This window comes from Pinus tabuliformis, chromosome Q (assembly GCF_031772625.1).
Source record: "Pinus tabuliformis cultivar Carrire ecotype Pingquan chromosome Q, CPIR1, whole genome shotgun sequence".
In the NCBI taxonomy this organism is placed as follows: domain Eukaryota; kingdom Viridiplantae; phylum Streptophyta; class Pinopsida; order Pinales; family Pinaceae; genus Pinus; species Pinus tabuliformis.
The window spans coordinates 46,395,369-46,467,457 of record NC_142296.1 but is presented as its reverse complement, the minus strand read 5'-3'; positions in this window follow the sequence as shown (position 1 = coordinate 46,467,457).

Sequence of the window (72,089 nt, the reverse complement as noted above, 5' to 3'; positions counted from 1 at the left end):
GCCATATCCATAGCTCTCTGAAATGTCGCTCCGGCATTTATAAGACCAAAAGGCATTTTCTGATATGCATAGGTTCCCCATTTTGTCCTGAATGTAGTTTTGAGCTGGTCATCGGGATGTACCAGAACTTGATTGTACCCTGAAAAACCATCTAGAAAAGACATCAATTCAGAACCTGCCACCGATTGGAGAATTTGCTCCATAGTGGGCAATGGGAAGTTGTCTTTTAAGCTCGCTTTGTTTAAATTCCTGAAATCAATACAAATTCGAATGTCGCCATTTTTCTTCCTGACTGGCACCATGTTAGAGACCCAGTTTGAATGTCGGACCGGAAAAATAATTTTGGCTTTCAAAAGCTTATTAAGCTCCGACTTAATCTGGCTCTCCAAATTTGGGTGTATTTTTCTTAATTTTTGCTGAATTGGTTTTTTATCAGGAAGCATAGGAATGGTATGCTGGATAATAGATGTATCGTATGTCTTTAAGTCATCATATTTCCAAGCAAAAACCTGTTTGTTCTTTCTCAACAATTTAATAAATGCTTCCTTTTCGTTCTGAGATAGTCCTGTTCCTAAATTGATGTTTTGAGGAGACTCGTTGGTTCCTAGATTTATTAATTCAAACCTAAGGGTAGAACTTTGAAGCTTTGTGTTAATTACAGGTTTGAACCTGTCTTTAATATCATAAAGGTCTTCTAATTTTACCACTGGTTTGGGGATCGAATTTTCTTTGGGCACTCCTTTCATCTGGGAATCATGATCATCTTCCTCGATAACTTGCTTATCATAAGAATTCTCAGAAGTTAAAAACTGCAAAATATCATCGTCATGATTAAATACTCTCCAATTAGTGACATTGTCGGGAATTGAAGGTCTGAAAAGTAATTCTACGGAAAATCTATCAAGGCTGTAGTCTTCAGAAGGTAGAAGCTTTGAAGCTACATTGGCTAGTAAATCTGCGGCTGCATTTTGAGATCGAGGTATAGAAGAAATGTTGAATGCAAGAAAGTGTGAGGTAAGTTCTTGAACGAGCGATTGGTAATGTTTAAGGTGAGTCGAAAGGCAATGAATTGCATTTCTAACCTGTTTGACAATGATTTCCGAATCGCCGAAAACCTTTAGATATTGTACCTCCAGACCGATTGCTTTATATAATCCTTGGATTAAAGCCTCATATTCGGCTGTATTATTAGTGCACTCAAACTCTAACCTACAAGACAACATTGTCTTTTCTCCTTGCGGACTAACCAATATACATCCAGCTCCTGAACCTTCAGGGGACTTAGAGCCATCAAAATACAGAGACCAAAATAAAGGAATATTAACAAAAGTATCTACATTTTCCTCAGCATCATTAAAACATCTGGACCTATCAGTTTGTGAAAAATTTTCTATTTGAGATGTAAAATGATTGACTGAAAAAGGAGATGGTTGGGCAACAAAGTTGCCAAAGAATGATTCTGCCGAATAATTCCCCAAAATGTTGTTGTTGAATGCCACAGGTTGGTTTTCTTGCTCGAATTCAGTAACTGTGTGGGTCATATGTTTCTCACGATCGATCCTTATCTGATTTGGCTTTCCCTTGTAGGGAAGCCACATATGTGACCAATCTGTGGAAATATACCCATGTAGTTTTTCGGACCAATCTCTGCTTAAAATCAAACCATAAAATTCAGGTATGTCTGCGATTAAAATGTCAATTCTCTGGACAATTCTGGGGTCGGCTGACAACCTGATGGTTACAGAATTAATTTCTCCCACAACCTGCACTTTAGTTCTATCCAACTGTACAATATGAATTGCAGACTTCTGGGGTTCAATGTTCAGCTTAGAGCAAACTGAAGCTGGCATTATATTAGATGAGGCCCCTGAATCTATTAAACAGTTGTGTAGGTTTCTATTATAAATCTCATAAGTGAGCAGGAAGGGTGGAGTGTGAGAATTTGATTTATCTCCGATTAAGACTGAATCAGTAATTTCAACCATACCTGCGGGAGGCTGGCCTTGATCGTTGGCGGCTCTTGTACTGGGAAGGGGAGTAGAGGGAACAGCGTTTAATTCTTTGAGAAGTAGCTTTTGCTGATGTTTCAGTTTACTAAGTTCAAACATGGTTATATTTGCCTTGGTTTTCTTCATATCATCAACAATGTTATATTCCATTGAATCGGATACCACTAGAGTCTTGGATGTTGAAGGAGCACTAGAAGTTGAAGGCTGGTTTTGAGGAACTACCACAGGTGACTTTTTTGGGGGAACTTTTTCCTTTGTTGTAGTAGCGCCTGCGCTCCTCTTCTTTGAAGTTGCCTGGGCGGGTTCAGGAGTGCTTTTACTTCTTGTAGTAACCGGAAAGGCTTCTTCTTCATTCTCCATATCAGAGTTTGGGAGTATAAAATCCCACATTCCGTGGCATTCAGCTACTTCTTCTTCATCATCGGTCTGTGAAGGTGTTTCCTCTTCCTCTTCTTCTTGGTCCGAATCAGCGTTAGATATAACATTAGGTGGCTTTGATTCGGTTCTCTTAAAAGTCCTAAATGGTCTTTTGCTTGAAGTTTCGACCACCTGCTTTTTAATCTCAACCATTTCATTAGACAATGTTTTAAGGACCTTTTGTAAACCTTCCATGTCATATGGGTCCTTCGGGGTTTTCTTCTTGGAATCTTCTTTAAACGAGACTTTTTTAACTTTTCTATCTTCTAGAACAGCTTTCTTTTCAAGAGCATTGATGCGCTTTTCAACGGCAAGTGCTTCTTTCATATTTTCAGCTAAGGTAGGTTTGCCAGCCCTGTCTACAAAGATAGCTATGTTGGCAGGTAGGGCAGTGATGTACCATTCGCTTCGGATTTGCTCACTTGGTTTAGAAGCGGTAGGGATTTTATTCAGTAGTTTATTAAATCTGGCATTAAACTCCTTTATTGGTTCCCTGTGCTCTATTCTCAAATTGGAGAGGTCATTTATTAAAGTTGCTAGGGACCTATCATCTCCATATTTGGTGAGAAACTACTCTTGGCATGTATTCCAACTGGTAATCGAACCAGAGGGTAAGGAAAAATACCAGGATCCTGCTGATCCTTGTAAAGTGTAAGGGAAAAGTCTTACTACGACATCTTGCTCTGTCACTCCTTTTAGGTTAACTGCTAACATGAAATTGTTGATGTGTTCTTCAGCCTGGATCCCATCATCTGGATTGAATTTAGGCAGCCATTTTTCGGGGTCATTGGGTAGATCATGCAATGGTCCATGCATGTTGACTGCTCCTGGCCTAGTCCATGGATCTGCCATTATAATGGCGACAGTGGTTGGGACTACTGCTGGGATTCCGGATGTGTTGGAAAGGGTTGAAGATGAGGAGTGAATAGATTGGGATATTGAGCTTTCTGTTCCCTGGTGAACAACAATATGTAATGGAGGAGTGGGTGGTTGACTTTGCAGATGAGGAGATGAAATGGAGGATGTGGAAGAAAAATCCCCAGTATCAGATCCTTCAGTATTTTTCTTTGGCTTTTTCCTTTTGGGTAAAGGAAACTCAGTGGGTTCAATACCAAGTTTTTCGCTCTGAAGTCTGGTAAGAGGATGTGTGAGGTTGAACTGCGAAGTCGCACTGCTTTCTGATATCTCAGATTTCTGTGGTGAGATCGAGAAGCTCTGAAGTTTATGGATTAGAGACTGGACTTCAGGAGATTCAAGACTTAGCTGTTCTGGGATATGATGGGATTGAGCAGTGGTGGTAGATTCCTCTTCTTCTTGGTTATGGGCTGGAGAACCAGCATGCAATTGAGAAGAACGAGGAGATTTGGAGGGAGAATTACTCTTAGAATGACTTGCCGATTTGGGTCGGCTTGCCATTCACAGTTAGGCCCTCCTTCTAGCGCCAATTTTGTTGAGGCCTCGAAAATCGCTGCCACAACAAAGGGGAAACCACCCGGTCCGGACCTTAGTGCAGCTCCTTTTCCGTTTGGAATAGTGGTTCCGACTGGGGATAATGGGACCAGTTTCCCAAAAAAGTATAAGTGAATGGGATGGATGAATGACTTATGAGATAAGATGATAATGAGCGGACATCTAAACCATAAACAAAATGTAATAACTATAATCGGATCCCGGGACTTATCACTTGGCAAAGCGTAGCGTTTGATGATCTGTGCTTTAAGGCAGGCATATAAATGACTCTAACACTTTAAGCATAGACGTTTAAACCATTTAAACATTGCTCTGCATAATTAGTTATGCAGAGCGATTAGAGCGAATTACTACGCTTAATCATTCATATCATTGATACATGCATGAGTGAAAGGGATAACAAATCAACACAAGCATTCAATAGTGAAGTGAAATGATGATTCGCTGTTATATCGCATACATGCATTCAACAATAAAAAAGATAATAACACAGTAATTCATATAATAAGAAAGAACACAGATACAGATAATAGTACCATGTAAGCTGATCGATCAATCCAGTACATCAATCACTATGTCGCAGTCCTTCCTTCAAATCAGAAAGCATTCCAAACAACAGACAGTCGTGCGCAATTGTATAAAACAGCCTTCAAATCAAAGTTAAGGACCGTTGGTCGAGTTTCACAAAAAGAATATAGACTGAAGCACAATAGTGCAAACTTCAGCCTTTAAGTCTTATTACAAAATTTTACGACCCTTTCCAAAACAATGAAAGGGTCTATAAATACTATACTAATCTAAATATCTAAACAACTGAAAAGCTATTAAATTGGCATCAATAAATGTTTGTTCCATCTTTCTTGGCAATCTGGCAGTTGGCGGCAATGCTTCATTCGGTGGGTTCTTTGCCTTTACTCCTTAGCTGACATATCTCCAGCATTGGCTCTACTTCTGGTGGAGTGTTGAGACGCGAAGTTAGCTGGGCATCATATGTAGCATCTTGAATGTCGAGGATCAGGTATCCGAGGGCATCTGTTAAACACTTGAGAGCAGACCTTTGAGTATGTGGCTTGATTAGAAAGAGCCAATATGCATCAGAAGTTAAAGTATTTACTCCGGTAATTAGCTTCCTCTGTTCCTCCAAGTCAGGATAACTTGATTCTTCAAGCATACCTGCTGTTGTTATGCTTCCAGGTGTGCACTTGGAGATCATGTTCGCCAAATAAAGTGTATCATTGACTAGGTCGATCATATTGCTGGAAATTATTTTACACCTGGAAGCCGCCCTTTCTGCTTTCATTACCTGAGTGTTCCATTCCGTGAAGAGGATGTCTTTGTACGCTTCATGGATTCGGGACAAATTCGCCGCTTTCCCTTCGTCAGTATCTTGCCACTCAATATAATCGGATATGGCTTCTTCGGCCTGATCTAGCTCATTCCTGGCCTTCTCTATTTGCTCACACATTGTTGTAGATATTTCGCATAATTGCTCAGCCTTAGCAAGTTTTTGACATAAAAGTCTGATCTGAGACAGTAATGCGCCATTTATTTGAGTTGCCTCTGCTCTGAAGACTTTCACATTCTGTGTGCTCTTGATACCTTCGAGCTGTGTTGATAGTTGAGCTATTCGCTCATCTTTTGATTTCATCATCAGCTCATTTGATGCTTTCAACTGTGACAATGCCTCCGACAATTCTTTTGCCTTTTGAGTTTCACTTTGGTCTATCCTTTGTCTTTCAATTTGCAGTTGCTGGGTTAACAAATTGTTTTCTTGCTGTTGAGCCAGCAACTGCTCTTCCACCTGTGCTACTTTGTTTTTCGCTTCAATTACCTCTGCCTGTAATGCATATATTTCATGGTCCTTAGTCTTCAACAGAAGACTTACCTCCGATGCTTTGTCGATAGTTGCTGCAGAATAAGCTCCCGCGAATTGCGACAGCTTTGTTAGATCATCGGAGGGATCCAAATCCTCCTTCCAGACCATATTGCTTGTGACTGTTTGCTCAGGAAAGATAGAAGGTTGATCAAGCCTTCGTCTTTTCTTAGAGCGCTTGATAACGGCTCTATGCTTTGGGCTGTAGAAAATATCCAGGGGAGGAATTTCTTCCACCTGGAGAACAATTTGATCGGAAGGGTCCTTATTGATTACCTCGACATCCTGTGAAATGGGTGGGCCGCTGGTTCCTCCTAGAACCTGAGAAGAAGTGGTATCGGGCGCATCGCTTGTTTTAGAGGAGCCTTTGTCTTTGGAGCCTTCTTTACCACTGATAATGGAATCGAATTGGTTCCATTGTTTAATCAATTCAGGATCGGTGGAGGTTTGCTTATGTTGCTTTGTATGGGCTTTGCTCCGTTCTTTTTCTTGTTCTAGCTTCTGCTGTTCTTCAAGTGCTTTTCGCTGTTGCTCCTCCAATTCCTTTTTCTGCCTATCTGCTAGTACTTTCTTCAGTTTTTCTTCTTCCTTCTTCTTCCTCTGCTCTTCTTCCTTCTTTGCCTTTTGCTGCCTTTCTATCTGCTCCTTTTTCTGCCTCTCTGCTTGCTCTTTTCTTTGCTTCTCAGCCTGCAGCTTCTTCTGCCGTTCCTCCTGTTGTTTATCCTGTTCTTTAGTTGTGACAGGAGGTGGATGTATCTGTTGCCGACCAGGCTCGCTTGAGGAAGACGCTGGAGTTGTGGATAATAAATCTAGAGGCAGAGTTTGCAACCTCTCCTCCCTAAGTTTATTAAACTCAGTCAACGCCTCATCATTGTATTTCATTATTGCAAGCTGTTTGGCTTGGCTGATTGTCTCGGTACCTACGAACAGGTCATCAAACATATCCTCTTGATGATCAACTTTCGTCAATTTTGCTTGTTCTAGGGCAGTGTAGGCAGTTTGCTTTGGATCATAGAGTCTGCTTGGGAGAGTGGCCAGGGATAAAGCTTGGAGTTTTGTCGCTTCCTTTTCTGCATGTAATTAAGCAAAGTAAAAACCCCAATTCTTAAAGGAAAAGGGGGCCAACCTTTCTTCTTCTCCTCTTTGAGAGTTTGTGTGACACTCTCAGCCATAATCTGGTAGCAGATTTCTCGGGCTAACAGCTTGTCTGGGATATATAAAGGGAGGACATGTGGCCTAGCCTTACTCCCAAAAACTCTGATATATGTGAAATACTCTTCCCCGAACCAACTCGCTATGGCTGGTAAGTCAAAAGAAGCTTCATAGGAAATTCTGGGAATGGGTTTGTCATAGATAGAATAGTAAATGGGCACCATGAAACCATTACAAATTTGGTACAAATGATCCTTGTAATAGGACTTCCACAATTTCTGATGGTATAAATGAATGGGTGTTGGCTCTTGGGTGGTCCATCTCCAACCGAGGACAGGAAACTCAGAATTAAAACACAGGGTATCCATAATGTAAGCGGTATAATAAAATGGCGGGATTTTCCTTTCGGTGACTTTAGTTTTGTGTCTAAATTCACGAACAGCTACGACCAACTTATCAGAAAGAATAGTGGCCCAATCCATAATTGTACTATTGATAGCCGCTTCCATTAAGGGAACCATGTCAATATTGATATTAACAGAGTCATGTAATCCCCACAATCTACACATCATAATCCCCACATAGCAATAGGGAGAAGCCAAAGAAACGTTGGAGTACTTACCCGAACTTTCATGCTTGTGCTTGGCTGGGTTCTGCCTCCAATCTCGGAGGGGTTCGGATGGTGATTCATTTTCTTTTGCGAATTTCTCCACGAAGGCTCTGTTGTAGACTAGCTCCGGTTCAGGCAGATGATACATTCGCCTTAGGTCATCAGGCTTGAATGACCCGAAAATCCTTCCGTCCCTTGTATGGAAAGTTCTATCAGTGATAGGGATTTCTTCAATTGCCCAGCGCACCACATCTGTGTAAGGGAGCACCTGCTCTCTGGCCGCTATTCTGTGTAAAAAGGAGTCGGCCAAGTCTTTGAGCGTTGCATCAGACTTCCTTAGTACATCAACACTAGCCGTTCTCACTGTCACTTGTGGTTGCTCGGCCTCCAACAGATTATATGTGCCCTGCCATGTGGTCCTAGCAAGACCAGTGCACGTAGTGTCAGAGATTAAGCCTTTCTTCGAAATTGGAGCAGCTTGACCTGCAACAGATATTGTAGTAGAACCAGAACTCCTCTTATTCTTCTTCCCCATCATGTTCAGGCTTTCTTCAACAAACGAACTCTACACAAGTGCAAGAGAAATCGTAACACGAGGAATAATGAAGACAAAGCATAATTGGAAAGGTATATATCACTTGAAGCGTGGCGCTATTAATTTTCGAAAAGTGGCTGCGGATCCAATCACTGGTAAGAGATCGCATATGCATTAATGGTGATTTTAAGGCCTGCTACCCATTAAATGACCTTTACGCTGTTATTCAGTTGAATGACCTCCCAACGCGTGCAACAGATATGCTATGCCTTAGACGCAAGTATTCGTTAATCGAAGGGGCAAAGTTATTAAATACGCATGGATTACCTTATCCCTGCATTTAACGGTTTTTTGAAATCTGCGCCTTATCAACCGGATTTAAATATAACTTTTAAGCTTAAAGCAATCGTTTTTTGAAAATGCCGACTACCGATGAACAATGTCGCATCACATGGGGGGAGAGTGTTACATTATCGTTTGAAAGTAGCCCTGGCGAACGCCGATTGCGATATTGCATTGGACTAGCATATGAACACATTACCAGATACAATTTAAGTGATTTGCCGAACTCCGATAGCGAATTCGCATCGCATCGGGGAAAGAGTTGGGCGCCTTATAAAAATGCATGGGATACCGCCGACGGCCGATAGCGATATCGCATCGGGTCGGGGTTTATAACTTAAAGCGTTTTCTCATAAGAGGCAGTGCCGATAGCCGATCGCCGATATAGCGTCGCATCGGGGTATGAGATATGTGCTCTTTTTGTGTATGCAATGAAAACGCCGACTGCCGATAGCGATATCGCATCGGCAAAGGCCAAAGTGCCGTTTAAGTGCGTCTCTCTTGTCATTGCGATATGCGATCTTGCGATCGCTTTATCGCAATAACAAAAGATTGTTTTATTTTGGAAACATTGTTATTCGAAAAAGGCTTCAATTTACATACTCATTTGATTATCATACCTTTTTCGAACTAATTCATTAATACCAATTAATTTTTTTAAAAGGGACCCATTTCATATGTTGATTATTTGTAAATACAGATGATATGAAATGGGGGGTTGTTGTAGGGCACAACAGGTTTCATAGCCGGTTATGTAGTGTCTAAACTTATTGATCGCATGTACCACAGCTAAGAACTCTTTTTCTGTAACAGTATAATTTAACTCAGTGGGAGTCAAATTTTTACTGGTGTAATAAATGGCATAAGGGATCAAATCCTTTTGTCCCAAAACAGCTCCTAGAGCTGTATCTGAAGCATCAGTAGAAATGTGGAAAGGGAGTTTCCAATTTGGCCCCCTTAAGATGGGTGCTTCAGATATTCTAGTCTTTAAAGCTTCAAAGGAAGATTGACACTCAGGATCCCATTTGAACTCACAGTCTTTGGTAAGCAATTTGAAAAGAGGAGATGCTATCTTAGTGAAGTTTTCAATAAATCTTCTGTAATATCCAGTAAACCCAAGAAAACTTCTAACGTCTTTCTGGCAATTTGGAACAGGTAACTTAGAGATGACTTCAACTTTGGATCTATCAACCTTAATCCCATCTCCTGAAATATGATGTCCTAAAACAATCCCTTCAGTAAACATCATAAAACACTTTTCATGACTTAAAGAAAGATTTGTTTCCTTACATCTTATCAGTACTTTTTCCAAATTTTCCAAAGCTTCTTCAAATGTATTACCATAAACTGTGAAATCGTCCATGTAGACCTCTACACAATCATGAATTAGATCTGAAAAGATTCCTAGTACAGCCCTTTGAAATGTAGCGGGTGCATTGCACAATCCAAAAGGGAGTACTCGGTAGGCAAAAGTTCCCCAAGGACAAGTAAATGTGGTTTTGTCTTGATCTTCAGGTGCTACCTGAATTTGATTATACCCACTAAAACCATCCAAGAATGAGAAATACTTTTTACCTGCTAAAGTGTCTAGTACCTGATCAATAAAAGGTAGAGGGAAATGATCCTTTAAGGTTGCCTTGTTCAATTCTCGATAATCAATGCAAACTCTCCATTTACCATTCTTTTTGGGCACTATAACCAAGGGAGAAACCCATTGGCTATCTGAAATGGGGTAAATGAAGTTTACCTTGAGCAATTTCTGGAGTTCTTCTTTCACGATTTCCCTAAGGTTTGGATTCATCCTTCTTTGTGATTGCCTAATAGGTTTGCTGTTTTCTTCAATATAGATGTGATGAATACAAGTCTTAGGATCGATTCCTTTCATGTCAGTGTATTCCCATGCAAATGCAGTGGAATGTTTTTGCAAAAGTTTGGTTAATTCTTCTTGTTGTGGTCTTTCCAAGTTTCTGTTAATGTTCAATGTTTTTCCTGGAAGGATTTCAACTGTAGAACTACCAAACTCTTCCATTGAGAAGAGAGACATCTGTCTAGAGGAGAGATATTCAATGTCCGCATCTAACTGAAACTGTGTAGAGTCATATTCTAAAGGTATTTCAAAATTTTCTAATGTATTTAGAATTTGACTATCTTCACTGATCTCAGAGATGGTTAGAACAGGTTGAATAGTATCCTCATCATCAACCCACTCGTCTTCTCCTATTTCTGTTATTGCCTTTGCTGGAGGATACAAGTTGAATTTCTTGGTGGAATTACCATCTGATATATACATGTCCCCAGACCTACAACTGATAAAAGCATCAGCTGTTGCTAGCCAAGGTCTTCCTAAGATAAGAGGATGTCCTCCTAGATTGTTCTTGGGGGTTAAAATCATAAAATCAACTGGATATTCCCAAGAGTCTAGGGAGACTGGAATGTCTTCCAATACACCATCAGGTTTAATGATTGATCTATCTGCAAGTTGCAGTAAAGTAGGTGTAAAGAGAAGGTTAGGAAGCTTTAACTGATCCATGGTCTGTCTACTCATGATGTTGATAGCGGCTCCTAAGTCAATCAAAGTATTTGGGATTTCAACCCCATTAATATGAGTTTTGATAATAGGGCTACCGGGATCCACATACTTTTGCATTGTAATTTTACCCATCATAATGTCTGCAATTTTTCCAACTAGATGTATCCTTTTGGTATCTCTGGTTCTTTTTACTGTTTTCTTCAAACTCAACTCCTTTATTGTCTTTGCTAGAATGGGAATTTCCTTAATGGCTTGTAACAAGGGGATCTTGATACAGACATTCTTCAATTCATCTAGAAAACTATAGTCAGGCAACCAAATTTGCTTTTCCACTCCTTTGTCAATTTGTAATATTTCAGGAAAAGGAGGTGTAGCTAAAGATGTAGGTTGCTCAACTATGGGAGTTGTCGAGGTTGATTCTTTTTCTTTTTCTTTTTGGATATTTTGGTTTTGAAGTGATACTTCAGAACCCTTATTGACTTTGAGAGATTCTTCCTCAGAAATGCTTGGTTGTTGAACACTTGTAGAAGGTTGATCTAGGATTCTACCTGATCTGAGTTGTACCTCATTGAGAGGAACAACCATATAGGGGGAATGGTTGACCTTTCATCATGTAAGCATTTTGAGGGTTTCTATTATTTGGATTTGGTAATGGCTGAGAGGGAAGTTGATTTGACTTCTGTTGGGACTGAAGCGAGAGTTGAGAATTTTGATTTTGTGGAGGAGGTTGTTGTTGTTGAGGGTATGGCAATGATAGTTGTTGACCTTGATTTGGAAGTTGTGGAGCTTGCTGATTCTGAAATGATGGAGGATATTGATAGAATTGAGCAAGTCTCCCATAAGGATTTTGCATGCTTTGCATCCATGCTTGAAAAGCATTTTGAGGTTGAGGCCAAGGTTGTTGCCAAGGATTCCAATTTGGTTGGGATTGAAAATTCATAGAGTTGTTAAACTCTTGATTCTGTTGCCCTTGCCAAGGTCTCCTTGCAACAAAACAAAGAGATTCAAGTGTGTTTGGATCCTCTTGAAAGACTGCTTTGAGGCCAGGAATTGAAGGACAATCCTTGGTCTCATGAGTTTCTGAGCAAATTAGACATGTTTCTACAACGTGTGCATCCAAGGGACATTCCCTTAAAGCATGTTTCTTTCTACATTTTGGGAAAAAAATGGCCAAAGCCTCAGCTTCTGCTTTTTGTTTATTGTGAATCTTAAGGGTATCTAGTTGTTCGCTAAGACTCCCTAAGATGTCAGTTTTGAATTCATCAAGCATATTGCCGATTTCAGCCCTACTTACTGATCCTGTTGCAGATTTATTTGCTCTAAGGAGAGAAGGATCTCTAGGCCCTTTTTGAGTTTTTGATTTGCCCCTTGAGAGATGGATACATAGTTCTGCTATATCATTGAGTGAAAGTTGAGAAATATCCCGTTTCCCCATCATGTTTAAGATATCTATCCATTCATCCCTAATGGATTTTAATAAGAGGGCTTTTAAGGTCTCTTCATCCAAGCTACTCATTTTTGCTCTTTTCAAGTTATATTGAAATCTTTCAAGTAAATCTTCTAAGCTCTCATCTTCTCTTTGTATCATTTTAAATACCTCGTCCTTGTGATTAGTAGGCATACAATAGTCCAAATACCTATCCAAAAATGTCTGTTTCATTTCATCCCAAGACCTAATGGATTGAGTGAGTAACCCCATGAACCATTTCAAAGCTTGATCTTTCAGTGTTGAAGGGAACAATTTGAGTTTCTGGGAATCATCCAGATAGTCATAAGTTCAACACACAACTTCAAACTCAAATAAAAATGTTTCAGGGTCCTCAGTTCTTAACCCATGGAAATTTGGGAGGACAGATGGCGATATGTTTTTCATAGTGGCTCGGGAATCCTCATTAACAATGGGGAACCCAAATGAATTATCCCCATCTCTATTTCCTGCTCCAAGGGGACCTCTACCTCCTCCATTATTATTGTTGTTTCCTCCTCCTCCTCTACCTCTACCTCTACCACCTCCTTCTTCCTCTGCCATGATGGTTCTCCTAGGCATTTCAAAATCTTCTGGTTCCTCTACAAAGGGTGAATGAGAAGAGATTTCTCCTTCTTCTTCAGATGATTCTACTTCCTCAATTACAATTGGTCTTTCTGTAGGAGAAAGAGAAGAGTCTCTTCCTGGTTCAAATTCAATAGAAGGTGTGGGAGAGTCAACTCTTGGCTCTTGAATTCCAGGAATTCTAGGACTAGGAGTGTCGGTTGGAGATAAGGGAGGTGTCTCTTGTCTATCCCTTGAAGCAGATGGACTTGTAAAAATTGAACTTCGAGCTCTAGCTAAAAACCTTCCCCTAGAATCTCTAGCTCTATGCATGTCATTTTTTTATTATTTTTCTTCAAGTCAAGTTAATAGTTCTTTTTCTGATCTTCCAGGTCACTCTAGGTGCAAGAAGAGAGCATACTCAAGAAACTACTAAATCAATAAATTTCTCTTTTCTGATCCCCCAGATCACTTTGAAGTGCAAGAGGAGAGCATACTTTGATAGGTTATCAACTTCTTTCCTTGAAATTTTATGTTTTTTTTTTTTCCTCTAAGAATATGGCTACTTAATTTCACTTCCCCGGCAACGGCGCCAAAATGTTTAGTCAATTTAGTGTTGTCTAAATTGCTATCATAAATTGTCAACCAGGAGCTCGTAAGCTGATGAAGTGAAGGTGTACTATATGTACTTAAGCAACCTCTTAGATCTTTTTGTCGTTTGGGGTGTTGTTTGTGGTCAATTTAACTTCCTAAGATGGAGTGATGATTTTATAAACAGATGAGTGATAGTGTGTGTAAGGTGATTTCTAAATGAGTGAGTGTGTGTAACTGGTGTTTCCTAACTACCTTCTAAACTTTGCAAAGAAAGAGATTGAAAGAAATAAATAACTTGAAATGAACTGAAAGCAAAGAACCACTTTCTAATGGCACTAGTCACTACTCATGCTGCTGCAAATAAAAAGATAAGAAAAACCACTTCAAAGACCAATGATAATGTTCATCTCTTCCTAACACTCTGCTTCCAACATATAGTACTATGTAAAACACGATTAGGAAGTAGTTAGAGATAAGTCTAAAAAGTGATAAAGCTCTAAATGACAAATTATAACACCACTGTGCTTTTCTCCAGCATTCTGCTTCCAACATACATTGTTATGTGTAACAAGTGAAGAAAGAGTTAGTGATATAAGCCAAAACTACTCAAAGCAAGCTGTAATTTATTAGTATTCTGATCTCTTAAAGATGAACAACTTATGATAAGGAGACCATCAATGTGTTAGCATACAGCTTGAGAAACTAAACTAGAAATTAAGCTAGAAAAACAGAGTAAAGGCAGCAACTATGAATATGACAACTGAAAATACCATCAGAGATAAAGCAAATACACAAAGACACACAATCCCGGGCTAAAACCTGCAGAAAACAATCCTGATCAGTTTAAAATAAATGCTGGAAATGAAATGACATGAAATCAAACTGTACACTATTATACATGATGAAAGAAATAAAAATTGCTGAAGGCAGGAAAATGAAATCAAACACTATGTACACAGGCTGTCATAGATGGGGGCCCTCCATCCACGCAACCAGCTAAATATCAGCTACGAAAAGGTGAACAGAAACAGTCTTCTTTTATAAAACCAGCATGTCAAAATACAGTGAAAAAGTGCTGTAGAAACAGCCTTCTAAAACAGAGTTTTGATAACAAAATAAGCGCAGCACTTACAATATTCAAAAGCTAATCCATAAGCGTTGGCACACGCTTTATTTATAGGCGCAGGGACAAACTACCCTCTGCGTGAACTAAGCAACTACAGCCTAACTAATTAACTACGCAGCAACACGCAGTCTTAACTAATTAACTTATGCAGCAACACGCAGGCAACTCCGTGCACATTTGGAGGAAACGGTCATCATGGGAAGTAAATCTATGTTTGGATCCTGTCTTTTGCTGTCTTCGTGGCGTGGAGGAAGTGCCAGCTATGGTTCCGTGTCTCAGCTGCTCACGGCTCCCATGCCACCGTTTGGAACTTGACCATTTGACCGAGGGGACACCTGCGTTGACCAAGGGCATACGTGACTGGTTTGGCTCAACCAATAGCATACGATCCATGTGTACATCCATCCCAACGTGCCCATGTGGCCCGTTCCTTGAGAAGACACGTGGAGTATATCAAACAACAAAAAGGCTGCGGAATCTCTGAATAGCTGCGGAATTGCTGAACAACTGTGGAATTGCTGTATATGTTCCAAAATTCTAATCAAACAGTCAAACATTAGCATAGTTAACAAATCATGATAAAAAGACATGTAATGCAATAATTTGAACAAGTTAATGGAGGAAAAGATGGAAAAAGGAAGAATTGAATGGGAGAAAGCTGTTGGGAAGATAGCTAAGTGAGTGCAAGGTTGAGGCTCAACACTTAGCACACCTGGAATTCACTGAAACTTCTTGTCACAAACTCTTAATCGTTCATTTGCATGCATTATTTTGACCTAGTTCTCCCTTGTGTTTCCCTAACACTCCATAGCATGTGTTGGCACACCCTAGCACCTGGCACATCTTTCCCACATACCACTCTGGTACACTAGCATGACTTAGATTTGCCTAGCATACCATGGCATTCCCTCCTTAGCACACATGGAACTCATTGACACTCCTTGTCACACACTCTTATTCATTCATTTCTACGCATTTTGACCTAGTTATCCCTTGTGTTTCCCTGACACTCCCTAACACTCAGCACACATTGGCACTTAGCACATATTGGTATGCTTCCCTAACACTCTAGCATGCCTTGGAACTGTCTAACATATCTTTTCACTCCCTCCTTAGCACATCTGGAACTCATTGACACTTCATTTCCATCAAATTGAAACTAGTGCTCCCTTATGTTTCCCTAACACCTGGTCCTAACACTCCCTATCATGTGTTCACGCCACACCCTGGCACTTGACCCATCTCGAAAGCCTTAGCACTTGGCACATCTTGGCATGCCTAACATGCCTTGGAACTATCTAGAATGTGTTAGTACTTCCTAGCAGTCCTTGACACACCTTAGCACTTTTTTTCCATGCCCTCATAGACAACCTTACTTTTTTTGCGGTTTGGGAAGCCAGCCAAGGCATTGGAAAAATAGTGTTGTGCCCAACCCAAAGTCTCCCTTTGTTCGAAACTACTTTGTCTAGCCCCTTATTGCAACCATAGGATTACCTCAAGAACAATTAGGTTATTGAAGTTTGATTTCCCAGTTTATTAGTACCAGGACAAGGCCAGTCTACTAAGAGAGATGTACCTGCTCAATCCCCCGTTGTCTTAAATTATAGCTGATAGCCCTTCATTTTCATTATCTCCACTAATACATCTTCCAAGAAAAGCCCAGCCCCAGTCCGCATTCCCATTAAGTAAGTCTGCACCAGCCAACACTGTACATGGGTCTCCTGTAACTCCCTATCAATCCTAGATAGCGACCCTATACCCTATACCCTTTACCTTAACCTTACCTTCCTTCCTTATAGCTCAGGTCCTACAAGTCCTATTATGAACATCTCCTAGTACACTTCATACTTGGGACACCTAGAATTCATTGACACTCCTTGGCACACACCCGTATTCATTCATTTCCATGCATTTTGACCTAGTTTTCCCTTGTGATGCCCTAACATTCCCTGACACTCCTTAGTATGGATTGACGCTTTCTGGCATGTGTTAGCATGCCATTTCATTCCTTGGGATGCCTTTTCATTCATTATCATGCCCTGGCACTTCTTAGCTATCATGCCCTCACAACTACCCTTACTTTTTTTGGGACTTGGGAACCCATCCAAGTCCTTCCTCGACTACAACAACTTGACCAAGTTACAATTACTACAACTAGACTATGTCTTGTTCAACTAAGAACTAACTATAGCCCATGTTAGGCTACTCATGTCCAATTTCAACTTACCCCACTTAACAAGTTACAAGTTACCAAGTCAAGGTTCACGTCATTATCGAACCTTTGCAACTATTAGTTTTCACTTCCATCTCATCGGGGAAGTAGCTTTCATCGATGAATGGTTACACAACAAGGACCCTATGAGCCAATTGTTCATGTCATCAATGTGGTGCCACGCGAAAACTAATGTTCAATGGTTTATCATAGCCAGACACTCTATAATGGGTTTCATAGATACCCAATTTATAACAATGAGTTTCATTCTATTGTCGAAGCCTATAAGTAGTGGAAGAATTATATTCTGCCAAAAGAAATGGCCATCTACACCATTTGTAGGCTTTTTCCTACTCTAGGTAATCCTTGGGAGTTAGTGCCCATGGATTTTATGTCATTTTTTTCATCAGTCGAGCATGGTAATGAATGTGTTTTTGTTGTTGTTGATCGCTTCCTTAGGATGGGAATTTTGACACCTTGTAAGAAGAGTGTCACAACAAAATCCACTCATAAGCTCTTCTTCGAGCATGTTTTGGTTCATTTTAGGTTTCCAACGGCCATATTTCTTGATAGGGATAGTTGGTTCCTCAGTGTTTTCTGGTTTAACCCTTGGTCCATGATTGACATCAAGCTTGACCAAATCCATTGCCTTCCATCCCTTTATCGATAAATAAAAATTAGTCAATATGATTATCGTAGATGTCCTTAGAATATACAATTGTGAGCATCCACATACACATGCTCAAAGCCTTCCATATTTTCAATAGAAATTCAACATAGCTCTTCATATTTCTATTAGCCACAAGCCTTTTTAGGTGTGCTTAGGGTCCTAACAATTGGCACAAATTAATGTAGCTATATTTATCAAATAACTATATTAATGTAGCTATATTCATGGAATAGCCATTGATATTTGTCCGTTAGATTATATGTGTAATGCTTTGTAATGATTGAAATAACAATTCCATGAGAGAAATGGGTTGGGTTGAGTGAGTGGGAGCCTATATCTAACATTGATTTTCCCTAGTGACCTCATAACCCAACTTGGGGATGACATCTTAAGTGGATGCCTATGACTAGGAGGAAAATTGTTCATATGAAACTAATTTCCTTGGACCATTATTAGTTAAAAAAAAGTGTCTATGAAATTTGATTGAATATTATTTATTGTAATAAATTAACATGGATTATGCATGTTATGTGTGGTCTGGTGTAATTTAAATGTAGATTCCTGGTTGCTATGAAATTTTAACGAATGCTTGTTTAATCCCATTGCATTTAAATGAATTACACATCTCCTTAAGAAAACCATATTTGCATTATAATGGCGAAATTGTCCCTCAAGGGCCGAAATTTTTATGGCCTATAAGTGGTTATCCATCTATGGTTGAAAATGCATGGGATAGAGATGCCACATTACCTTTTCTACCCCTTAAAATTTTTGACTTCTTATTAATATTTAACTTCCACTTTAACTATTGCAACCAATTTCTTAAGTAGGCTCACCGTTTTGTTTTTGAATTTATCTTGCATGTTTGCATTCCATTCATCCCATCATAGAGTCATCTCCCAAAAACACAAACAACATAAATATGACATATCCACAATCTTGAGTTTTCTTAATCATTCAAGATGCAATATTAGATAAATTGGCATAATTTCGTTGTAGCTCCATGGATAATTGAAATGATTCCTTTGACTCAAACATGTTATTAGGTTTAACTTCAAATACTACAATTACTTTTGTTCAAGCCCTGATTGTTCGACCAAATTTAATTGTGGTTACACTGGATTAAGAGGCGGAGAATGAAAATATAGTAATTAAAACCATGATTTTTTTGTCCTTCCAATTTAAATAAAATCTACTTTGTTTAATGAGAAAAGAGTGCAAGAGAAGATGTTGAGATAATCTATGTGCCTTTTTAAGTGATCCTATTACCAATCCAATTTATTCCATTAAAAAACACACTCTTTTAATGCTAGATAAGTGTCCCATCTATATTGTAAAAAAATAAAGAGAAGAAAGTTAATATAATTCAATAAATTTATAAAGATCAATCCTCAACCCTCTTTATTTATAAAAATAAGTAAAAAGACATGAATAAAGTCAAACCTATTAATTTTAAAAAATATTACTTAAATTTACAAAGTGTAACAGCTTATTCATTTATATACTGTTTATTTTTTATTCTTAAATTAAGATATTAATATTTTGTCAAATCATTACATGCACGTACATGAGAACCCTTTCCCTACCAACGTGGACCAACAATGACTTAAGAGCCTCTAGCCACCCCAACCCAAGTGCGAGGAAGTCCTAGCAACAAAAGGCGAGAACTTGCAAACCTTGGCGGGAACCATTCCCACTCTCTCAAATTCCACGAAAAAGTGGAAAAAACAATTAAGGAAAAATTCCCAATCCACGGTGAGAAGGCTAGAAAAAATGGTGAGAAGGCTGAAAAACTAAAAGAAATAAATAAAAAGGGCGGTGATAACATTTCACCCTTTTAGTCAAATACACTCCTCCCTGCCTCAGTCGAATGACAGCAAAAGCTACCAAAGCATAGTTTTATTTGTTCGTCAACCCTCACTAGTTCAAGGGTTTCCAATTTGCGCTCCTACTTTGCATACAGATCTTGGGTAGGAGTTCTTCAGACGACCTAGCTTCCTCCGAGGAAGAACGGCCATAGGATGACGAATCTAGCCCAAACGAAGAAGAGGATGACAGATGACCACGGAGACGATGAAGACAATCAGCCGGCGAATGCATCCAGCACAAACCACGATCAAGATGCTTCTACTAGAGGTAATTTTGTCAAACTCTATTTCTTTTGCACTCCCTTTATTTGTCTTTGGCACACCGTGCAAGTTCGAGTCCTCCATTCTGTGTGGTCTAGTGTTGGGTCCCTATAATACTAGTGATTACCCCATTACTATTGTAGTTATACCCCTTATTTATATTGTTGTGCCCCTATTACCCCCATATTGTTATTTCTGTGCCCCATAGAATCCCTCTATTGTTATTTTTGTGGCTTTATATTATTATTGTTAGGTCGGCTGTATTATATTGTGACTCCTTAGACTCCTATATATAGAAAGGAGGTTTTGTCATTTGTATCATCCAAGAATTGTTCATTTATGTAATGTAAAGGAGGTTGCCCCCTCGAAGAGGCTGAATTCTAAGGCGTTGATCTATCTTTTCTATCTTTTCTTGAGCTGGTTTCATAACATTTGGTATCAGAGCTTTGAATTCTAGGGTTTCGCTGCTCCAAACAGGTCATCGTGGCATTTTCGCTATAACTTTTTTTCTGTGACGTTTCAGCAGTCGCAAAAAAAAACCCATTTGAGAAGAAATCACGCTGAACCTTGGGTCCGAATTTCAGAGCTTTTCGCGCGATATTTGCGGAGATATGATCTGAGGAAGTTGGTCTTTTTGCAGACTCCTGAATTACATTCAAAACATGTGACCTGGGGAAAATCGTCATAACTTTCTCTCTGGGGATCGGATTGAAATTTCGTAAGAAGGTACAGAAAGAGTACGGACTGTAGTTTCTTATGTGTGTGTTTCAGATTCAAAGGTGGAAACAGTGACTCGTGGCACGTCGTACAAGTTCGCTCTACTGAACTAGTCTAAAAGCAAGTCACTGTGGGAGATTTCACATAACTCTTCCTTGGAGAATCCAATTTGGCTCAGACTTGTGGCATTGGAAAGAGGACGCAGAAGGCTACTACAGGTAGAAATTTCAGAACTGGATGATCCGAAATGACAAAGATACATCAGATTCAATATCAGGCTTCTACAAAGTGAAAAAAGGTGTGTAGTTTTTTTTTTAAATTTTTGTGTAAGCTTGGTTTAACGGAATTCAAAGGGCATAGTAAAGCATTATTATCGGTAACTGATGCCCCGAGGAAAGAAAATGCAAACACCTAGTAAGGAACCTGAAAGCTCTAGCATGACTCATGAAGAAGAGGAAGAAATGCTACATGATATATCAAAATTACAAGAACAAGTGCAACAAATGTCACGCTCACAAAAGCTAGCAGAAGCTAAGATAAGTGGCATGGAATCTAAGATAAATGGTGTGGAATCTAAGATAAATGGCATGGAATCTAAGATAAAGGGCATGGAAGCTAAGATGGAGGATTCGATGGCAAATTTGAAGATAGATTTGAAGACAGACATGGAAGAATTGAAGAAGTTGCTACAAGAAAGGGTCACTAATGGTGAAAAGGTAGTAAAGGAAACTCATGATGAGAACAAAAGAAATGTTAATCATGATTCCATAGACACTAATGTTGGATCAAAGAATCACCATATTCCAAAAATCGATATGAGGAAGTTTGATGGCAAGGATCCCGCCACATGGATATTACAGATGGAGCAATTCTTTGATCTCAATAATGTGCAAAACACACAAAAGGTACGTATGGCAACTGTATATTTGGAACCAAATCAGTTTGTATGGTATCAATGGCTTTGCTCTCGTAAACAATTTATCACTTGGGCAATTTTTACGGAAGAATTGATAGCACATTATGAAGATACAAAAAGCAACACTTTTTTTAGCCAATTGATAAGTCTCAAACAAAAGGGTTCAGTAATGGAGCACATTGAGGAGTTCCAAAAATTGAACACAAGGGTAAAAGATATTCCAGAGGAGCATAGGATTGATGTGTTCATAGGGTCTTTAAAGGATAATATCCAACATGATTTTCGCCTTTGGGAACCTGATTCATTAGAGAAGGCATTCAGGTTAGCAAGAAAAATGGAAAGCAAAATTATGGCAACCAGGAAGCATACCACTCACAACTATAAAGACGGAAGTGTTGTTGCCCCTAGTCTTCCACAACCTATAAGGTTGACACCACAACAATTGGAAGAAAAAAGAGCAAAAGGGCTTTGTTACAGTTGTGATAGCAAATACACTAAAGGTCATAAGTGTGCTGAGAAGAAATTATTCTACATAGATTGTGAAGAGGAAGAAGAAAAGGAGCAAGAAAGGTCAAAAGAAGAAGATATACTCTAGGAACAAAGCCTAGATGAAGAACAAATAAATCCGACCATATCTTGTAATGCATTGGCGGGAATTACCACTCCTCAAACCATCAAGATAGAAGGACAAATCAAGAAGAAAAAGGTAATAGTGTTGATTGATTCAGGAAGCACCCACAATTTTATTAATTGTAGGGTAGCAAAAGAATTGAATTGCTTCCTATATCCAGCACCAGAGTGTCAAGTGATGATTGCAAATGGAGGAACAATAAATTGCTCTGGAAAATGCCATAATATCAAGCTATCCATGGGAGAATATGTATTGACTAGCCCAATGCTTTCCATTCCAATGGGAGGTGCTGATGTTGTACTAGGAGTCCAATGGCTACAATCCTTGGGTACAATAGCTTTTAATTTTCAAGAACTTTTCATCAAATTTTCTATAGAAGGAAAGGAAGTTGAATTAAGGGGTATTGCAGGGAAACCAGGAAAGATAATCAGCTCTAATGGCATGACTAAGCTTCTAAAAAGGAGCAAAGAGGTGTAATTGCACAATTATGTTCGCTAGATGTTTCCACATTGGAATCATCTATTTCTCCAGATCTCCAAAAAGTCCTGGACAATCATTCCAAGGTATTTGAGACTCCCAAAGGTCTCCCACCTATGCGTGATCATGATCATGCTATTCATCTGATTCCAGGAAGTGTTCCTCCAAACATCAGGCCGTACAGATATCCCTATGCCCAAAAAAGTGAAATTGAACATATGGTTGCAGAAATGCTAGAGGCTGGTATAATTCAACCAAGTCAAAGTTCTTTCTCAGCTCCAGTAGTATTGGTGCACAAGAAGGATGGATCATGGCGCATGTGTCCGGATTATAGGGAGCTCAACAAGCTCACTATTAAAGATAAGTTCCCCATTCCTGTTATTGATGAATTATTGGATGAATTGCATGGATCAATTTACTTCACCAAGTTGGATCTTCGTTCGGGATATCATCAAATCAGAATGAAGATTGAAGACATTCCGAAAACGGCATTTAGAACTCATGAGGGTCATTATGAATTTTTGGTCATGCCTTTTGGCCTTACCAATGCACCTTCAACATTTCAAGGTTTGATGAATTCAATTTTCAAACCATTCCTTAGAAAATTTGTGTTAGTATTTTTTGATGATATACTAATCTACAGCAAGTCTTGGAAGGATCATGTTGAACATGTTGACAGGGTGCTACAACTATTGGAGGAGAAACAATTATATGCAAAAAGATCCAAATGTTTCTTTGGAGTCCAGGAGGTGGAATATTTGGGTCATATTGTATCTCATGAAGGAGTTAAGGTAGACCCTAGCAAAATTAAAGCCATTAAGGAATGGAAAATCCCCACATCCATAAAGCATCTGCGAGGATTTCTTGGGTTGACAGGGTATTATCGCAAGGATTTAAGAATTATGGGAGAATAGCAGCACCTCTAACAACATTATTGAAGAAAGATTCATTTTCATGGACTCCGGAAGCAACAAAGGCCTTTGAACATCTTAAAGAGGCAATGTGCCAAGCACCGGTCTTAGCTACGCCGGACTTCACAAAAACCTTTATTGTGGAATGTGATGCTTCAGGAAATGGAATTTGTGCTGTTCTAATGCAAGATGAAAGACCCATTGCTTTTGAAAGTCGTCCAATCAAGGGGAAGTTTTTAAGCAAAGCTATTTATGAGAAGGAAATGTTGGCAATACTCCATGCACTTAAGAAATGGCGACCCTACCTAATGGGAAGACACTTCAAGGTAAAAACGGATCATGATAGCCTTAAATACTTTTTAGAACAAAGATTATCCTCTGAAGAGCAACAAAAGTGGGTCACAAAGATGTTGGGTTATGACTTTGAAATCATCTACAAAAAAGGGAAGCAAAATGTGGTGGCAGATGCACTCTCAAGAAAGGATGAGGATGTGGAAGCATTGTTGTGTGCCATTTCTATTATCCAACTAGATTGGATAAACGAAGCAAGGGAGGAATGGAAGAACGACGAAGAAGTGTGGGCACTTATTCAAAAGCTACAACAAGATTCCAGTACTTCTGATACATTTAGCTGGAAAAATGATTCGTTATGGTACAAAGACTGCTTATACCTCTGTAAGAATTCCCAGCTAAAACAAAAGATTCTTATGGAATTGCACACTTCTCCCTTAGGAGGGCACTCAGGATTTTTAAAAACTTACCACAGGGTTAAGAAGGAATTTTTTTGGGATGGCCTTAAATCAGATATTCAAAAGTTTGTGGCGGAATGTTTGGTTTGCCAGCAAAATAAAGTTGAAACAATTAAGACACCAGGTCTATTACAACCTTTATCCATTCCAAGCCAACGTTGGGAGGAGGTTTCAATGGATTTTATCACAGGTTTACCCAAGTTTGAGGGAAAGAGTGTCATCATGGTGGTAGTTGACAGACTTACCAAGTATGCACACTTTTGTGCATTATCACATCCATTTAAAGCCAGTACAGTTTCTACTGCATTTATGGAAACAGTTCAAAAGCTACATGGAAACCCAAAGATTATTGTAAGTGACAGAGATCCCATTTTCACTGGAAATTTTTGGACAGATTATTTTCTTGTCTTGGTACTCAGTTAGCTCATAGCTCATCTTATCATCCTCAATCTGATGGGAAAACTGAGATAGTAAACAAATGTTTGGAAGGATATCTTCGTTGCTTTGTATCTGATAAACAGACACAATGGGTCAAATGGTTGCCTCTGGCTGAATGGTGGTATAACACTTCCTTCCATACAGCAACAAAAATGACCCCATTTATGGCACTATATGGGTATCAACCACCATCCATCACATCATATTTAAGAGAAAATTCTAAGGTTCAGGCAGTGGAACATCACATCGAACATCAACAACAAGTCCTCCAACTCTTAAAGGATAACCTCGTGTTGGCACAAAATAGAATGAAACAACAGGCAGATCAACATTGCAGTGAAAGAAGTTTTGATGTAGGTGATTGGGTATTCCTACGGCTACAACCATATAAGCAAATGTCCCTAAAGCAAGCTAAGAAGGATAATAAATTATCACCAAAGTATTATGGTCCGTACAAGGTGTTGGAAAAGATTGGTACTATGGCATACAAATTGGAGCTTCCTGCAACTTCTCGATTGCACCCAATTTTCCATGTTTCATGTTTAAAGAAGGTTATAGGTGACAAGCTCCCAATTCAAACAATATTGCCAGAACTTGACGAGGAAGGAAAAATTATATTGGAACCAGAAGCAGTCACAGAAACAAGAACTCGACAGCTACGAAATCGATCAATTTCAGAGTATCTTATCAAGTGGAAGAACTTATCCGCTGAAGATTCCACATGGGAGGATGAGAATTTTATGCAGAAGTATCCAGAACTACTCAAGCGTTGAGGACAACACTTTTTTGAAGGAGAGGGGCATGTTGGGTCCCTATAATACTAGTGATTACCCCATTACTATTGTAGTTATACCCCTTATTTATATTGTTGTGCCCCTATTACCCCCATATTGTTATTTCTGTGCCCCATAGAATCCCTCTATTGTTATTTTTGTGGCTTTATATTATTATTGTTAGGTCGGCTGGATTATATTGTGACTCCTTAGACTCCTATATATAGAAAGGAGGTTTTGTCATTTGTATCATCCAAGAATTGTTCATTTATGTAATGTAAAGGAGGTTTCCCCCTCGAAGAGGTTGAATTCTAAGGCGTTGATCTATCTTTTCTATCTTTTCTTGAGCTGGTTTCATAACATCTAGGGTCTTGACAAGTGTTTGGTTCCCATTCTCTATCTCGCATTAGAAATGCTCCACATTGAGATGCCCCTGATCACTCTGATGCAACAACCTAGAAAGAAGAAGTTATGTATTATAGACCTTCTCAACCAATCTGCTATGTATTATGCACTTATGACCACCTCTGCTCATGACTATATATCAGTCCATTCCCTGACTTCAATCTGCAGAGAGTCAAACCATAGGTAACAACATTCTAGAAAATAGAGATTAGAACAATTATTTCCTGAAATACAGATTCAACTTACATGTCACATTAGAGCGGGTATCCTTCCTGTGTTCTGGTAGTTAGAGCTGATATATGTGATATGTGTTATGTCTGAGTATGAGTATGTGAGCCCTGTGTGAGGAAAAAAAATTCTATCAACAGAGCGTGGCCATCGGAGATATGTGAATTCCTATAGCCATGGGCGAGCATTGAGTGGCCTTCTGTATAACTGGTTATAACCTTCTCTGTCACTTCTAACTACATTGGATTTATCATCCACCCGATAGTGGTGGGATGCTTATCGATCACAATAGAATGTTCAGTCAAAATAAATTGGAGATTCTAGACCAGCTCATCACTAATTTCCTCTTCTTCTCAACATTGTCTAACCGGTTATACAATCTTGAACACATCACAACCTCGTACAATTCAGTTACGATATTTCCAATCAAAACTTTCAATCTACTATCCCCAACATTTATAAATCTTTTACATATCCCAATTTAACCACGGCTGTAACACCCACGAGCTGCAGAGTTGAACGCACGAGGCCATATGTGAAATTGGCTAAGTGTGGAGGAGGAGTGTAGGTTTATAAGGTTATGTGGTCCCCAGTGGGGGCGCCCAATGTATGGGCCGACGTGTTAAAATTGCCAAATGGTGGGCTGAACGGAGGTCGGCTGGGCGAGTCGACATGAGGCAACCATGGCGATGAAACGTATAAATAGGATGGCGTTGGAGGTCATTCAAGGCATCAAGGAGAAACGCATAAGTTCAGAGCATTCAAGGAAGGACGAAGGGAAGAAGTTGAACGACGAGTTAGATGAGTTAGACGAATTAGATGGGTTAGATGAGTTAGATGAGTTAGATGAGTTGAACGAAATGCATTCAAGTGAATGTGCAGAGGCAAACGAAGAGTTGGATAGAGTCATTTGGGTGACTCTGTGGGCGCGTCGACGAGCTGACTGAATGCGTTGTGCTGGTGATTGTAAAAATATTCTATGTGTAAATCTAGGGTTTCCTCAAGATTGTAACGTACATCTATATTATTATTATGGGCAGACTCATTATAGGGAGTTGCCCTTCCCAGTTATATTGTTGTGTATTTCATGTTAATGCAGATTCATGGTAATGAATTTAATGTGATAAATGGTATAACGAAAGATATTCTTAGCTGTTGAAAAATAAACTAAGTATAAAAAGTTAGGAGTAGTCCACGATCGCAAGTATTGGTGAAAAGAAAGTGGTTGATGGTGCCGCACCTCCTATAGTGCGGTTGGAGGAGTATTGCCAGTGTAGGGGCGTGACAGGTGGTATCAAAGCTGATCGGGACAAGAAGTTGATCCCACTGCACTAACGTGACAGGTGGTATCAAAGCTGATGGTGAACGAGGTGCAGGATTTGCAGGGAAAGCTGATCCCATTACAATTCGTGACTGGTATATCAAGAGCTTGATTTAGGTGAACTAGGCTTACCGATGGAAGTTGATGAGCTCAAGGAACTTGATGAGGAGATCCAACAGAATGGTCTTAGTCTTCAAGAACTCCTGGATGAGAGAGTTCGACTAAGGGAGAGAAGTGCCATGGCAGAGATCAAAGTCAAGCAACTTGAGGATGCGATGAAGAAGGACTTTCTTGATGAAGAGGTCATTGTAATAGAGTAGGATGAACTCGATTACATTGATAGACTTGGGGACTACTACTGAAAAAACCAGGCAGATGTTCGGAAGCTTAGTTCGATGGAAGCAGTTAATGGGAACTTGGTTGGTGCACTTGAGCAGAATGCAATGGACGACAAGCTTGAAGGAAGTCAAGCCGAACCAGGATCGAATTTCTTAGAAGAGCCAAGCTAGGAGGTGAAGTACCTTAAGAAGGAAGTCAGGTCGAAGCGCAAGTCGATGGACTCTTCTGAGGTCGAGTTGTTGAAGAAGGTTGCTGATGTAAGGTGCAAGATCAAACCAAAGGAAGATGGTAATTCCTTGAATTTGAGTTTTGTACAAGTGACCATGTATGGCAAGAGATTTGCAGCTTTGGTGGATACAGGAGAAACTGATAGTTTCCTAAGCAGAAAAGCAAAAAAGTCTTTTGGAAAGAAAGCTAAGATGAAGAGAGAGTGGAGTGCTTTCAAAGCAGTCAACTCACCCATGAAAGCTGTTCTAGTGTGATGGAGAACACTCAGGTAAGAGTAGGCTCGTGGTTTTGAAAGTTGGACTTGAGGATTGTGGACATGGATGATCATTCTATGGTGTTGGGGCAAGATTTTCTAAGGCTTGCACAAGCCATACCGATGATGGACCGGGACACTCTTTTGATCATAGCTGAAGGGAGAATCATGTTGGTTCCGATGAATAGAAGGAGTTGCTTTGGGGTATAGACCAAGCATGGCTTCTATGACTTTGTACCCCAAAGATCCGAATGTGAAGCATGAGGATGTGGAGCAAAGAAGACTTGGGAGTATGACTCAAACAATGAAGGAAGAGAAGTTAGTTGGATTCGTTGAAAGAGCGAAGAAGGAAGGAAGTGGGAGATCGATCTCATGAATCTTGAAGCACTTGGCAGAAGCATCTTCTATCAAAGATCTTCACAATGGAGTTGCAGATGAAGGAAGTTCAAATACTTCTTCAATGGCAGTGGTTGGGGAGGATTATGCAGGTAGATATCCATCTGGCATAGTGGAATTTTGCAGGTATGCAATGGCCATATATGACTTTCAGTTGACGAAAGACAAGCTTAAGAAGCTTGGGTGTACATGTGAGGAGGTTGAGGCTGTGCACAGATACTTGAGGACGCAGTACCAATCTGATACATGGGTGGATGAGAATCAGGGAGGAAGCTTCCTGGCCCTCCTTTCTTGATAGACAGCCTTGGAGATGGGTTGGTTCAGGGACCTTAGTTGGAAGGGGCTGCACCACCTAGACAAGGGGCCTTGGACTCGGCTTCTTTATGATGATAGGTGGATGATGCAAGAATGAATGCGACTGCGTGGTAGCACATTGGCATTAGCATCATGGAAAACATGTTGCAGATGAGATGAAGACTACTTCATGGACCTAGGCATGACTATATCTAGATGGAGATGAATTCTTGATCGAGTTGATGTTGTGACAAGAGTCCGAGAAACGACTGATGATGGCATGAGAATGTGTATTCTCATGGTTTGAGCATGACTGTTGGATTAGCTACATGACTAGTTCGAGTCATGGGGGACGTCAGTGTACAAAGATGTGTTAGCATTGTGTTGGAGTATCATGACAACAATTCACATGATGAGGTCAACACGATATGTTGTAGTAAGCATGTAGCTTGAACAGGAGGGACCAGCCTTCCACAGTGGAGCAGCATGTGGAGATTGCGACGAATGTGGTTGATGATCATGGATTGAGGAGACTTTCTGATGTATGACATACCGATGGGTTATATTCCAAGGTACGGATATCTTGGTGACAGATGGTTGCTGGGTTGGGAGATTGTTGAGGTCGATAATGACTTCAAGTGGGGGAGAATGTAATGCCCATGAGTTGTAGAGTTGAACGCATGAGGCCATATGCGAAATTGGCTAAGTGTGGAGAAGGAGCATAGGTTTATAAGGTTAGGCGGTCCCGGGTGGGGGCACCCAACATATGGTCCGACGTGTTAAAATTTCCAAACGATGGGCTGAACGGAGGTCGGCTAGGCGAGCTGGCGTGAAGCAACCATGGCGATGAAATGTATAAATAGGATGGCGTTGGAGGTCATTCAAGGCATCAAGGAGAAACGCACAAGTTCAGAGCATTCAAGGAAGGACGAAGGGAAGAAGTGTGAGCTGGTCTGAAATCTGGGTGAAGGTGCAGGCAGATGAGTGTAGGGCCGAAGCACCCGAGCCGAAACAGGTCATTCGAAGGCATTCGTGCAGGAGGTCATTCAAGGGTGTTTGTTCAGAAAGTCGTTCGAGGGCGTCATGTAGTAAAGTCATTCGAGGGTGTCGTTCGAAGGCATTTGGGCAGGGTCGTTCGAGGTCTTTTGAGGGCATTTGTGCAGAGTCATTAAAGGGTGTTCAGGCAGGGTCATTCGAGGGCGTTCGAGCAGAGTCTTTTGAAGGCATTCAGGCAGGGTCATTCGAGGGCACGACAGGGTGTCTGGGCGAAAGACACGAGTTGGTGAATGGTGGTTCGGGCGAAGTCTTGAATAGGTGTGCAGGGTGAATGAATCGCCGACGGAGACTTGGCGAGTTGGTCGTTCGGTGAAAAGCGCCCACTGGTAGGCAAGTTGGGTGTTTGGTGGGAGTGCTTGACGAGTTAGAAGAGTTGAATGAAATGCGTTCAGGTGAACGCGCGGAGGCACACGAAGAGTTGGGAAGAGTCGTTTGGGTGACCGTGTGGGCGCGCTGATGAGATGGCTGAACGTGTTGTGCCGGTGATTGTAAAAATATTCTAAGTGTAAATCTGGGGTTTCCTCAAGATTGTAACTTATATCTATATTATATTACGGGCAGACTCATTACAGGGAGTTTCCCCTCCCAGTTATACTGTTGTGTATTTCATGTTAATGCAGATTCATGGTAATGAAGTTAATGTGATAAATGGTATAACGAAAAGATATGCTTAGCTGTTGAAAAGTAAACTAAGTATAGAAAGTTAGGTGTAGTCCACGATCGCAAGTATTGGTGAAAAGAAAGTGGTTGGTGGTGTCGCATGTCCTATAGTGCGGTTGGAAGAGTACCGCCAGTGTAGGGGTGTCACAACGATATTGTTTAAAGTCCTCTCTAGCCCTTCTCAAAGCCCTTGAGTTCAACTGCTTTGACAGGAAGATTAGTAGAATAATGACTCTCCCTATTATATCATTCTCAGGGAAAAAGTATATTGTATTTAACATATTTGATCATGCTATTAAGATTCTCACTAGGAAAGATGAAAACATTCTTTTAAGATTCCTTACCAAGAAAGATGAAAATATTTTTTTTAAGGGAAAAAGCATACTATATTTAAGATATTTGATCATGCTCTACATTTATTTATTTAGAACAGAAAGTGCTCCTGATAATAGCCTGTGGAAAAATGAAACATTGTAGGGTATGAGATTATTGCAGATGGCCAATAAACCAATCTAAAAAATTATCTGAGCACAAGAATCTATCTGTAGTTTGATGGATAGAAACATAGCCATGTAGTTGTGATGGACAGAAACATAGCCATGTCAGAAAGATGCCTGAGAGAATTAATTCTATCCCTGCCCTCACAGTAGCAGGGCAATGAACAAAAATACAAAGCAACAAGAAAGAGACCTGTGACCTCTCAATAATTACGATGCTAAAGCTTATGAAGATCAATTCATGATGACATGAAGAATACCATTAAAATAAATTGCAGCACATTGTGAAGAGCAGATGGATGATGATTGATGAGTGACGTTCTATCACTGAAAGCGACAACTCATTCCATCCATGATCTTCTTCACATGAATAAACAGTGACTAAATTATCCAGACCTATAACAACACTTCTAAAATGACCCTAAACTAAAAGTTGCCTCTAATACTAAGAACATATTGTTGGACCAACAATCTAATTTATATTTGCAGCAGTTGGACATATTAAACTTAGAAACATCGCTAACTATAATACTTAACATGTTCCATGATAAAAAAACGTTATGAAATATGATCATGACCCCCCTTGGGTGGCCTAATCACCCTTGTTTTGGATATAACCCTCGGCTCAGTCCTTGACATCTTTGGCCTTGTTGGCGATGCGTTGGTTTGCATAGTTGACCTTATCAGCACTAGGTGGGTGTTTTCCCCTCATGTAGTTAACAATCCATGAAAGTGAAGAGAGGGCAACAATTCCAAATCCCCCAACAAACAGAAAACCAATGGTGGTGAGAAGTAGAATAGTCACAACAGGTACCAATATTGGGCTAAAGAAAATCAACACAGGCATTGCAACAAGAAGAGTTACCACATTCTCTGTAAGGGTAATTCTAGCAAAGAGCAACAATGTCCCTCCCATAGTAATGGCGACCATCATCTTCATAACCTGTTGGGCACTGGGAGTGTTCTCCTGTATCTTCTGCATCAGCCCCTGCACTTGTTGCTATTCATTCTCTGAAACTGTATCTTTCTGCTTTTCCAGACATGCTCTGGTTCAACTCGTGGACAATTCAAAGATTTTGCAGTAATAATCCAGCTGTTATATCAATAGAGAACACTAGGAGAGATAACGATCATGTAACGGGTGGATTTTCTGCGTTACTGTATCCAATAATACTGGTACAAAATAATGTCAAAGTTAAACATGTGGCATTCATAGGGTGGCACCACAATAGCTTTGCATACATTTTATAAAGCTATATCAAAAAAACATTACATTGTTCTTTATTTAGGACATAGATTGCCATCTTTCAATAATAGATAGAATTTTATAAAGCTATATTAAAAAAACATTAAATTGTTTTTTATTTAAAAGGACAAATTATATCTTTCAATAATAGGATATGAAGGTGGTTCACTTTGAGAAAACTTCTAGTAAATGGTGAGCTGTATTGATAAATAGCAATTCATGGTTTTAACTTTTAAAAGACAATGCATCTTTGCAAACATCAGAATTAAGAATCTGTTCATTGTGGTAATCTTATAGCCAAGGTATATGAGAGTAACCATTTGTGTGCTAAGATTGGAGATGGTCCAAGTACCTCTCCGTAATGTCGCACCCTTCACTTTCATAATTACATTGACTAATCAAATTAACTCTCACAGTTTGCAAATTGCAAATGATAGTCTTCATCTCCACGATCCTCACTTCTCTTAGAAATCAAGTTCTTTTGCTTTAATTTGCATATACTATAGATTTATGAATGGAAGATTTTAATAAGCTCTATTACCATTAACGTTGAAATTCAATTTCTATGAATACGATGAAGGTTGATTTCTGAGTGTTGTGTGTGAATATATTGAGAGTCTCATGATTTTATGATGTCATTCATCAACTCACTGATGAGTTTATTTGTTATGGGCGAATATTTGTGTTTTCAATTGTGTCATTGATACATGTTTCCCAAAATTGATTGTTTTCAAGTTATCCCTCTGTAGTTTGGTTACGTAATTGGATTACGCTCTTTCGAGATTTCGAGTACACTCTTTTGAAGTTTTGGTAGTTATGTGTGTGACTGAAATACATTTAAATAAGTGATCTAGAATCAACTAATTAATTAATCAATTAAATAGTGGTTGATCAATGCTCTTATCTATAAATCGTTAACCATAAAACCAATATGTAAATCGTGAAATGCCGACGCTAGAGAAAATATTGTTGACAAATCTTTCAAAAAAAGTGCTCCAACTTCATTGATGTGCATAACAAGGAAATTAATCTTCCTAGACACGTGATTTTACAAGGTGCAAGGCGAAAACAATTAAAGGTGTCTATCTGAAATAGGCAAAGTTTTTGAAAAGTCAGTAAAATAAGTGGATGTTGAGCTATTTTAGTTTTGGCAACGAGACTAAAACTACATGGATGACTGACATAATCAACGGTATTTCCTTTCAATTGACCCAAATCCATAAATAGGGTTATGGTCCCGATGACCCATCTTTCATTTGTGGCATGCATCGTATGAAACACATTGGCTGTAAAGGTATCTTGTAAAGGACAAACTGAAAATCCATTTGTAGGTGGTTGCGGTGTATTTTCCAGATCGGTTTCTATCAAACTGTAATAAAGTAGGCTTGGGCTGGCTTGTCTATTGAATGGTAGGGACCATTCAAAGGCATATAATTGATATTAATTGTTCATTATGGAGTTGTTTTTAGTGCGATTTTTTGGACTTTCGGGTGTTGGAATATGGCATAAAAATTTGAGGTGAAATCTTGATTTATGTTATTTAAAATGGTTTTTTGACTATATATATGGATTTGGCACTCTGAAAAACCCTTTGTGAATTTGGGTTGTGCAGGAGTTACCCATCAAACTTGTGATTTCAATAAATTTGTGCTGGATTTTAGAGAAATTAGACCCGAAAAACCCACCGGAAAAGCTTCCAAAAAGTCACACTAAAGACAACTCTATTCATTATGACCACTTTCTCAGTGACCTGAGAAATCTGTGGTGCTTAAATACAATGACCTAATAGGACCGAAAATTCAACCATAGAGAAGGACATTGTGAATGTCCACGCCATTTTAAACAAAAATAAGAAACTAGCAAAATGACTTCCACACTTTACCAGTGAAGCCTTGCAATCCAAAAGTGTGGCAGATGCACAATACAAATTTAACATACAAAAACACATGAGTTCAACTCTTCCATTGATCACACAAAAAATTGATTATTACAATAAACTCGGAAGGATATTTAAACTTTTTCATCTAGCTGCTGGCCTAAATTAACTTTACAAGCACATACACTCTAAATTCTACTTTTCCCAAAATATGACTTAACTCTTAACTTGACTTAGTCAACCGACTCTCCTAAATTTAGCCAACTCTAATATGGGGAAGATTATAGTTTCTAAGAGATAGGTTGTGGTGCGAAAGATGGTTTGTGTAGATATGAAAGATGCAGAGTACGATTTGTGTGGAGGATGAACCATCCTAACACAATATGAGTCAATATGGCAAAAATAAATTAGTTATCTTGTCGTGCTGAACCCTATCCTAGTTAAAATATTGTTAAGTATTTTCACACGAAACTTCTCCTCCCACCCCACATGGTGTACCTATATTGTAACTATACGACCTACCAACTCCACAACATATTGCTTGAACTTTGTTGATCTTGAACTCTAGACAATATGATTAATTATAAACTTTCAAGAGCACAACTAGGGTACATTATATAATATTCACACCATATTTTATAGTTCATTCCAAATTCCCACTGCTTCTACTTTATTTAAACCTCACACCCTATCCTAGCTTTCTCCACTTTCATTATTTTCAACAGAATTAGCAAATTATAGGTTTTACATGGATCTAGTTATGGATGTTTATATTTTGGAAGACTATGAAACAAGATGACCGAGTTTCTTTCAACAATATAGAGGTCGCTGATGAGAAGAAGTTCCAAATTCCAAGACATTGGAATATGTTAATCTCTGTTAAGACTAATGATCGCTGCAACAACAGGTTTAAGGAAGACATACTTTTCAATTATTTCAGTCCATAAACCCTTGCCTGACAATATCAATAGTTTCCGTGACCTACAGATCAGAATAGCTGAGAAGTAGATTGCCTTCATTATGAGTCCTAAAACATATAGACCCAATTTTCTGAACATACATTTTTTTCCCGAACTATACTTATGCCTTTATTCTTGTCTACCCAAAAATTGAATTCTCTACTTTATATGTTGTAAAACAAAACTGAATGGCGTGTATTCACCAGAGCCCGTGGCCATGTTTTAAATAAAATCGATGACAATCAAACCACACAAATTTAAAAATTAATATAATATTTTAACAACAACAATAATTTAATTTAATTGTTTTCCATAAATTGTAAAGCTAGGCATGAAATTGTTAGTACAACAAGCGAATCAGGCCAATTGCATTGATTTTGTTGAATCAAATATTTTATAAATAAATTAATTAACCTGAACTTGCATACTTTTGCTCGTTGTGGTAGTGCAAATTTCAAGTTCACATGCTAAATAATATTTCGACTTGTCATTCAATTGGATAACTTGTTGTAGTTGTTAGGATTTTTCTAGTCTCCTTGAGGTAAATTTTTTCGACACTTCAATTTAGTTTTGTTTCGTTGCCCATTAATTTTGGGGTGGCACTATTAGATCCAAATATCATACAATTTACCATTAGTGAATCTTAATGTCGACTCATTAACGTTGCCTGAATGTGTGGAAGTATTGTTGTGCGGAAGGAGGTGGAGCCTGAATGTGCAGAAATATTGATGTGCAAAAGTTTTATTGTGTGGAAAGAATTTGGGTAGGGATGTGGGGAAGTATTCTATGGGGAAGTGTGGAGTGCTAAGGAAGAAGCTATTTATACTTAATACAATATAATAGGAAAAAAAAACAAATTTACACAATGACAATGCTTATTAGTAGCAGAACAATTCAAATAATTGCCAAGCGTCCGAATAATCCAACTTACATCACTCACAATTAATGTAGTTTTGTCTTGGTTTTTATGCGGATGCTCACCAACGAATCAAGGATTGAAACTTTCGTCAAACACAAAACCTTCCCCAAGCAAGACGTAACCACCAGAAAATCCAATGACAAGGTTGTTCCCTTAAACCTTAGGGTTCCACATCTCTTAGTGTGCATATTTATTCTTCCCTTAGAATCGTGACAAGGTTGTTACTATGCAGCATCCTTGCCAGGAGGCAGGCACAATGACTTAGCTATTGTTATGAGTGTGAAGATTAAATGGTTAGTGTCTTCCTAGTGATGGATAATACTCACAACACAAATGTAGACTTCATTACACTTTCTTTAGACATTCTCTAGTTTATTCTCGTTAACAATTTGAAACTATAATTAGAGAACTTTTGCATTAAGGATGTGATCCATTTAACCATTATGCAAGGCTACAATGCACTTGTTCATTGAGATCAATATTTAGTGCCCTACTAGTGATCTATAAGACTCGCAATGCAAATGTAGACTTCATTGCACTTCCTTCAAGAGAAACTCTACAACTTACTCATTTTACAATGAGACAGTATAAGTAGAGAACCTCTGCATTGAAGATGCGATCCATTTAATCGTTAAGCAAGGCTTTGATGCAGTTGTTCATTGAGCAAGAAAAAGAGATTGTTTCAGTAAAGTTTTTAATATGATTTTAAATCCATTCAAGTCAGAAGCTAGAGCAAGGAATGTATCTTGGGGTCCATAATTTGTAATAAAACCAAATTTTTGTTCTGTACTGAGTCAAGCTCAGAATCCATTGAATTGAAATTGGCATTTCTTGCTCTTGTTATTGAAGTCGGTAAGGGTCGATAGTTGTTTTCTCTAGTTATTCATGTCCTCAACAAGCAATAGTTGTTTTCTCTGTTCTATTAATGCCAATTATATTGCCATGGTTATGTAATGATATGCATGACATGGAATCTATGTGTCATATTTTGTGGGCTACTGCTAGTGTCAAACCTACCAACTAGTTGAATCAATGACAACCTCTTTAAGATCTCGATTTTCAGCATTCATGTCAATATAAGAGTGTTATTAAAGAATGCAAACATTAAAACACATGCAATAGAGACATGCTGATATATCAGATGATTTGCACTATTATAGATGGATAATGCACTCTTAGTTTTGCTATCTTGTTGTCTTGAATTGGCTGACAAAATATATCATTTCAAAGTTGGACTTGTATTAGAGGTTTTTCTTTGGATGGTAGTTTTAAACTTTTCTTCCACCACTCCTTTGATTTTGGACTATCTAACAAACACATGTCCTCCATTTGACAATCTAAAATGAAAATATGTATTATCATATCTTTTCTGTATCAACAGTTTTACTTATTAGCTCTCTTGCCCCTATGTTGGTTTCTTGTGGTTTATTCTCTGCATATTTGATAGATACCAAACTAGATGATACTTCATACTCATAGATGCCAAATTAGAGGATACTTGCACTCCCTTAAGAAAACTTTGGTTGGTTGCAGACTGCAATAATAAAGTGGTCAATTTAATATGTATATATCTAATTTAAGGTGAATTTAATGAAACTGAGGTCAGATCACATGCTTAGCCTCACCAACAGTGTATTTTGGAAATCAAAGCATCGTAGTCAAGGCCAAAAGTTTTCTTCAAGGAATACAAGTGCTTGACACTTTTACTTGATAGGTAACTGATTTGAAGGGAATACCATATAGATTATCTGCTTAGTAATGTGCAGTAGTACTTGACTAGTGCAAATGACAATACTAAACACAAAGCTATACTAGAAAAATAACTGCAGTAACGTTTATTCCAGTGCAAGGTAATTGAAGTTTTTGAGGCAATTGTTTGCTAATTGGTTAACTTTAGACAAATATGCTAGCATTATGTCTATAAACAAGCAAAGCTATAGGTTCCTTTTTCCACTATTGATATATAATGTAAAGTCATAGTTAATTTCCTACCTTATATTTCCTTACTATTTTCTATTTCAAATTTGATTGAAAATTCATTCAGACATTCCTTCTAATCTATAGCTAACTATTTATCAAGGTTAAAAATAATTCACAAACTTGATGATCTATTGAATTTTCAACTTGGACACTTATGGGCCATGGCTTTATGTAGCTGACATCCAGTGTTCACTATTAAGGTTAGTCAGGTTTTCGACTACTAATGGAGTCATTCTCCCAAGTTATATTTTCAATAATGGGTGATGAGTGATTATAAAACGTATTTGTGATCAACTAGTAAGAATCCAATCATGTTTTAGGGTAATCCAATCGAGTTTTAGGGCTAACTATAAGATGTTTTGGTTTTGATTAAGCACCAATAAGTCAACTAGGCTTTGGGGGTATGGATCAAAGTGACCATTGTAGGCAATTTCCGGGTTAGTTTCCTTGAAATTAAAACATGATTGGTACCATTTGGAGCAAGTTGTCTTTGAAAATTTGTTTGAGTAAGTTGAAATTTGACCCATGGGCCATTACAGTTGGGCATTGGGATGTGGGTATGTGGGTGATTCAAGGTTGGTGTTGGTTATAGCTCTCAATTTCTATTTGTACAATTTTATAGCCATTGAATTTTATAACTTTCTCAGATAAGTATACCATATGTCCTTTTTAGCTATGGTTGGTTATTTTTTCTTGTGAATTATTCCTTCGTGATTTTTGTTCTTATTTATTAAGCTGTTTTGTAACGCGAAACAAGAAATTACTACCAAAAAATTGTTCTAAAAGGCCTGGCTGACTCACTATTTATTGAGAAGGTTGTGATTTGGCCGAGTCATCGGTGATATTTTCCAGAAACTATTTTGACAGGGCTCAAACCTTTTTGTAAAATGGTTTTTTTGAGGACAACTATTGCTTAGCTTTTGATTTTGCCAGTGAGAGTTAGCTCAATGTGCCAAAATAGTGGAAACAAGGTGTTTAATCAGTGATAGAGATACTTTTTGGATTAGGAAATGAATTAAAAACAAATCAAGTTTTGTTCATTTTTCAAGATTCTTTGAGCTTTTGTTGACTTTTCTAATTGTTTCTGGGTTCTTCCTATGTCAATGTTTCAAGACCCTAATGGAGTTATCCTCAAATTTGAGTTCTACAATATTGTAGTGGCATTGCTTCACGCCCATTTATTACCATGTTGTTTAGTATTATAGGATTCTTAAGCCAACTAGAAATTATAAAAAACTGCTTGAAATTTTTGCAATTTAGTTTATACATCAAGAATCTTTTAAAAATATTTGTGAGGTTTATGGGCTTTTTGGTGCTTATAATTTCAGTAATTAGATGGACCACACTATACAAAAATTTTGCTGAATTTCATAGTGTTGTGGAATTTCATTACTGCACAAGCCAACATGGTTGAATCTTGCTGCTATGAGCCTTAGATCAACTATTTTCTTTTTTTTCAAAGTCAGATTTTTCAGTTTTGTATTATGATATAATTTAATAAGCTTTAGTGTCAAGGGCTCATACATGTCAGTCAATTTGGAAAGAATCCTTGTGAGCACATTATATAGAGCAATGTGTAATGAGACCTTATAGGAGCATGTTACCATGTATAAGATCCTAACTAACAGGACAAGTCCCTTAGGGGCCCCATGTCTGTTGAACATGTGACGCACTAGGATGTGTGTCCTAAAACTTAATACTTGACACAACTTTAGTTGATATGTTAAGAACATTGTACAACAACATTAATACATTTACGATACAATTTCTGAAGCTCTGTATCATCATTAAGCAATTTAACTTGGGTCTTGTCCTTATGAACTAGAAATAGAGAAACTAGATGTGAGCTTCACGAGATTTAATGGTTCTGTAGTGATGTGCCTGAAAGTCAAATACCTACCTCCACCCAAGAAAAGTAGACTAGTATGTCATCCTAATGGCTACTCATACCTCTAGCATTCTTGTGAACTCCATGATTTCATGACATCTTACTAAAACAGGTTGGTATTATTCATAGTGAAAAATAAACTATACATGTATGCATGATTCTATGCACTAAAATGCTAAATCATCTCATGGAGGCATAGGAAATACATAAGTCAATTTCTACACTAATTTAATAAGAAAGAAGCACCCTCCATGTGGACAAAATTTGGCATTCAACTACAAGGTATATGTTTCATATTTCCAAGGAGGCTAAGGCAATAGACTAATTATTAAGTAGCCCATTAATATATAGAACATTCATACAATTATGGCATACTATAAGGCATTCCATGCATACCAAATCTCGTCACCAAAGTGACACTAGAGGAAATTAATCAGTACAAAAAGGCATTCACTTATGCTCTGCATTTAATCATAGCATCACCCATTGAACAATAGTCACTATACAGGGAAAACCTAGGAAGATGTGCATCCAAATCATAGTGAATTGTTATGCAACTGCTACAATAATTGCACACAACCCTTAGTGGTAGTTCCAGATATAGCATTAAAAAAAGAACAACATCCATCCATCAACAATTCATATATAGCAACAAGTGGCTTGTATACATTGAGACTGTGTAATATGGGTGAAATAGTAGCATCCCATGTGAAATTCTCATTCCAACATTTATCCATCAGTACTTTATATATAGTACATTGAGACTGTGATACAGGTGGATGACTTCATAATTTTAAGCCTGCAAGAATCACTTGCTATCTTACTGTCTGCATGAAAAATCCAAATTAGAAGCACAAAAATCAATTTAGCAAGAGTCCATTGTATATAGGCAGATTACTGTTTGTAGTATTTGTTATTGTTTGTGTGTGCCAATCCAATTAGCCCTAAAATGTAGATAATAAGAATAAGAACACTTGATTACGTGTCTATGTTTTTGTGAAATAAATAGACATTTGTCTTCCAGTGTGGCGAACTTATTAATGTGATATGTTATAAGTGGACTGTGGGTTGTGTGGCAATTTTTACTACATGCAAGTGTTAGTATGTTATTAATTTTTTATATCAAGGCATCAAGATTATTTGCCCCTAAATAGCATGTCTGATTTTATGCTTAGATAACACATCCCAGTTGTATTAGGGAGTAATTTGTTTCACCTGGACTAGATTAAATTGACAAAATTGACAGATCCTTGGCTATCACAACAATTATATGTTCGAAATTCTATTGTAGTACTTGTTACTGTTTGTGTGTGTGCCAATCTGATTAGCATCAAAATGCAGATAATAAAGATAAGCACACTTGATTACACATCTGTGTTTGTGAAGTAAATAGACATCTTTCTTCCAGTCTGGAAAACTTATTAATGTGATATGTTATTAGTGGACAATGTGGGCTGTGTTGTGGAAATTGATTACCACATGCAAGTGTTAATATGTTATTAAATTTTTATATCAACATATTAGGATTATATTCACCTAAATAGTGTGTCTAAACTTATGCTTTAGATAGCACATTTCAGTTGTATTAGGGAGTAATTTGTTTCTATGAAACATTTATTCCTTTAACAAATAAAATTCCCAATCATGGGCTTAATTGTAATTCTCTCATATGGTATGGCTCTTACCATCCTTACACAATTGGTTTTTCACCTTTGACATTCAGATTGTAGCAAGAATAATAAACTTACAATTATTGTTGTCTTGCTGTCTCTATTATTTCCCACCTACAAATTTGTAGCTCTGATTATTTTTTCTAGCCCCATATTGAACTACTGCTTGCAGTGTTATCATATGAACTTCCTGTTGGGTATATACATGTTTATTGTAAATTTCAATCTAAAGAATGGCTGAGTAAATTGTCAGGTTGCTGTAACTTTTGATTCAGTATATCCAATCTTGTAAGGTCGACAACAAGGCTGTTCCATTTTATAATACATGATTAATTTTGATGGGACCAATAATTTTACATATTTTGTGTGGCTCTAGGTTCCATTTGTTTCCATAACCAGTGAATCCCCACTGGAGAGGCTAGGTGAGTCTGAGTGTCTTGTAAGTTAAACAAAGAATTTTTTATTTTATTTTGTCGTAGCACACATCCTTATGATATTGTTGTAATTTAGCTTTTGTTTGTAATGTTTGATTTCTTTTGATGTTGTTTAATTTAGATTTTTGTTGTGTTGTTGATTTTCATATTATTGAACTCAGTACTATATGAAAACTGACATCTGCAAATTTGGTTCAAAATGCAAGTTCCACCATCCAAAAGATAGGTTGACAACCTTAAAATCAGAGGAGAATTTTGATGGAAGTGAGGTACTCAAGTTAGTCTGTGTTTTCATCCATTATTTTTTGTCTTCCATTTAATATGATATGTAATCAGTCTTTGAATTTTTAAACCTCATGGGAAAACCCAAAAAAATACTTCTTCACATTCATGGATGCCATCCCTAGTAAACTCATCAGTGTAGACTAGCGCACTTACCGAGGAGTATTTGAATCGGTCACGTGTTGGCACAGAACTAGCCAATGCCCAACAACATTGGAGATATTTGGTTGAACTAATTTGTTGGGTTTTTCAATAAATATACATTTATATTGGACCTATAGATTACAATGATAAAAATTTTATGCTTTAAGAACTCAATAATTTTGTATCTTAAGATTTTATTTGGCATTGCAGGGACAGACTATGCATATGACGTATCAGACTAATTTCAAGGCTTTGGAAGAAGCGGGTATGGAAAATACATATCATCCTCAGGATTATTTGAACTTCTTTTGTCTTGGGAATCGTGAAGTAAGGGATGATAATGAAGCACCTTCTGCAAGTGAAATTCTAGAAAATAAACCTCATGTAATTTATCCACACTTTTTTTTCTCAACCGTTCTACATAAAATGATCTATGCTATCCTCAATTACTAATTTGCCTTATAGCATATTTTGTGTTAGATACCTTTAGTAGAAAATGGCTTTCTCCTGTAATTTACAAAATAGCATTTAGTTTAGTCACGTTCAAGTGCTAGACTGGCTTAAATTTTTTTGAGTTCAAAATTGACGAATCTTTACTATTACTGAAACTGATATCATATTGTCCTTTTGGATGTCAGGTCCTTCAAATTTTACTGACATTCTTTATGTGACAGGCTCGAGCTCTGAAAAATCGTCATTTCATGATTTATGTCCATTCAAAGGGTATGATTGTAGATGATGAGTACATCATTCCAGGGTCATCAAATATTAACCAACGTTCAATGGATGGTTCAAGAGATACTGAGATTTATATGGGTGCATATCAACCACAATATACATGGTCTAAAAAGCGAGACCATCCACATGGCCAAGTGATTGGCTTTAGATTTTGTACCATGTTTATATCATGCTTTGGTATTGTTTATTTTTGTTTTCTCTACAGCAACTTCTTTCCGAGGCACTCCTTCCCTCCCAACCTGAATACATACTGAAGCATCCCCTCCTCTTTTATTTTTTTGAAAGAACTATGCAAATTTTGGCCTGAGTGGGTGCAAAATTCTTGGCATGTGTCACTTTGGGATCCCCAACTATGCATACACTGAGAATTGAACCTAGTTTAGTTGGGGTAGACTCACATCAAGCTTCTGCTAGACCACAACCCAACCTACATAAACTGAAGCACACTTACTAGAGGTCATGCCTGTTGTTACTAAAATTGATGTTGCATGAAGATGGAAGCTAAACTTATATGGGAAGTGGTGAACATATCCAGTTTAGTTGGAATTTTATTTAGAGATTATAGATCCAAATTAGCTCATGTATTTTTTTGTTCCGAGCTTTTAGTTGAGTGAATTTTCCACGCAACCTCCTCCTGCCATAAGATCATAATGCACTTGTTAGTTAGGCTTCATCCTTTTGCTTCATTGCTTCTGTATTGTGCTATCTTTCTACTTGTACAATGTATGAATTGCATTAAATAATAACCTCCATTACAATGAACAAGGATTTTTTGGGGTTCCATTTTAGACATTAATAGAATTTATATGCTCTTGATTTTGTAGGTCAAACATGTTGTTGTTTCACTACCAGAGAGGTTTGGTGAGCCTGAGTGCGCTTTAAGATACTCTGAATTTTTCATTATGAATGTCAAATTAAAATAGCTATTTGGACATGTTACGACAAGCTAAGACGTGCCAAGTACTAAGGCATGCCAAGATGTACAAGGGTTCCAAGTCTCTGCCTCCTCTTCTTCCATATGCTATCCACTTATGACATTTCATTTGCAATATTTGGTGCATTGGCTAGTTATATGTCATTTATAGGTTATAAATGTCTTTAGAGTTTCACTTCTAATTGAGTATTCAACTGAGCATATTGATTCTCTTATACATAACTATTTTTCCCTCCACCCACTTTTCATAACTTCAATAACCATTAGGTAGGGACCTGCAGCTTCGATGTTGCTTTGCCTGTTTAGTAAAATATTGCCAAGACTTTAATTTATTGAAAGTTGTAGAATTTACAATTTATGAAGTTTCAAGGTCTAATTTTTAAAAGTATAATTCTTTAAAGGGTGCTAGCTCAATGGAAAAGCACTTGCCTTACAAGCAGGAGGTTGGTGGTTTGATTCCATCGTGCCTTGACATCCATATGGAATGGAGACGATCAATTTTTGGTGACGGAGGCTCTTTTGACCATCACTAATGAGCTTTGGTGACATTTTTCGACCCTAACCAAAAATATGAAATGGTGATGGTCAACGAATGCCACCATATATATGCATCAATAGTGACGACCTTCAAAGGTTCGTAACCATAAATCGTTGTTGTTGATATGAATTGGTGACGGTCGTTATCTGTCATTATATTTATTATTCGTGACGGACCTTGAATGTCACCACAACACCTATACTTCTGGTAATGCGGCTTTTGGTGATGGTCAATGAACGTCACCATTTATATGAACCAACAGTGACGGCGATTAAAGATCCATCACAATAAATCAATATTGTTCATATGAAATGGTGACGGTCACTATCTGTCATTATAATCAATATTCGTGACGGACCTTGAATGTCACCATAACACCTATACTTTTGGCGATGCCACCTTTGGTGACGTTCAGTTTTTGGTGGCCGAGGTTATGGTCTGTCACCATTTATCATACGCAATGGTGACGGTCGTTATCCATCATTATAAATCATTATTGGTGATGAACTTTGAATGTCACTATAACACCTATACTTTTGGTGACGCCACCTTTGGTGACGTTTAGTTTTTGGTGACGGAGGATATGGTCTTTTACCATTGCTCATATGAAATGGTGACAGTCGCTATCGCATTATAAATCATTATTGGTGACGGACTTTGTATGTCACTACAACAGCTATACTTTTGGCGACGCCACCTTTGGTGATGTTTAGTTTTTGGTGATGAATGCTCTTTTGACTGTTACCAATGAGCTTATGGTGACATTTTTCGCCCCTCACCAATGTCCTTTTTTCTTGTAGTGGAGGGTTAATTGGGTAAATTATCATTATTTATCCAAAATTCCCCCCACCCAAATTATAATGAGGGTGTGGGTAGGGAGAAATATAGTGTGGGTGTGGGGGAGGGTGATTATTATTTACACATCATTTCTTCTTCAATCTCATTCTTAGGAGGGAGAAAATATTGGGTAAATTATAATATTGGGATTTACTAAATATTTATCCACACCCTCACCCTATGAGGACTTGGGCAAAAATATTGGGTAAATTATTATTATAATAATGAGGGTAATGAAATATTGGGTAAATTATAAAAAGAATTTACACAATATTTTTCCCACTCCCACCCTCATATTTACCAAATATTCCCCCCCATTCTCACCCTCATATTTACCAAATATTCCCCTCTCTCTTACTCTCGTTACTTGTGGGGGTTGGGGTGACTATTAGGTAAATTATTAGGTTAATGATGGTGGGGATGGGGGTGAATATTGGGTAACCTAATAATGAGGGTGTGGGTGATTCAATATTTCGTCCCCACCCTCATATTTATCCAATATTTTCCCCATCTTGACCTTCATTTTTATCCAACATTTATCCACACCCCACCATGGGTAAATGATTACAGGGGTGGGCGAAAAAATTGGGTATATTATTAAGTTGTTTTTCCACCCCTAGGGTGGGAGTGGGAAGAAATACTGGGTAAATTATAATAGGGAGTGGTGGGAAATATTGAGTAAATTATTATTATGATTTTCCTAATATTCCCATCACCCCACCCCATTATAATTTTCCCAATATTTCTCCCCGCCCCCACTATGAGGGTGGGAGCAAGGGAATATTGCGTAAATTACAAAAATAATCCCACCCTTACCCTCGTTACCTATTGGAGCGGGTGGGGGATATTGTCAAATAAATTAGTAGGATAACGAGGATGGGATTGGGGGGATATTGGGTAACATAATAATGAGGGTGGGTGGTCCAATATTCCCCTTTCCACCCCCAATCCTCATTACCCTATAAATTACCCACTATTCCCCCTACCAACCCAAACCCTCACTGCCCTATAAATTATCCAATATTCCCCCCTACTCCCACCCCCACTGCCACTCTCATTTTAATTTACCTAATATTTTCCTCCACCCTCATTACCCAAATGAGGGTGGGGGTGTGGGTAAACTAAGGATAATGTGGGTGGGGATGAAAAGAAATATTGAATAAATTAAATAATAATTTACCCAATATTTTCTCCCTCCCCCACCAAGATTGGGTAAACTAAATAATAATTCACCAAATATTTTCCCCCACCCCTTCTAATTTACCTAATATTCTCCCCCCTCCCACCCAAGGGTAGGTAAATTATAATTATAATGAGGGTTGGGGGAAACATTGGATACATTATTAATAATGAGGGTGGGGAATATATTGGGTAAATGTTGGAGGGGTGGGGGGAATATTGAGGTGTAGATTACTTAGTTACTTAGATAAAAGGGTTTTTATGGCCATGTTGTATATTAACCCTTAACATTTGTTCGTATGTGGGTCGGTGACCTATGATAGCGGACCAAAGCAAGGTCAATGACTAACTCAAGGTGGATTGATAGCGCGAGAATGTCTCTTGTACAGAGAAAGCAAATCATTGGGTCTCTGAAACCTTGATGCACCTAGGTACTATAACTATACTGAAATATTTTTCTTTTTACTGAAGAAGGGGAGGTGGGAGCAGAAGGATTATATTTGGTTGAGGGAAAAATCCATTCTGGAGTTTTATAAAATACTCTACTATGGTATAATTTTTGCAAATTTCCACTTTTTTTATTAAACGCACAAGTGGTTCATCAAATAAAGTAGTTGATGCATTGAGTAGATAAATTTAATTCTACAAGAATTTCAAATTATTGTTGTGGGGTTTGATGACCTAAAATATATGTACAAGAATCATTCATATTTCAAGGAAGCACTCCCCCACCCTAATTATAATTCACACAATATCCCCCCAATCCCCACCTTAATGAGGGTGAGGGTGAGGGGGAGGGTGGGGGTTGAGGGAAATATTGGGTGAATTATAATGGGGGAGGGGGGACATTGGGTAAATTATTATTCTTCCTAATGATGGTGGGAATTGGGGAGAACTATTAGGTAAATTATTTTTCACCCTAATGAGAACGGGGGTGGGGGAAATTGATAAATTATAAACCTTAATGAGGGTGGGAGTGGTGGGAAATATTGGAGTGTGGGGTTGGAGGGAAATATTGGGTGAATTATTATTATAATTTATTGAATATTCCCCCCTACCCCCTCCAAAATTTACCCAAAATTTTTCTGCATCCTCATTGTTAATAATTTACCCAATATTTCCCCCACACTCATTATAAATATAATTTATCCACCCACACCATCATTATAATTATGCCAATGAGGGTGGGGTGGGTATTTATAATTACAATGAGGGTATGAGAATTTTCTCAATATTCCCCCCATCATCGTTATAATTATAATTAACCCACCCCACCCTCATTGGTTTAATTATAATGATGGTAGGGTGGGTAGGTTATATTTATAATCAGGGTGGGGGGAATATTGAGTAAATTATTAATAATGAGAATGCAAGAATATAATGGATAAATTTTGGAGAAGGTGGGGAAATATTTAGTAAATTATAATAGTAATTCATGCAATTTTCCCCTTATCCCCGCCCTCGTTAGGGTTTATCATTTACCGAATATTCCCCCCCAACCCCATCCAAATTAGGGTGAACAATAATATACGTAATATCCCCCCCTCCTGCCTTAATTATAATTTACCCAATATTTCTCCCTAGCCCTCACTTTCATTAGGGTGAATAATAATTTACTCAATATCCTCCTCCCCCACCCCTTCAGGTTTATGGTTTAAGGTTTTGGGACCATTTTCATTGGTTAAATATGTCATTTAAATTTGCTTACTATCTATTTTGTCTTCCATATAAAAGGTTGATGCCAAAGATTATTCCATTGGTTAGAACATGTTATTTTATAGAATTTTTTGGCCACTAACTTGTTGGTAAAATAGCAATTACAGTAATGTTTTTTATATGTTATTTTACATATTTTTAGGTGAAAAAATATATGTTAAGACTAGGGACAACCCCTAAGATTGACATGCACCAACTCGGATGGAGAAGGAGATTTGTTAGTGACATCAAGGAAATAATTTTCTTAGATGTTTCTTTTATTTCTAATGCAAATTTGAAAAATATTCTTATCTACAAATAGTGTAGAAATTTGTGTCAACAAGTCCTGCTAATAATCTGATTAGTAGGGTTACAAAGTTATGTGTAACCTTTTAGAATGGTCACACAAGGAAAGGGCATTATCACCTCATCTTGAACCTTTTCTCTTTAGGTTCAACTTCCTCGTGAAAGGCCAAGGGAGAATTCCCACTCAATACCTCAACCAACCCAAGTAGTACTAGTGCCTCAAATGTGTTATATTTTGTGGGAACTAGACTCACTGCACACACACACACACACACTAGATCTAGTAATAGTCCCAAATTAACTAATTAATTGAAATGATCTTATGTGCCTAACCAAAAACAAATTTTCAGTAGAAGAACTTACAAAACTAGCAATATGTTATGTAACCAGATAACAAAACAAAAGAAAAGATAGATCAACGACTTGAAAATTAGACCCTTCGAGGGTGTTACAGGTCATTTTGTCACATCCAATAAAATGGCCTTGAAATCAGATCCATCAACATCCATTAACACTTTGCATTCATCCCCTGCAAATCCAAGAGCATTCTCTCCAAAAAATTTCCAATAATTTTGGGTTAAACAACTCAAAACCCTAATTTTTAGCCCCATCACACTTAGTATTCTTGCAAATTGAATTATTACAAGTTGTACACATAGAAACTACACTGACCATCTGTTTTTTTTTAACGAAGTCGGGTACTTATCTATTATAAAAGCCTGAGTTACATAGATCTATTACATTGCAGAGGAGAAGTTTTGACCTGATGAGCAAAAGCGGGTTCGCAGACCCATATTCCTCAATACTTCTCTTGTTTAATCTGAAAGCAAATTGAAGACGGCTGTACTGCCTTACAAAGGAACCTCCTATCCAGCTAAATTTACACTGCATCTGTTAAGGGGAGTGGTGGGTGGCAGAATCCTCCTGGTTCCTTGCGCTTGCCTTGGTTGAAGCTTCAGCCTGGTAACTCTGGGTAAGGGATCGGATGTGATCCATGGCCGCCTCCAGGTGGCTGCAGCGCTCTTTCAACCCTTCGATCTCATTCTTCCTTTTGTCCAGCTTTTTGCGCTTTGAGTTCCTATCAGAGTGGTAATCATCTTGCAGCTCTTTAAGCTGCTTGGTTAGCCGATTGATCATAATTGTATGGGCCTTGCACATGGTGCAGTCCCTGTTGTTAAAGATGTTGTCCATTGGATTGGCTGGTTGAGCTTGGTCAGCTTGTTGGTTCTGTTGATCGGCCATATTAGCAAACAGAGGACTGGGATTCGAAGGAGGAGAAGTTCCAATATGAACGAGGAGCTGGAGAGTAAAGAGAGGGGGCGTGGTGTCACAGTGGTGCTGGCTCAGGCGAGGGGAGAGCGAAGGGATCAGAGTGTTGAGGGTAGGCTGTGGAAGAATGTCCAGAGCTTTCCTGCCAACCAGAAGCAAAGATATCAGGTGATATAACACAATCAAACTTAAAACAGCAGTTACCAGGAGCGTTCTGCTGATCTTTGCGTCCCGATGAGTGGTGATGCCTTCGGCGAGATGTCTTCTGCTTATGAAAATGCTGTGGAGGTGCAGAGCGTTGCCCAGAACTGTGACCACTGTTGCCCCGAGCTTGTTGATAGTCTTTGAATCCCGTTGAGTAGAGCTGCCTTCAGCAAGGTGATTTCGACTTGAAAGAATGTAAAGGAGTTGCTTATCTTTGCACGAAGCTGTGCGAATGCAAGAACCCTGAGTTCGATTTATAATACCATGAGAGGTCCTCCCGATCTCGAGTAGAGTCTGAGCAGATCTAATCTCGGGAGAGGGAAGATCTATAGGTTTGATATGGTTGCTGTTGAGGGGCGTGCTGAGAAGATGGGCGCAGCCCCCGTTTCTGAGACTGTCTGCGCTGGTCAGATGGAGGATCCCGATGAGATATAGCACAATGATGGTAGACAGATCACGAGGGAGATTGGATTTTTGATGGAACTTGGTAGTGCAGTAGGGGGAGGGCTGGGTGAGGAGGGGTTTGTACCTGCTTTGACTAAAATTCTTGGGAGGGGCAGCGAGAGAGGCCCTCTTATGGGATGTCTTTCTCATATACCATATCATTTTCCTTGACTTGACCCGTTTGCCTTTCGGTAGCCTTGTTTGCCTGAACATCTGCTTCCACATTGTTTGTTCGAAGGATGTGTTTAAAGGTGGCTCCTCCAATAGTTTTGATGTTGTCCATTATCCTTCCTTTAATGTTGTTTAAGGCTGCTTGATTGAACTCTTTCCCTGTGATCATTGATGCTATGATGATGGCAGAATCGCCAACGATCAGTAGGTTTCTTATGCCCAGGTTCCTGGCGATGGATGTCCCCAGAAGGAGGCTGTATGCCTCTGCCTTATTGTTTGTCATGATGCCCAGACCCCATTCATACGTGACTAAGTTTTCCCCATTCTCATCTTTGATAACTCCACCTGCTCCCGCTTGACCTGGATTGTTCTTTGATGCACCATCAAAGAAGAGGGTTGGTCTATTTTGCTTCTGAATCCAATTTTTAACTTCTTCCTTCGTCCCCCTTAATTTCCATTCCATATGCCTGCTTCCTTTGTTTGCTAATTTTTGAGTGCTTCTGTTGCAGTTGAATTTGTTGGACCACTCTTTTATTTTTGCATCTGTCGGTTCCGATTCCTCCTGGGCTATACCATTTGCCTCTAGGGATTCAGAGATGAGGGCCATCGATTTGGCTAGAACGCTGGAGGTACTAGGCTTTTTGTTCTTGAAAATGCATTTATTCCTTGCAATCCAAATCTGCCAGCAGAGGTTTGCTGGGATGTTGTTCCAAATCCTTTTGGCTAGGCCCTTGCACTTACCAGTTTGAGGGAAGCTGTTTCCCCATTGCTTCTGAAAGAGAGTGATCTGGGTGGGAAGGTCCCTGATGGTAAGAGGGCTGGTGATGAGTTTCCAGCACACTCTTGCGAAGGGGCAGTCCATGAAGAGATGGTTACTGCTTTCCTCTTCCTTCCTGCACATACAGCAAATTGAAGGGCCTTGGATGCCCTTCTTCCTGAGGTTTTCAGCAGTCAGGATTTTGCCATGTAGAAGAGTCCAGTTGAAACACTTAACCTTTGGCAGACATTCGGTTTTCCAAGTTGCGTTGTGGAGTGGCCAATTATTTAGTGCTGAGGCATTTTGCAAAACTTTATATCCCTCTTTTACTGTATATCTACCTCCACTAGGGTCCCAAACGAATTTGTCTTCCACCGTTCGATTTGTTGGGGCTGAGCCTGTCAGCGAAATCTTGAGCTCAGTCCAGAGGTTCTTGAGGATCTCAGGGAGGGGGAGTGGTCTCCAACCTGTCCAGCGGTTCTGTTCCCAGAGAGAGATATCATGCAAGGTTTTGATCTTTGCCTCATCCATCCATCTTTGAAGGGGCTTAAATTTGATGAGCGTTGCCCTTGCCTCCATGCCCATTATCCTGTCCTCCCATATATTAATGTCTTTGCCATTACCCGGGGCTCTTGAAATGTAAGATTTGAAGTGAGGAAGAGTCTTTTTGATCAGCTTCCATACGGGAGTACATGGTCTTTCGATGATGTTTTCTGATAGGATGTTGCTATTGACCCCATTTAGGTACTTCCTCTTGATGACCTCAGTCCACCAGGTCCCTCTCTCATTGAGAATTCTCCAAACCAGTTTGTAGCCCATTGCCATATTTGCCAGCTTTGGAATTCTGATGCCAAGTCCTCCTTTTTCTGGGGGGAGAATGACTTTGTCCCACTTAACAAGGCTGAATTTTTTTGTGTCCTGCTTTCCTCCTTTCCAAAGGAACCCTCTGATAATCAGCTCCATGTGTTTGTGTATGCCTGCCGGGGCAAGAGTAGTAGCAAATTGATAGATTGGGAGGGCTGAGAGAATGGCCTTTATGAGGATGATTCTGCCTGCCAGGTTTAGCCAGTATACTCCCCAGCTCTGAAGTTTCCCTCTCAATTTCTCAATTAAATTTGTCCAGATCTCGGCTTTGATTGATTCTTTAGCCAGAGGTAATCCTAGATAAGTGAAGTGAGACCAGTTCCCTTGGGCAGGGATTTCCATGATTATGGAAATTCTCTGGGTGATATTTCTTGGGACATTCCAAGTGTAGATCATACACTTGTTGTTGTTTAGTTTGCCGCCAGAGGCTTGGAGGAAGAGATCCAAAGCTTTCTTGAACCTACGGGCCATTATGCTGGAAGCACCCCCTATTAGGAGAGTGTCATCTGCGAAAAGGGAGTGATTAATTCCCTTAGATCCTCGGACTATCTCCACCCCTGTTATTTCTTTGACTTTTCGCTTGTTTTCCAAATGTAAGCTGAGGGTCTCAGCCATTATAATGTAGAGAAAGGGTGACAATGGGCACCCCTGCCTTAGGCCTCTGGAACTCTTGAAGGCGTTGCATGGCCTTCCGTTGATGAGGGGTGCTGTCCAATTGTGGGAAATGCATTCCATGATCCTGCTAGTGAAGTGCTCTAAGATACCAAATTTCGTAAGGACTGCCTGGAGGAATGCATGGTTAACCCGATCAAAGGCGCTTGCCATATCCAATTTGATGATCATTCCCTTCTCCTTCCTAGATATGCTGCTGTGTATTGCCTCCTGGATGAGGATGACATTATCCGTTATATGTCTCCCGGGGACAAAGCCACCCTGGTTTTCGGAAATGAGGGAGGGGAGGACCTTTTTGAGCCTGTTCGCCAGGATCTTGGTGATAATTTTGTACGAGACGTTACACAGGGAAATAGGGCGAAATCTGTCAAAGGATTGGGGGCTAGGATCTTTGGGGATAAGGGCTAGATGAGAGGACTTAATACTGCTACCCAACTTACATTTTGCAAAAAAAAAATTTGCCATTCTGACATAATCCTTCTTGATAGTTTCCCAATGGGTTCTATAAAAGGCCACTGTAAAGCCATCAGGGCCGGGAGCCTTTTCCAATGGCATGCTGTAGATGGACTTTTCAATCTCCTCCGTTGTGATTTCCTTATCGAGATCTTTATTTTGAGCCTCTGTGATTTTGCTCTCAATTATGTTTAGGAATTCCGGTTCTTCCATGTAATGAGGGTCAGCAGTTAGAAGCGTTTGGAAATGCCGGGACGCTGCCTCCTTAATCTCACCTTGCTCTGTTAGAATTCTGCCCTCAACGGATATTTTCCCAATGTTGTTCCCTGCTCTCCTCATTTTGATGCTATTATGAAAAAAGGATGTGTTTTTATCACCTGATTTGAGCCAGAGGCATCTCGATTTTTGCCGTTGCTCTTCTTCTTCAACTCGATTCTGCTTGTACAGCTCCATGTACAGGTCATTTTCTTTCCTTATGTCATCTTCTGTGTCTTGGCTTTTCTCTTTTTCTTGGTTCCACTCCGCTAATTTCCTTTGGAGATCGGTTTTCCTTTTCTCTGCCTCTGTTGCATAGTTCCTCGCCCATTGTTTGATGGCTATCCGGAGGAGTTTTATCTTTGTTTCCCATACATAGTGCGGGGATCCTTTGATTTCAGTTGTCCAGGTGTCCCTTACCAAGTTCCTGAAGACCTCGCTGCTGTCCCACGCTCTGTTGTATTTGAAGGGTAGCGGTCCCAGGTTTTCCCTTTTAATCAAATTCAGAGCTACGGGTTTATGATCTGAGATAAAACCTTGTATTATTGAGCTTTGGATCCTTGCGTAGTTGGCCACGATTCTTTGCTGGACTAGTATGCGGTCCAGCCTCTCTTTGATATTGTTTTTACCGGTTCTTTTGTTTGACCAAGTGAATCGCCCGTTCTGAGGTGGTATGTCAACAAAACTGTGCTCTTGAATGATTTTTTCTAAAGCATCCCTTGAGGGGTCTGCGAAGAAATTTCCTCCCATTTTTTCCTCAGCATTCCTTATTAAATTCAAGTCTCCTCCTAGGAAGATGCTTCTGCCCTGGGCATTCATTAAATCAGCTGTAATTGACTCCCAACAAGCGGCTTTTTCTCTGAAGTGGGGTGGGGCATAGACATTGTATATGGTGTATTCCTCAGTCCTGGATACGTTTTGCACATCTATTCTTAGCCACCACCTATTCTGTCTGCTGTCCTTGAGATTCCATTTGTTTTTGTCCCATATTGTTCCTATTCCTCCTGAGGCCCCTGATGCGCTCAGTGCCATTCCTTCGTAGCTTCTGCTTCTATTCACACTGCTTTGGAATTCTTGTTCAGTTATTTTGGTCTCCTGAAGTAGTAGAAAGTCTGGGTGTTCCAGTTTGAGGAGGTCGCGGACTGCATTAGTTTTTAGGGAGGAGCCCATCCCCCTACAGTTCCAAGAGACCAGATTCATCATTTACTGTATTTGTTGTGTGTTCCTCCTTTCTCCTTCATCTTCTCCCCGCTTCCTTTGGCCTTGTCTAAGTATGTATCCATTGGCTGTTGGGTCCCTGTTGCCATTTCTTTTGCTGCGTTCTCGTCCCTGATCTCTTTATTTGATTTCCTTCCAACTTTCCTGGGTGGATCGGTGGATGTGATGATTTCCTTCGTCTTGTTCCTTGTTAGGATTCTTTCGACTGTTGGGGGGGGGGAGGACTGAGGGGGAGAGGGAGGGGCAGTTCTGGGGCCTCTCGGTGAGAGGGGGGGGATGGAGGGTCTTCAACTGAAAGAGATTCGAAAGGGTTAGTGGAGGGGGGAGGGGAAGAACCAGATCCGGAGGGGTGAGAGGGAGGGGTAGGGGTTTCAGATGAGGGCTTTGAGGAGGTTCCAGGGGGGGGGTTTGTTTTCTTCTTCTTAACCTTTTCCCATACTTCTTCAGAGGTTTCATCATTGTTTTCAGAGTTTATAGGTTTATTCTTACTACATCTATTAGCAAAATGCCCATATTCATGACATACCTTGCACTTGAACGGCAGCTGTTCATAGTCCACTTGCTGGATGTGCGTCCACTGGTCGACCTTGAGCTTTATCGCTTCTGGTAGTCCTTTCCCCAAATCCACTTCTACGCATATCCGGGCACATGCGTGCATGTTTTCTCTTGGTTTCGATCTGTCGATGTATTTCCCTACTGCGTTGCCTATAGCTTTCACCGATTCGTCTCCCCAGCAATGGAGAGGCAGATGGGGAAGCCGGACCCAGACCGGTACCGCGCTGGGGACGTCCATCTCGGGGTCAAAGTCGGGAGTCCATCTGTTGAGGTAGAGTCCTCTGGTGTCCATGAAGTATGGGCCGTTCCTGAATATGAGATTGCGATCTTCCACCGTTTCGAAAAGGAAGGTGAAGAAACCCCTCCCGCAGAATCTTATTGCGATCTTCCCTTGGACCATTGTGTTCCAGTTCCTTTCTACCCAGCGTTGGACTGTGCGAGGTGAGGGCCATAATCCCGTGAACTGACCTACCAAGCCCCTATCTGCCAGGGCGACGGCTGCTCTCCTCGGAAGGGCAGGAGGGAGCGAAACTTCTGGGATTTCATCAAGCTTCTTAATAAACTTTGAGGCAGTGGGGCGAACTTTCTCATTGGTATTCTCTTGGATGAGGGAGGCAAAAGACTTCTCCAGATCCTCCTGATCATGGGATGGGGGATCCATAGCAGGGACGGTCAGAAGCACAGGGGGCGCTCCAGGGGAAAGCAGAGAGAGGGAAGGGCCGCAGGCCCCCAAAGGGAACGGGCAGAAGGCCCCAGGGTGACAGGGAGGGCTAGCGGAGGAGGAGAGCAGCCCAGCAGCAGCGCTGCCAGGCGCAGGCGCTCAGGGGGTCAGGCTACGCAGCAGCAGAGGCCGCGGGGAGCAGAGCGCGCGCAGCAAAAAAACCTACACTGACCATCTGTTGGGTCCTGAAAATGTCATTCATTTCCATTACAGTTTCACTATTATGTCCATTATATCACCTCCATTTCACCTCCATTTCACTACTATGTCACTACATTCATCCCACTTTCATTATCATTGGGCCACATTTATGTTTTTCCAAACTTTATTAATTCTTAGCCTTTTTAAGTGAATTTGTGGTTAAAAATTAGAAAATAATGTGCATATTCTTATACCTAACAAGTGGGTTGAGATTGTTGACATGTGTAGGTCAAAAGGAGACTTCTAGAAGACCCTTATGTGGCACTCTAAGGCCAAATTCGAATTTGAGTGGAAAGAATCATGGAATCATGAGGATATGTGTCACAGCTCCTAATTGTATTGAAACTCTAAGAAGACATGTGTCTTATCAGTTCCTATTTTGATTAGGACTCTAGAGGTAGAGGGAGAGATTCATGGAATCTCATTAATGAGATGGCTTCTCATCTTTTTGTATAAATAGGAGATCTTTCTCCTTCATTTGTTAGCTTAGAGTTTAGAGCTTAGCTTGTGAGTCTTAGCTTAGCTTGGAGTTTGTAGTTCTTCCTTGATGGCTTTTGAAAGATTTGGAGAGCTTTGTTGTACTTTGTAATTTTTAAGAATTTGAATAAAGCTTTGATGTTCTCAACATGGAAGGAGATGTGAAGTAGATGTCATGGAGCATATTAGAATGTAAGGTAGAGTAGATTTCATTTTGTAATTTTGCTTTGATTTCATTATTTCATTTGATTGCTTTCAAGTTTGACAGATTAGATTTTCCATTCATGCAATTTTAATTCATGTAAGTGTGTTCAACTGGTTGATTGTAGATTAGTTTTTCTTTACATGATTTTGCATCAAATAGTGACATGATATTTGCCTCTTTGCTGACTTTGATTTCTTTAGCTTTTAAATTTCAGTTTTATTCATTTGCTTTGTTAGTTAGTTTAGATATCAAATTCCTCATATCATCGACGATTATCTCCGAAAGCCATAGCTTAGACTACCTGGCGAGGAATCAAACAATGAATGATGTGATTTGATTTTAGTTTTACTTTTCTGTAATTAGATATCAACTTGCTCATATCATTGACGATTATCTCCGAAAGCCATAGCTTAGACTACCTGGCGAGGAATCGAACTATGAATGATGTGATTTGATTTTAGTTTTACTTTTCTGCAATTAGATATCAACTTGCTCATATCATTGACGATTATCTCCGAAAGCCATAGCTTAGACTACCTGGCGAGGAATCAAACTATGAATGATGTGATTTGATTTTAGTTTTACTTTCCCGCAATTAGATATCAACTTGCTCATATCATTGACAATTATCTCCGAAAGCCATAGCTTAGACTACCTGGCGAGGAATCGAACTATGAATGATGTGATTTGATTTTACTTTTATTAGTTTGCAGTTTTTCATTTGTTTGAGTGCAATAGCTTAACTTTCCGTATTTAGACAAGCAGCAGAGACAGTGATTTCATGATCAATATTTCATCTTTTGTTTGATTTAAGTAGCTGCATATTTACACTTTTTTTCAAGTACTGATTTGATCAATAGCATGTTTTGAGATCTTTTGAAGTGATAAGTTTTGGAAGTTACAATTAGGGACATAAACCTTGTCTTGAAATCTCTACCCATAATTTACCTTTAAAAGTATTCTTAAGACCTTAGAATAGGATTTCCATTTGCATTAGACACTTTAGGAAACCAACAAAAACAAAACCCCAAAACAAAATAAAATCTATAAAACAACGAAGTAAGAAAAAGGTTAAATAAGCACATATGGTGCACCACACTTCATCAGTTTACGATACCCAGATTGATAATTTATGTAAAGCAATTTAAGATGTTAAATTGACTAGACACCATCACATGTTTCTTTCACTGCAGGTGCAATGTCTCTTGAATTTTGATAAAAATAAAAAATAATTTCGAATCTTCTCTTTCAAGAAGCTTCCTGAGTGGTTTTAACTATTTACTGTTAAATCCAAATCTCTAACTCCTATACCGGAGGTCTTATATCTCATCTCTAGAAATTATCCTCCTTGTAAAGTGGATCTATGTCCTAGAATGGTAAATCTCAAGCCATCTCTTTTAACCTACAAATTTACTGCCTCTCATAGAGTTTGGGTTGGCTTTTGGAGACTCTTAGTTATGCCCCCATGTTGCTCCTTTGTGCCTAAGGATTAATTATCCATCCATGCACTTGAATTGTGATTTATGGCTTGTTCTATGGAAAAGGAAGGAAAACATAGTTGGGAGACATCTACAAAGTCAAGATCTGCAAAGGTTTTATCTTCTCCTACATTCATTAATACAAAAATTACGTTGTTTTCCTATACTTATGTCTCATTGATGAATATGTAGAACACTGCCTTCTTGAATAATTATTTGGATATGTTAGTATATGTTAGTTATATATGTTAGTTCTCTTGCTTGTTTTAGTTATTATTGAGGTTCCACTTTTAGCATTTGGAGTTGGAGCTAAATCTTACAAGCAAGGAGAAGAGGAGAGCTTGCTTTGGACTCCAGGTAAGTCTTTATTCCATATTTTAAAATTCTCTAAGGAAAACACAAGTCCTTTTATATTTTTTGTTTATATATCAAGCCTCTAGATCTAAGGATTATTCTTCTATCCACAACAGGAAATTATCTGTGAAACAACTTGGTGACTCCATTGGGGATTAAGATATTCCTTTAGTGGTTTCCTTTGCCTAGTATTTTAGGAGCTTTAAAAACGACTAAATTTGACTCGTTTAGATAGTTATCAGTGTTAGGAAAGTATAATTATGAGCTTAGTAGCATTTTATTTGTGTTTTTAAAGCAAAATTAGCCCCATCGCACTTTTTCTTGTGAGACAATGCATTCCATTTCTGTTTTCATGAGAAGTAATTGCGATGAATCAGACTTTTATTTGAATCATTAGAACTTTTCTATGTATTGAGTGTGACTCATTGCAATTTCCTAGTTCATTAAGTGAGACCCATTGTACTTAGCTCATATACTACCTACATTGATTCTTATAAGATGCAAAAATTTGCATTTTTATGCCTTGCTTTGAGTTTTGTTTTGATTGCAGTGATTTTTTCTGAGTCACTAAACTCGTCAATGTCTCTGTAAAACTAGGAATTTGTTTAAATTTGAGTGTGATTTCCTTTTGATGAGTGTTTGTTTGTTTTTGTTTCTTCTTTCCAATTAGGGTTTTTGATAACTTCGCTTGATTGTTGATTTGATAAAAAATTTTCATATTACAGTTTTAGTATGCGTGAATCCTTTTGATTCGATATTCTAGTTGCATTTCATTTGAAAATTAAAAAGGGAAAGAAAATAAAATATTTCATTTCTCATTGCATTAGGGCTTTGAGTTGAACTGGAATAGTGCATTTGGAGATCTTAATTAGGATGTTTTTGTTTGTTGCATCACTGCTTGAAACTCCTTCCTTCCCTGAGATAGATCTTCATTGAACAGAAAAGAGTTCTTTTAATAATGTTAGTTGCATTGTACAAGTTTAGGTGAATTTGTTTCACCAGCCTTGAAACTGAAACATAAATCAAGATCAAATTTAAAATTTATCAATTAACCTAAGGATAATTTGGACATTAACGACACACATTTAGTGGTCTAGGCTAGAAGATGTGTTCCAGGGTCATTAAATGTAGTATCTGTCATTGGAGTATATTAGATGGTTGGTTGGTTTTCCACGTACATTGGATTATATTAGAACATTCTTCCATGTACCTTCAGGTATATAGGATGATGCTCCACGTATATCCATGTACATCAGGATGCCCCCATCGTACGATTACACATTAGACAACACTACTACAGAATGCGCTTTCACGTACCTCCGAGTATATTTTGGAAGTCCCCACTAGGTTACAAACCTACCATAGGTAGCTGATTCAGACACCTTTTTAACTATGATACATCAAAAACAACATTCGATGAGATTTCTTGCATGTACTGGAAACAATATATTGCAGCTCACAATGGCTTGGTAATCCTGATATGCCTAGTTACCCCTCTTTATCTTTATTTCTGTTTTTAATTTCTAAAATCAATTAATTTACTCACTTTATACTCCTTAGTAGACATTAGGTTGAATCTAATGGTAATAGTTCCAGAGTCTACCAGTTAGAAAAACCCCTCTGTTGGGAATCCTGGTCCATTTCCCTCTTTTGGAAATATTGGTTCTCCTTATATGACTACGTTGTCACTTCCCATGTTTACCATAGGTTTACTAGTTTGGTTGTTTTCAACCTCCTTGGTTCCAAACATCCAAATTACTTCACAACCGAGTCCTTCACCTGAACAAAATCAACCTTAAGTTGATCCTCAAGTTGACCCTTTTCCTTCTTCACCCAATCTCTCTTCCTCCCTTTCTTTTTCCTTGCCTGGTCAAGGTATTGGTGCTAGTAACTAGGAGGATAAGAAGAAGAAGAAAATGAAGAAGACAAAGAAGCCAAATAAGCAAGGTGGCAAACAAGCAACCATTGTTGTTGATGGTAGCTAGTCCTTCAAAGCTCTGTAAAGTAAAATTACATTGCATGCTTTGTAAGGGTGACCACCTCCTTAGATATTTTCCTGGTATTACTTAGGTATTAAAAGTGTGGTTTGTAGGATCGTATCAACCTTTGTCGTCAGCCTATGGAGATCTTGCTAGTGACCAGTCATCGAATAGTGTTAATAAGGTCCACATAAAGAAAGGTTAAGTTAAGTTTCCATGTAAGTTAAGTGAAGGGAATCATCCAATTCAACATTTCCCTTGTTTGGATGAAGCTTATGAACTATTGGAAACCCTTACTACTTCTCCAAAATAGCTTCTAGCTAGTTACCAAAAACTTTTCGTGAATCCTCCACTAGTTGATGAAGTAATTGACTCGAATATTTATTCAGTCAATACCAATCTCTTTGTATGTGAATCCCATGAGTCTATTCCCAACCAACCATTGGTTGAGACTATGGTTAACCTAATTTCACCTACAGTCGATCACACTTTTCCCATAGAGAGTGGATATCATACCACTTAGGTTCTTCTTTTTTCTTCTGATTCCAACATACAAGGATGCATTTCTCTTGTTTTCATAGAACCCCCTCCAAGTAATGGGGCAATTTTGATCGGAATTAATTGATAAAACCTTGTCTCCCTTCTTACATTCCCTTCCAAATCAGGGTGAGGTCTTCTTATAAGAATATATATTGCACTATTGTAAATGAGAGTGCTTCTGTTAGCATTCTATCCTCGACTGCTTGGAAAGATTTGGGTTCCCATCAACTTGTGTTCGTTGCTCTGAATTTGCTATCTTTTAACATAAGAACCAATCAACCTTTATGGATCCTTCCTCAGTTGCTTGTTACCTTGGAAGGAAAAACTATATGTATTGATGTTATGGTAGTCATGGGCCCTTTGGATTTCAATTTACTCCTTGGGCATAACTATGTTTATGCTATGAATGCTATCATCTCCACACTCTTGCAAATGATGTGTTTCCCACATGATGGAAAAATTGTGACTATTGATCAACTTTCATTTGTTGGTCCTGATTTTACTGCCAATCATCTAACTTCCCTAAATGTTCCAAATATGAAAATGGTATCTCCTCCAGCACATGTTAATTATGCGGAAACCTTTCTGTAACACCCTCCTCTCACATATACCCAAGTAATCTGCCAACCAGGGTAAACATGTGACAAGAAGTTATGATGGTATGATTCTACTCCCTATGTGTTAGTTAAGGAAGTGTAATCGACAGAACACATAACACAAACCTTCTGCATTAGAAACAAAACTCTAAGGATCCATCCCAACCACTCAGGTAACCAGCCCCTGAGACCAACTGAAGTTTTGGTGCTTAAAACCCTTGGACGCTCCCTTGATATGGAAAAGGGTGTGTCTGAGAGGCTCTCGATGCTCCCAAAGCAAGGGAAAGGGAGCTTCCAGGGACTCTTTTCCCCAATGTTGTGCCCGCGTCTCCGAGATTTGTGCCACTTTTTCAGGCCTAGAGCCCAGGTCACTTCCCAAAATTCAATGACACCTTCAAGAATGAAATTTCATAGTGGAACAAAGATACATTTGCAAAAATAGCAATAAGGACTAGAATGGACCCCTACTAACCATAATAGGGATTTCATCAAACATGTCACAAGTATGTAATTTACAAGTTCAAAGACCAGATCTGAACATAGGTATATCATACTTATTTGAGAATCACTAAGAAGCATTGATGCCTCAATAAATTAGTTGATATTTCACCTATTAGGCCATAGATACATGGTTCATTAATTTATAAGTAAAAGCATGATGAGAGCCATACATCATCACTATCATAAAACATGCTTATAACCAACATAATAACAACAAAAATATCAAGGATACATAAGCCATAGAATCCACATATAAACTAGTATATTTACACATAAGATACAAAGGAAATAACCTCTTATTAATGAATGTAAAATCCAACCCGATATGGGACTACCACATTCCACTTGACCATAGATTGGATGAGCTAAATCTCTCTTCAACCAATCACCCCCATGCCATATTCCAAGCATGAAGATGGGACTCAAACCAGAATAACCAATCAAGGAAACTCGAGGCTAAACCACCTTTCCCTCATCAAAAGAAACTAGGCTTTACCGCAATCCACACCAGATCCCTAGGCCAAAACAAGGATGGATGCCACCAGATTTCTCCACTTACACAGTGAGTAATTTTCCCATCTCCTAGTCTCTAAGGATTTACCACAATCCAATCCGAATCACTGGGCCCTAAAATGAGACTCCACACTCAAGGATGTACCGCATATCCCATCCCGAGATAACTAGGCATGATGGAGCGCACCCACCTCTAGGATTTATCGTATATCCCACCATTAACTAGTCAAGGATTCCTAGGCCCACCGAGGCACACAATACCTGGATTTAACGCAGCCCATAGTCCAGTTCAAGGATCACTAGGCCAGTGGCTTTACCGCAATCCATAGTCTGGTTCAGGGATCACTAAGCCATGTGTTCTTTCTTTTGGAGATCCACCTCACTCAGCTTCAAATCCATTTGAAAATCCAGCTCAACCAAAACATGAGAAACCCATCACACCATGGCTATCCAAAAATGTCAAGGCTAGGCTGAAATCACCGTCACACCTAGAGAAACTTATGCCATGATAGCAAATAATCACATGCAATACCATGCATGCCAAATCTAGCAAGGAAAACACAAATGCAAATTGATACCTACAAAGAATCATGTTGTAGTTGCTTGATACTGCTCTTCCTTGCTTTCCATTTACTTCCCTTTCTTTTCCTTTCTTGATCCAATGCCAAAGTTCTCCAAGAAAACTCTAAGTGTCCAAGAGTATGAGAAAGAGAGAGAGAATAGAAGAGAGCTCCACCAAAAACCTGTCAAAAGCTTGCCAATTGATCCTCAGAAGCCTTTTTATCAATTAGGCCTCTATTTTCTTCATTTTCCATTATTTTCCTTCAATTTCCTCCTCACATCCAACCTGTGACCTTTCACCTTCCTTTTCTCCTAATTTCTATTATTTTCATAAATAAATGTGCCAAAAATGCCATTTTCCTTTTCAAAGCCTTTATCATTTCCTTTTCCAAATTCCTTTATCCATTATAACCAAAATGAACACCCACACTAGGATTTTTTCCCACCATTCATCTTGGAATACGTGTCCCATGACCGTGGTATTATATTTTTATATTTACATGGATTTTTAACTAGGATTATTGCGGAACCCTCCCCCTTGGGGGAACACTGTCATCGGTGTTCAATTACACCTATAACTAGCAAGACCGTTGAAAATAAAACATACTCCCCATGGATATTTATAACATAGCTTGTTGCAGTATTTAGAGTGACCATCTGCTAAAACATGACAAAAAGATCATTTACTAGAGCTTTATAACACAACTCATTATGGTATTTATAATAATAACCACATATACACACATACACATTTGGTTCATCCAACAAATAATCATACTGTCTATGGAGCTTTATAAATCTAGCTCGATACAATATTTACAATAATACACACATATACACATATGCACATTTTCTTAACCAACAAATAAAAGGATACGATGCTTGCATCCACAGTAAGGGAATCTAGAGGCTCACACCTCCACCCTCAAGGAAATACTAGGATTCACCTCCTTCCCAGGAAGTCCATAATCCACTGCAAGGTCAAAGTTGCATCCAGTGTCCAACACTACAGTCCTGCGCCACTTGTCCTCTCAGCGAACAATTACCGGCTAATTATTCCAAGGTGCAGTCCCAATGTGCATCTGATTCCATCTGGAAATGATAATGACCAAAACAAATCCATCCATGACCTTCCCTTCTCTAATACACAGTGCCTTGGGTAATTCATTCACCCCTTCTGTGTAGTCACTCACCTTCCAAGTTCCCTAATATCCCCTATCATGGGCTTTCCATCCCTTGTCCATATTTCCTCGCATCAAAATGTCCAACAACTAAGGCATATACCTACCTCAAAACCATCATACTGGTCATAGCATGCTCATGGAAATCAATGGAAACTATTGGGTACTAGTGTCCCACAATGGCTTTTCTCTTGAAGTGCTTTACCAGCATACTGTTGCATGTTCTAATTCCTTTCACTGACCTTTCTAATTCTTGCAATCAATTTCAACCACCCAACCGGGCATGTTCATGCATTCCTGTACCAAGCACATAATTTCCATTAGATTCAAAACGAATTGAAATAAATCAAAATCATACCTCATTGGTGGCCCATCAACAAGGTACACTTGCAATTATGTTCACTTCCTGTCACAACAAGTCAAACTAGAAGTTCGATCAAAGCATCATGTATAAACATATCACATCTGGTTAGCTCAAAACGCAACCATGATAATCAAAGTCATAGATCACATGTACCCATCATAAACCAGAATCATAGGTTACATGTAATCATTATAGACCATAATTATAAATCACATGTAATCATCATAGACCCGAATCACAAATCACATGCATAATACTGAAATAAAATATTGATACTTATCCTTTAATCAATCCTTAGCTTCTACCTTTGTCCTTATTCTGTACACACTCTAGATTGGTTTCCACACCCGACAAACACCCAGTTCCTTCTCCTCAACCACGTGCACATACACATGGTGTGCATCACACACATACAACCACATGCGACATACAACACCATGCAATACATGAATCTACACTTGACATACCACACATACATCTACATCCAGTGTACAACACAACACAATACATACTCCTACATCAAGTGTACAACACAACATAATACATACTCCTACATCAGGTGTACAACAAAACACAACACATATAAATACACAGAGTACAACACAACGAATACACATGTCACAATACCACAATACACATTTCACATACATAGTACCACATACCGGCAACACATCATGTACGACATGCACACAATACCACATGTACACCAGTACCATATGTACAACATGTACACAGTACCACCTGTACAAAGCACCACCTGCACAACGTGTGCACATCATCACATGTACATGACACCACTTGCACAACGTGTACATAATGCTACATGTACATCGTACCACATGTATAGCATGTATACAACACCAAACGTACACAACGGCACATGCACATGTACATGACACCACATGTACGACATGTACATGGCCGTACATGCTCACAACACCACTTGTACAATCATGCACATAACACCATATGTACATAGCACCACATGTACAATATGAACACAACACCACATGTACATAGTGCTGCATATACAAAATTTACATAACATCCTACGTACACAACGCTGCATATCCAACATGCGCACAACACCATATGCACACAACAATGCATATCCATCGTGCGCTCAATACAATATGTAAACAACACCGCATATCCAACATGTACATAACACCATCTATATCCAACACTGCATATGCAATGTACACACAACATCATACATGAAACAATCACACAACATCATATGTATACAATACTACATATATTACATGTACACATCACCATAGGTACAATCACTGAATATACAACATGTGCAACATATGCACAACAATAGTACTGCACATCCAAAAACACAATGTCTCTATCGTGAAAATTTTCTTCTAGTGTGTTTACGCAATCCATGCTTACCCTAACATGTCGTGGATTTCACTGCTTTCATTCAGCTGATGTATCCCTCAGAGTTACCTGTCATAACATAAACATAGGCATAATAAAAACATACAATATCACTTCATATCCACATGATACATACCTTGTATATTTTTCATGACTACTCTCTCCACTTGATTCTCCATAAGACTAGGAACATCGTCATGCCATTTACCTGCATAAGAAATCATTCCTCCATAAGAATGGTCCCTGACAACCATGTCAGACAGTGACATGGATACTTAGATAGATATACATAAACATTAGCATAAACCAATCATGATCCTGTCAGACAACGCCATACATATACACATATATACATATAAACATTAGCATTAAACAACCATGATCCATGACGACCCTATCAGACATGACATACATACATACATACATGTATGCATATATAAACATCAACATAATCATGATCATAACATAATTACCAGATATCATAAGGTTAAGGTTAAGAGAACTCCCTTTGTCCATGCACAACATGAAAAACATTGAGAACAATCGTTCCCAACATAGCCAAGGAATCTGAAACATCAAATCCATTTACTTTACCCTTTCTGTTACCTTTCTGATGATTGTCCTATCACTGTCCATTTACCTCAATGGACCCAACCAATCCAACTAGTTGTCATGCTCTTATGTTTAACTGCCCTTATATATGCACCAACTTCATCTGAGTCTTACGTTACCTGCCAAGTTTTATTCAACTCTTCCTGAGCTCCAAAAACTTTGCTATTTCCCAACCAATTCCCAATATTCAAAACTTGAAAGGAAAGAAAAGAGACAAACAAGAAGAAGACCATGAAAACCAATAACAACACAACACCACAACAAAGTGGCAAGGCCTTGCACCAGACATAAACAAAACTTCATATCAAGCTCAACAAATCACAAAATACCAAAAGCACAAGACTAACAATAGACACCATGAATCAATCCCCATGGTTCCCAGTGCTTCCAAAGGAAAGCTCAACCCGGGCCTTCTTCAAAATTTCATGGTGGTCTCTTTTCCATGCAATCCCCTACATCACACTACCATAAACACATAATTGTCAATGTATAAAATAATATACCAATATACTAGTTAGCTTACCTCGTTATGCCACACACGTTGCCTTGTAGCTGAACACATTTGTGCCATGTCTCGAGGGATTCCAATCCTTTGACGAATCTATCCATAACTAGAACTAGTTTTTATACCTGTCAAATACATATTTATGAATATAACACATATCCTCGTAATTTTAGACAAATTCAAGGTTAAGAAGACTTCATGTATGCAAAGCACTCATTCGTTTGGAATTGTTGTTTCCAAACATAGCCAAAGGAAATTTTCACCTAATTCATTTATTTTACCTTTTCCTTGCTGCAATTGAGTCTTACTATGCACTGTCACATCACCCAGTTGTTAGTTATATAAACACATCAAATATTTCCTTGTCAAGTTAATAACAAGCATGTTGCCTTGCAACTTCTCACACATGTTAGTCACATGCTCCACAAATCAAGGCATCATGTCTATGAATTTCAAGTCAACCTTTACCAAGTCTAACATCCATGTCATACTCAACAATAAACTCACATTCACCATTCATAATACACAATGCTACAACTATCACCTACGTACACTCAAGTACATATCAACTGTCTCAACACATATGTGTTAATACAACCATATTAAAACAATATCATTTCTTCATGCAATCTTACAGACACATACTCATATCATGCAATTAATCAAACATTCAAATAGACTGTAAACGTACCATGTTAGATAATTCAACTAGATGACATAATAAAACACTCAAACACCAGATAGATGACACAATCAAACATTCAAGAGCCAAGTATATGACATAAGAAAACTCGTACCTTGATGTATCTCAGGGGAGGCTATCTTGTATGTACAATCAATGTAGATTAGCACAATATAACTTCACAACATATCAACTCAAACATAAATAAGGTCATGATGTCCATAACAGTAACTAGCTAACATGTTCACATCATAAACTCATAAACAATTGTCATTCATGCCTAACAATCACATATGCACAATCAATCTAGATTAGTACAACACCATATCACAAATATGTCAGCTCATACCTGAATATCGTAACCATAACCATTTGCATAGGCCAATCCAGGTTAAAAAAATACATATAACATCAAGATCTTAAATACAATAACCCTAATCATTAAGTTAACTAACATATAACAACAACAAGTTAACATATAACATACTCATCAACAACATATAACATAATCATCAAGTTAACTATCATATAACAATCAACAAGTTAACATATAACATACTTATCAACAACATATAACAGAATCATCAAGTTAAATATCATAAAACAACAATAGGAATGCATAAAACCGCAAGTTACTATCATTCATGACTATACGAGACATGTGCATATGAATACACTAATCAACTAGAATTTATCATACATGTAACCATAATAATAATAGAATGAAAATCATATCAGTAACCCTAATGCTTATATCAAACATTAACCAACATACCTGCATGCCCACCATACAAACCTATATGATGATCTAATCTTACCTCGAAGTCCACTGTTGCAACTTCACTTTAATTATTTGCATCTCCTTCTTTATCTCAGCCAACACATTAGCATCATAACATACCAATATCATCATGATGACCTAATTGCACACAATAACCTCAGAATGCATGTCTGACCTACCATATATGCATGACCATAACCATGACAATGCATGCATAACAACATATGGACATTGACATGCATAACAAATGCATATACAACCAACATGCATTCATGACAAACACATCTGAATAACAACATCATCAACTCCTACATGGAAACACAACTGTAACAATGACCAATACTATGCATACATAACAAGAACATATACAACCTACATGCATGCATGACAAACACATTTTGCTTATCCAGTCCAAGTGTTGAACCATGCTCTGATACCACTTTGTAACACCCTCCTCCCACATCTACCCAAGTAATTGGCCAGCCAACGTAAACATGTGATGATAATTTACCATGATATTATTCGACTCCCTATGTGCTAGTTAAGGAAGTGGAACCGACGAAACATATCACACAGACCTCCCACATAAGAAACATAACTCCCAGGAGCCATCCCAACCACTTAGGTAACCAGGCCCTGAGACTAACTGAATTTTTGGTGCATCAAACCCCCCGACGCTCCCTTGATATGGACAAGGGTGCATCTGGGGGGCTCTAGACACTCCCATAGTAAGGGCAAGGGAACTTCCGGGGGATTTTTTGCCCATTGTTGTGCCCGTGTCTTCAATATTTGTGCCACTTTTTCAGGCCCAGAGCCCAGGTCATTGCTCATAACTCAATGACACCTTTAGGAATAATATTTCATAATGGAACAAAGATACATTTGAAAAAACATCAACAAGGACTAGACTGGACCTCTACTAGCCATGGCAGACATTTCATCAAACATGTCACAAATATATAATCTATAGGTTTAAACAACATATCTAGGCATAGGGGTCTCATACTTATCTGAGAATCACTAAGAAGCATTGATGCCTCAACAAATTAGCTGCAATTTCATCTATTAGGCCATAGATACATTGTTCATTCATTTACAAGTAAAAACATGATGAAAGCCATACATCATCATTATCATAATATATGATTATAACCAACATAATAACACCATAAATATAAAGGATACATCAACCATAGAATCCACATATAAACTAGTACATTTACACATAAGGCACCAGGGAAAGAACCTCTTATTAATGAATGCAAAAGCCAACTCGGTATGGGACTACCATGTTCCACCCAACCATAGATTGGCTGAACCAAATCTCTCTTCATCCAATCACCCTTGTGCCATATTCCAAGCATGAAGGTGGGAATCAAACCAACTAGGGAAACCTGAGGCTAAACCACCTCACCCTCATTAATAGAAACTAGGCTTTACCACAATCCACACTGGATCACTAGGCCCTAAACCGAGACTCCACTCTCCAGGATTCACTGCATATCCCATCTCGAGATTACTAGGCCTGATGGAGAGAAACCACCTCTAGGATTTACCGTATATCCCGCCATTAACCAGTCAAGGATTCCTAGGCCCACTGAGGCACACAATACCTGGATTTATCACAACCCACAGTTCCGTTCAAGGGTCACTATGTGAGTGGCTTTACCGCAATCCACACCAGATCACTAGGCCCTAAACCGAGACTCCACTCTCTAGTATTTATTGCATATCCCATCCTGAGATTACTAGGCCTGATGGAGAGAACCCACCTCTAGGATTTATCATATATCCCGCCATTAACTAGTCAAGGATTCCTAGGCCCATTGAGGCACACAATACCTGGATTTATCATATCCCACAGTTCCGTTCAAGGGTCACTAGGTCAGTGGCTCTACCGCTATCCACAATATAGTTCAGGGATCACTAGGCCATGTGTTCTTTCTTTTGGAGATCGACCTCACTCAACTTCGAATCCATCTGGAAACCCAGCTCAACCAAAATATGGGAACCCCATCACACCATGGATATCCAAAAATGGAAAGGCTAGGCTGAAAACACTGTCACACTGGGAAAAACCTATGCCTTGACAACAAAGAAGCACATGCAATATCATGCATGCCAAATTTAGCAAGGAAAACATGCATGCAAATCGGTACCTGCAAAGAATCATGTTATAGTTGCTTGATCCTACTCTTCCTTGCTTTCCCTTTGCTACCCTTTCTTTTCTTTCTTTGCCTTTCTTGATCCAATGCCAAAGTGATCCACGAAAAATCTAAGTGTCCAAGAGTATGAGAGAGAGAGAGAGATATAATAAAAGTGAGCTCCACCAAAAACCTATCAAAATCTTGGCAAATGATCCTCAGAAGCCTTTTTATCAATTAGGCCTCTATTTTCTTCATTTTCTTTAAATTTCCTTCTCACATGAAACCAGTGACCCTTCACCTTCCTTTTCTCATAATTTCCAATATTTTCATAAATAAATGTGCCAAAAATGCCATTTTCCTTTTCAAAGCCTTTGCCATTGCCTTTGCCAAATTCCTTTAGCCATAATAACTGAAATGAACACCCACACTAGGATGTTTTTCCCACCATTCAACTTGGAATACGTGTCCCATGACCGTGGTCTTATATTTTTATATTTACATGGATTTTTAACCAGGGTTGTTACACTGTCCCATGCCCATACCTACTGTTGAAGAAGAGCCTTTCAGTATTTTATCACCTTCTTTTGACCTGGATCTATTAGGTGATATGGTGAATCATTTACTGGGGGAATTAGAGCCTGATCTTTCCATCCAATCCTTTGATAGCTTCAAGAGCATTGTTCTTCCATGTGATGAGAACCTCTTGGAAGCCATGGCCTCCTAGAGGTCATGATCAAGATAAAATTATGAGCATATTTCCTTTTCTTATGTCAAGATCGTTAAAAAATGAAACAAGGAACCCCTCGAGAAAAGTTCTTTTACTGT